The sequence below is a fragment of the Natrix helvetica genome (assembly GCF_964273705.1).
Source record: "Natrix helvetica genome assembly, chromosome: 3".
NCBI classification, from domain to species: domain Eukaryota; kingdom Metazoa; phylum Chordata; class Lepidosauria; order Squamata; family Natricidae; genus Natrix; species Natrix helvetica.
In genome coordinates this window covers 177,351,053-177,421,458 of record NC_138549.1, presented here as the reverse complement: position 1 = coordinate 177,421,458, position 70,406 = coordinate 177,351,053, and the positions used below count along the sequence as shown (strand labels likewise).

Genomic DNA, 70,406 nt, shown 5'->3' with positions numbered 1-70,406 from the left:
TTTCCTTCTACTGATTAATTGTTCTCATTAACAGGAAATTCCTCCTTAGTTGCAAGTTGCTTCTCTCCTTTTTCCACCTGTTGCTTCTCTTCCTGCCCTCAGGTGCCTTGGAGAATAGCTTGGCCCCTTTCTCCTCTCTGTGGCAGCCCCTCAAATACTGGAAGACGGCTCTCCTGCCTCCCCTGGTCCTTCTCTTCCCTAGACCAGCCAGGCCCAGTTCCTGCAACCGTTCTTCATAATGTTTGAGCCTCCAGTCCCCTCTGCTGCTCTTCTCTGCACCCTTTCCAGAGCCTCAACCTCTTTTTTCTATCATGGGGACCACAACTGGATGCAATAGTCCAACTGTGGCCTTACTAAGGCTTTATAAAGCGGCACCAATATTTCACATGACCTTGATTCTTCCCTCTGTTAATCTTCCAGGCAGATCTGCAATCTTCTCACTCGCCCCCATCCCCTCCCACAAAAAGGAAGAGCTTTCTATCCCCAATCCAGAGCTTCCCAGTTGTGGTGGGTTTAACACCCAACATCTTTAGCCAACGCTACCAGGATGAAGAGCAGGGGTGTCCAAGCTTGGCTGATTGAAGACTTGTGGCTTTCAACTCCCAGAATTCCTTAGGCAGCCGTGCCTGTTTATTTTTCCTCCCACCCCAGATTGCAGCAGAAGGGATTACAAGAGAGTAAGCAAGCCACAATGGGGCCATACACGGGAAAGAGCGCCAGGGAATTCTGGGAGTTGAAGTCCACACATCTGTAAGTGGGCAAAGTCGGACACCCATGATGAAGAGAAGGCCAGCCAGGAAAGACCAAATTAGACAAATTCACAACCTACTGGGTTATTCCTGGATTTAGTTGTTTATCCAATTTATGTGGCGGCCCATTTCTGCAAGAGTTTCTGGGCAGTGAACAGAGTTAAAACAGAATGAAATCTATTATTACACAAGCTGCAAAAGTTAAAATCCGCAGCAACCAAGCAACATCAACCCAAACCATTAGCGTAACCAAGAAGCAGGTCCCTGCACAGCCTTGGTTAGCCACGATTAGCTATGATCCGTGCCCTCAATTAGCTATGATCTGCAAAAGCGCAATCACGAAATTAAGGGGCTGTGAAACCCAAAACTGTGTGCAGGAGTCAAATTGCGGCTTTATTTTCAAGACCATCACAATAAGAACAAAACAGCTCTCCAGGCTTCCGGCTGCAAGGGAAGGCTCACACACACACACACACACACACACACACACACCTGGTTCTTGGCAGGTGGCAACTAGGGAGGGTACCCAGAAGCCTTACAGGCCCCACCAACAGCGTTTGCTGACTGGGCATCTTTCTTGGCCTCCTTCAGGTGAGGATCCTGGGTCCTCTCGGAGAGGCTGGCTGCTTTCCCCTGTCTAGTGATGGAAGAACTGGGGTGGCTTCTGAGGAGGGTTAATTTCTCCCCCCCCCCCCCCCCCGTAGATGAAGGACTGGTTGCCAGTTGTGGGTCAGACAATCGTTCCCCTTCAAGACAATATTTGTAGCTTAGGGTTGACCTGATGATGTTCCCTAGTTGGGTCATGAAAGGTCAACAACCAGGCTCAGAGAGCACAAAGGACCTCACAGTTCTCCTCCTCCATCTCCACCACCAGCTCCTCTGACTCCTCCATCTCCACCTCCTCCTCCCTTCTAGCACTGATGATGTTTTCTAGTTGGTTCATGAAACACCTGCAAGACAACAACCAAGGTCAGAGCACCAAGGACCCCACAATCACTGTATTCCTGCTTCTGTTGCTCCTCCTGCTCCCCCTCCCCTTCTTTCCCCTGCTTCCTTCCTCCTCCTCCTCCTCCTCCTCCTCCTCCTCCTCCTCCTCCTCCTCCTCCTCCTCCTCCTCCTCCTCCTCCTCCTCCTCCTCCTCCTCCTCCTCCTCTCTGCAAACCCTCCTTCTTTGTAGCACTGATGATGTTACCTAGTTGAGTTATAAAACATCTTCCAAGCTCAGAGGGCACCCAGGACCTCCTCCTCCTCCTCCCCCCCCTCTCTGCAAACCCTCCTAGGACAGATGAAGTTCCCTAGTCAAGTCATGTTAAGTTCTACAAGAAACCAGCCAAGCTCCGAGAGCGGCAAGGCCCCCAGAGTCCTCATTCTTCTCCTGATGGGCGTCCCTTCCCTTTGATCTCCTGCCTTCTCCACTTGCCATTCCTTTGCGCTCCAGCTGGCCCTGGATAAAAGGAGCACCAGTCAATCTGGGCTTTTAATTTAATCCCTGGTCTTTCTGGGGAATTGCCAGTTGGCCCGGAGCCCTTGGAAGAGCGAAGGGGAGGCCGAGGCGCCTGTCTCCTCTCAGGGCCGAGCTGCTCGTTGCCGGATTTGGCGGAAGGCGGGTGTGCAAAGCGAGGCACGATCCTTCACGCTGGGTGATGGGGAAGGAAGGCAGGGTCCCCCGCTGGGAGATTTATTTCGCGGATAGGGCAGAGCTCCGCAAACGCCTCCCAGGCGGCTCAGGGGGCACTTTGGCAACGGAACGAAAAGCAGAGTCTGGTTTAAGAAGCAGCCGCATCCAGGGAGTATTTGCTTCGCAGCCCCTCAGTTCAGTTGCAAGGATGTCTCCAAATCTCTTCTGCAGACCCTGGGACGGATCCAGAGATTTCCCATTTTTCTTCTTCTTTTTTCATTCTCCGTCTGTTCAAATTCCAGGGAGCCTCTAGAAATAGCAAACCACCAAATGAACTGGTTTATCTGGCTAGAGGAAAGATGCAAAGAATATGAAAGCATCAAAGGGAAAAAAGATTAAGAAATTAGAAAACAATCATAAAACCACAAAATTAATAAGAGGGAAGGAAATGCAAGATAGATTGTATATAAAATGGTATAGAATAATAGTTATAAGAGGAATATATGTACATAGAATGATATAAGATGTATAGAGATAAGTACATTGAAAGAGTAATACGTATAGAAGAAATATAAGTATAAATTACCATATTAGTAGATGAAAAATGGAGAGAGAGAGGGGGGGGGAGGGAGGGAGGGAGAGAGAGAGAGATAAAGGTATGCATGTACAGATAAAAAGAGTATAATGGAGGCTTACTGAAGTGGAAATGTTGCAAAGATGATATTTGTGTTTAAAAATGGAAATAAACCTGTTTAATAAAAACTTTTTAAAAAAAGAAATAGCAAACCACCAATCCCACTCCCCCCCCCTTTTCTTTCCTTCCCTTATCCCTTCCCTATTTTCCCTACTGTTTACTTTTGTATTTTCTTTGTATGCTACACTACAAACTAATAAAAACTGTTTAATTTTTAAAAATAGAAATAGCAGACCACAGTGAAGTCTGATCGGTTTCAGAGGGAGAGGCCGGTGGGGGGGACGACAGAGAGGCGTTGCGACAGGCGCCCTTTAAAAGTTGACTTTCACAAAAACAGAACTCTGATGATTCCTTGACCCCGTGGGATGAGTGGTGCAGGCGGCATGCTCCATCAGCCCTGGCTGGTTGGGAAGAAGGCTGATGAGCGAGACGTGGAGCATGGAAGGAGCGGAAGCTGGGAGAGGATCTGGCAGGTCGGAAATCTGGGCGGCTGCAGATTTTACAGCGACAGGACAGGCGGTGCCAGCATCAGACGGGCATCTGCAGGGCATGCCAGGAAAGTCAAGATAGCAGCCAAAGCTTTGCCATTTTGACCACTCCCTCTCTCTTTCTCTCTCGCTCTCTCACACACATACACTCTTTCTCTCTGTTTTCTCTCTCCCTTTCTCTCTTTCTTTCTCTCTCTCTTACTCTTTTTTCTTTCTCTCTTTCAGTCTTCCTCTCTCACACACACCCTTTCTCTTTATCTTTCTCTCTCTTTCTCTCTCACTTTCTCTTTCTGTCTCTTTCTATCCATTTCCTTTCCACTCTTTCAGTTTTTCTCTTTAACTCTTTCTTTCTTTCTCTGTCTCTCTCTTCTCCCCTTCTCTCTCACTTTATCTCTTTATCTCTTTTTTTCTCTCTCTCTCTCGCTATCCATCTCCTTTTCCTTCTTTCTCTTTCTCTTGGTTTCTCCCTTTATTTTTTTTACTCTTTCTCTATTTCTCTCTCTTTCTTTCTCTCTCACTCTCGGTCTCTCCCCTTCTCTCTCTTTCTCTTTCATTTTCTTTCTCTCCGTCTCTTTCTTCTGCGAAATGGCTGAGATAACAACCAGAACAGCACATCACAGAACAGAATAACAGCGTTGGAAGGGACCTTGAAGATCTTCTATCCAACCCTCTGCTCAAGCAGGAGACCCTGTAGCATTTCCAGAGAAGTGACTGTCCAATCTCTTCTTGAAAACCTCCAGTGTGGGAGCAACCACAACTCCTGAAGGAAGCCATTGCTCTCCTTGATTGTCCTCATTGACAGGAAACTCCTCCATATCTCCAGTCTGGATCTCTTTCATAATTTTCCAATGATTCTTTCTTGTCTGACCCTCTGGTGGTCGGGAAAATAGGTTGAGACATCCCTCCCCCTTCTTAGTGCCCTCAAATATTGGAAGGTTGGTATCCAGAGACTGAGCTCATTTGGTAATCGGATTACCAATCCTGAAGCCGGCCAGCTCACCTGTAGAGTGACCCCCTTATTTTTAAGTGGCGGCGCCCAAGGGAAGGGCCTTCTCTGTGGAGGGCCCGAGCCTCTGGAATGACCTTCCCCCTGACATTAGAACGACCACGGACCTCCGCTCCTTCCGCCAGAAACTCAAAACCCACTTGTTTCATCTAGCCAGCCTGGCCTAATTCCAGCTTTCCCACCTCAGTTTGTATTTTTAAATTTTGTGATTTGGTTTTAAGGTTAAGTTTTAATTTTATAAATTTGTACAGGGGTGTATTTAATTCGATTTTAGTTATATGTATTTTGACTGTATGACTTTAATTTGTACCTGTACACCGACCTGAGTCCCTTTGGGGAGAGGGGGCGGTCTAGAAGTCCAATAAATAAATAAATAAATAAATAAATAAATAAATAAATAAGTGCCACCCACCCACCCACCCACCCACAGCAGATTCTTCCCTCCCTCCCAGTATCAGCCCCTACCTGAATCCCCCCCAAGCCCCCCCCCCCCCGCTTGCTTGTGCTTCTGTGCCATGTGAACCCACTGGAGTCTGATCTTGATCTGCATCTCGGCTAAAGGACCCACCTGCCAGCAAAGCCTCCTTCGCCTGACAGCAGGAAAAAGGCGGCAGCAATTAGCTGCAGCTATTTCATTTTAGTCAAGTGTCCCATTATAATTTGCATTTCACCTTTTAATTGCGGTTGCCAGAGGACACAGGCGCCCGCTGCCTCCGCGTGTAAAATATGCCCAGCTTATAAAACGTAGGCAAACGTCTTGGAGAGGGACGGACGGAGGAGGAATGCTTTGATTGATGGACGGAGGAGCTGGACTGGCTTCTGCCTCCAGGCCTCTTCTCCATCTGGGGTTGGGTGAGCCCCCCCCTCCTGGGCTGGGGAAGGGTCTGTCTCAAGGGGAGGGGAGAGAAACATTAGCCAGGGCTGCATGAGGGATGGGGTCTTTGATGCCAAGTGGTTGCTGGGTGGCGAGCTCAGCTCAGACCAAGGCTGCCCTTCGAGGAATGAATGAATTATGTTTTATTTGGTTGCTCAGCTGATGCAATGACGCCGGATGGCTGAGAATATATGAAAAATAGTAAACTGCCTAGTCAAGACAGAGGAATCCCATAGCTGGATGGTGGGGAACGGAAAGATTTATACCCCTTGGAGACAAAGCTGGCCATTTGCATCCTTTGAGAGAGCCCTTGAGGCCACTTGGAGGTTTCTCTGTGTTCTCAGGGTCACCTGAGTGGGGCAAATGGGTATGAAGTCTCATTGGAATTGCTGAAAAACGAGAACTGTGTTGGATGAGAAGCGGAACGTCTCCAAAGAAAACCCCAAAAGTCCTGTTGCTTCTTGAAAAAGCACCTTTGGGAAAACCATGACCTGGATGATGGAGAATCTCCATAAACCTCCAGTGATGAAGCATCCAGAACCTCTGGAAGCAAGTGGTTCCACTGGTTAATTGTTCGCACTGTTAGGAAGTTTCTTCTCAGTTCCAGGTTGCTTCTCTCCTTGATTAGTTTCCACCCATGGCTTCTTGTCCTGCCCTCAGGTGCCTTGGAGAATAGCTTGACTCCCTCTTCTTTGTGGCAACCCCTGAGATATTGGAACACTGCTATCGTGTCTCCCCTAGTCCTTCTTTCTATTAAACTAGACCCGTGATGGCGAACCTATGGCACGCGTGCCACAAGTGGCACGCGGAGCCATTTGTTAGGGCATGCGAGGCGCTGCCCTGTCAGCTGGCCAGCGCGCATGCACACGCTGGCCAGCTGAGGTCACCTTTTTAAAGCTATTTTTCGCCTTCCCCAGGCTCCAGAGGCTTTATAGGAGCCTGGGGAGGGCGAAAAGAGGCTTCCTCCCCCCCGGGAGGCTTCAGGGAACGTCCCTGAAGCCTTCGGAACGCTTAAAACCACCCTCCGAGCAAACCGGAAGTGACTTCTGGGTTGCTCGGAGGGTCGTTTTAAGCGTTCCAAAGGTTTCAGGGACCGTCCGAGGCTTCCCTGATGCCTTCGGAGCGCTTAAAACGACCCTCCGAGCAACCCAGAAGTCACTTCCGGTTTGCTCGGAGGGTGGTTTTAAATGTTCCGAAGGCTTCAGGGACTGTCCGAGGGCCTCCGGGGGGTCAGGGCAGGCTCTTTTTGCCCTCCCCAGGCTCCTATAAAGCCCCTGGAGCCTGGGGAGGGCAAAAAAAACATGTAAAAATGGGGGGGGGGTCGCGCGTTGCATTATGGGTGTGGCACGCCGGCACTCGACCCCCCTGCGCTCCCCCCATTTGTGGCACGCGAGCCAAAAAAGGTTCGCCATCACTGAACTAGACGTACCCAGTTCCTGCAACCGTTCTTCATATGTTTTAGCCTCCAGCCCCCTTGAGATCCCATTGCTTCTCCTTAGCACATGGAGCATTTGCCATAGGCTCATTTTTCTAGGGACAAAGCTTTGATCTAACCATTGGGGATGCCCTCTTGATTTCTTTAACCATGCGCTGCCGGCACTCCTAACCAAGGAAGTGAAAATCCCTGAGATCTCATGTCAGGGTGCCAACTGACATGCCCATAGCAAACAGAACTCCGAGGCAGGTAGATTCCTCAAAGGACCGTTTTATTTGGAGATACCTTATTGGCAGAGGCTGGTGAAACCCGACTCTAAAGGTTCCCACGGTTTCCCACTAATTAAAAGTAAACGTTTTTCCTCCGTTCCCAAACAATCAGCCCCACGGTCCAATCAAGGGGCTGTCTGGTTGCTTGGGAACTTCACTCCTTTTGTATTCACTCTTTTTGTATTTGTCTGTGATTTATGACAACAGTTGGGTCCAGAATTTCCATGGCTAAGCAAGGTGATTGTTGAGTGAGACATACCCATGTTATGACCTTTTTGGCCACAGTTGTTAAACGAACCACTGCCATTAAGTGAATTATGTGGTTTTTACATGAATCCGGCTTCCTCCACAGACTTGTCGGAAGCCGCTGGGAAGGTCGCCACTGGGGATCACGTGTCTTCAGGATGCTGCGGCTGTCGTAGATGGAAGCCAATGGCCAAACATTGGAATTTTGATGGCGTGGGAATGCTGTGACAATTGTGTGAAGACCAGTTGTAAATCGCTTTTTCCACTGCTGTTATAACTTAAAACAGTCACTAAACGAATGGTTGTAAGTTAAGGACGACCTGTATTTTTCCCCACGACAACAATCTTGTGAGGTGGTTTGGATTCTATGCCTCTGTTTATACAACCAAGGTTTTGCATTGGCTTTTCTGGCTGACGCTGCACACGGCTGTGTACTTTTACGGGATCGTCCACTTGGACTCCAAGGTTCCTTTCACAGTTGCTGCTTTTGATCCAGGTCTTTCCTCATCTGTCCTTTGGTTTTTCCTTCCTAGGTGTAAAAACCTGGTTTGCCTTCACATTAAATTTCATGTTGCCAGATGGGGCCCCTTCTTCAAGTCTGTGAGATTCTTCTTGGCGCTTGTGCCAGGAGATAGAATAGAATAACAGAGTTGGAAGGGACCTTGGAGGTCTTCTAGTCCAACCCCCTGCCTAGGCAGGAAACCCTATACCGTTTCAGACAAATGGCTATCCAACATCTTCTTAAAGACTTTCAGTGTTGGGGCATTCACAACTTCTGGAGGCAACTTCTGTTCCACTGATTCATTGTTCTCACTGTCAGGAAATTCCTCCTCATTTCTAAGTTGCTTCTCTCCTTGATTAGTTTCCATCCGTTGTTTCTTGTCCTGCCCTCAGGTGCCTTGGAGAATAGTTTGACTGCCTCTTCTTTGGGGCAACCCCTGAGATATTGGAAGACTGCTATCATGTCTCCCCTGGTCCTTCTTTCTCTTAAGCTAAACATACCCAGTTCCTGCAACCGTTCTTCATATGTTTTAGTCTCCAGTCCCCTAATCATCTTTGTTGCTCTTCTCTGCACTCTTTCTAGAGTCTCCACATCTTTTCTACATCGTGGTGACCAAAACTGGATGCCGTATTCCAAGTGTGGCCATCCCAAGGCTCTGTAAAGCGGTATTAACACTTCAGGTGTTAATGCCCCTTCCCTTCCATGTTAAAAGATATTTTTTTTAACCGACAGGTTTATCTGGAGACCCTGATGGGGCTTCGGTGTCCACCACTCTGCCTCTTGCCCTGAACTGGCTGGGGTTAAGAGCCGATGGGTGTAAATGCCTCTGCCAGGGATCTGTGCCACACGGGAGTCCTTCCCCTCCTCCTGGCAGTGATGGATGAGTGAAGGGAACCATGAAGGGGCTCCACACACAGCTTCCCCCCCCTTCATTGGAAGGATTTCCAATGCCAGCTTTAATTTATTTTTAAATGAAATTTGCTATTGATTCTGGATTAAAAGAGCGGATCTCAGAGCAGTTACGACTGACAGCGATGCTACGGAAGCCAGGCGGAGGGGGAAAAAACCACTTAGGAGCGAAGAGGCCCATCTGCAGCCTTTGGCCACAAGGACCCCCCCCCTCTGCTGCTCTTTCTCCACCGCCTTTCTTGCCACAGTTGTTAAGTGGATCACTCCAGTTGTGGAGTTATTAATAGGGTCGGTAAGTGAATCTGGCTCCCCAAGGACTTCGCTTGTCTGAAGGTCACAAAAGGGGATCGTGTGACCCCGGTACATGGCAACCATCATAAATATGAATCAATTGATAAGCATCTGGATTTTGATCATGTGATCTCAGGGAGGCTGCAAGTAAAGGGTGAAAACTGGACATGTCACTTTTCTCAGGGCTGTTGAAACTTTGAACTGTCACTAAACGAATGGTCGTAAGTCTAGGATTACCTGGACTTTCCCATTCTCCACCTAAGATCGCCAGAGTCCTACCATGCTCTGCACGGGTGGATGGTCCTGTGGGACATGGCCAGCGGGGCTTCCGAGTGACCGGTGGTCTTGGGAGAGTGGGGGTCCTTGTGGCCAAAGGCTGCAGATGGGCCTCTTCACTCCTAAGTGGTGAAGGACAGAAAGTGACCAGAGCTCAGAGTCCTTGGCTTGGCATCTTCCTTGCTGACCAACCACAGCTGACCAGAGTTTTTCTCCAGCCTGGATGGGCTTCAGGACTGAACCCTGACATTTTGGGGTGCAGAGACAGCTAATTGGCAGCACACCCACCATTGGGTCTCCCCCTCTCCAGGTGGAGCTCCACATCAAGCTATCTGGGCTACTATCCAGTTACTACTACCAACTCTACATTCGTAGCCCAATTTATGCCAGGCCAAAATTCTGCCTGAGCCAGATGGATGACCTCTCTCCACCCTCTCCACCAGGTTTTCTCCAGGGGGGGGGGGCAGTGCAGGGTCACAGGATCTTGCACCAACCCTGGCAGGGTGAGAGGGAGATCAGCCACCTGGCTTGGGCAGAATTTTGGCCTGGCATAAATTGGGCTACCAATATCAGCTGCTGGAGAGAAACGTGGAAGCACCTTTTGCCAGTAGCAACTCTCTTAGCTACAGGGAAGATTCCCCTCCACCCGTGGCCCATTCCCACGCCACGTGGACGCTCCTCTCCTACCAAGCTCCCTCCGGACGATCTTGGCTTAGACCTTCAGGGGCTTCAGGAGAAGTCAAACCGGGCGCGGGGGGGGGGGGACTGGGGTGCTCGGCTCGGCCTGTCCCGCGGTTCTAAGAGAGCTGCTGAGTTCAGTCACGCGTCGGGTAGCCGCCGTGGGAAGGCAGCCGGCCCGATACGGGCGGACGGGCGTTCGGAGCAAGCGAGCGAGCGAGAGAGCGAGTGGGCTTCGGTCGCTGTCCGCGGTGGAGGTGCTGAACTGGCCAGTCCGTTCCGGGTGGCAAGGGCGACCGCGGAAGCGCTTCGCTTAACGGCTGCCCGGGCGCAGTCGGGGGTGGCGCGCAACTCAGCCAGGCTCGTGGCCGGGCGCGCGCCCAGCAAAGGACCCCAGACTCAAAGCGGCGCCCGCGGGCGCCAGCAAAACAGCGGCCAGGGAAGCTGGGCTCTTGCCTCCCCCGCTCGACGCCCACCCCGCGGGAGGGACTGAGTCGGTCTCTACGCGGAGAAAAAGGAGGGCAGCCCTCCCTCCCCTTGCTGGAAAGGGGAGAGCCATTCAGCCACCTCTATCCGCAGGGTAGGAAACTCGCGCCCTCCTTTAAAAAGGGAGGAGGGGGAGGCGCTGCCCGCCTGCCGGCCTGCTCGATCCAAGGCTTTCCCCCCTCCGCCCATGGAAGGCAGGCAGCCCCCTCCCCAGCTCCCCCCTCCCTAGCCCTCGCCCGCCCGCCGGGGCTCTGAAAAGGTCCCTTCGGAGAAACTTTAGCGATCAATCAAGCTCTGCTCCGAATCCCTCCGCCGGCGCGCAAGAGAGCGGGGGCGCGCGCGCGTGGGAGAGGGAGAGAGCGAGAGAGTGACAGCCGCGGCACGACGGCGCCCTCCGCCGTAGGGAAGAGTCCCGCAGTCTCGGGCTGGCGAGCGAAGGCGCAGGCGGCGGCGGCAGCGGCGGCGGCGGCGGAGCGGGCTGGGGACGCGGGCGGCAGCTGCTCGGCTCGGCGCCCCCCCGGATGTGAGAGGCAGCCAGGCAGGGGAGCAGGATGGGGGGCGCCTTCGGCCTGACCCTGGCGCTCTGCCACTCGCTGGGGCTCTACCTGCAGCTCGGCGCCGCTTCGCGACCCCCGCAGTGGGAGAACCAGATTTCGGGCAACGGTGAGTCGGGAGCGGGGGGGGGGGGCTGTGAAAGAAAGGGGTGGGTCTCCAGTCTCCCCCCAGGGTCGTTCGGCCGGCCGGCTGCCACGCGGGGCCCGGCTCCCCATTCCCAGGGGTACCCCCCGTGCATGGGCTCCTTGCCAGGGGCCCTCCCAGCCCTGGGGGTGGTTGGGCGACCGTGATCGGCGTGGCCCGGGTGGGCTGAGCTGTCGGCGGCTCCCCGCGGGCGGGCGGGAGCGCCCGGGTGCCGCCGGAGACGGCTTGGCCTGGCGCGCGCCCGGTGCCTCGTCGAGGGGTCGCGCCCCGTCGGCTAAGGCAGGCCGCCCGTCCGCTCAGTTGGCCGGCATCTCGGGTCCCGGCTGCGGCCGAGAAGGAGGCTCCGTCGTGCTGCCCGGGAGGGAGCGGGACATGTTACCGGGAGGGAGGCGGGGGAGAGAGAAGCGTCCCCCCCCTCAATCGCTTTGTCTTCGGGAGCGGCTGGGGGCTTCTAGGGTCACTTGCAAGGCGCCCCCCCCCCCAAGGCGGAGTTTGCGGGGTGTGGGGAGGACACACCAGGAACTAGGCAGGTGCTGATGGGTGGCGGCAAGCGACCCTCGCCCCTCTGCACTGCCTCGGGGGATCAGCAGCCCAGGCTCCGCTTTCTGCCTGGGGGGGGGGGGGCTGGGTGTCCCCGCCCGATTTTTCGGCAGTCCTCTCCAACTCCTTCCCTCCCTCCCTCCCTCCCCTCTCCGGGCTTCTGAACAGCTCTTCCCTTCTTTGTGTGAGAATATTAAAGGGGGGGTCTTTCCCATTTCCCCGGCCTCGCAGGCAAGGCAAGCTCCTTAAATGCCCCGTTTCAGGACCGGGAGCCCTTTTGCCCACCGCCGATCTTCTTTAGAGCAGGTGGCCTGGATAGGAAGGGCGGCTCCAGAGGTCGGGGGTGGTGGGCTTTGCCCACAAAGAGCTCTTGGCGAGGGTCGGTGGGGAGCGCCGCTCTTCAGATGTGCTTCCAGGAAACGGGGTGGGACTTTTCTTCTGTGTGAGAGAATGGGGGGGGTCATTTGTGCCTGGCGTTTCTTCGGACATGTCTCTGGGACAGAGCGGCGGGAAGGGGAAACGGACGAGAAGGGGACGAGGCTGGGCTGAAACGGGGGAGCAGAAGCGACGGGCCGCGTGCTGGGGCGCCCCCTCTTCCTCCCCATCCCTTGGGGCTTCCTCCGGTCTTCGCCCCCTTGCACGAGAGCCTCCTGACAGGGAAGGAAGCCGGATTAGCAACCGGTGGGTCGCTTAGCCCCCCCTCCGCCCCCCGAGGCTCCAGAAGCTTCCGAGGCCGGGAGAGCCAAGGGGCAGAGCGCCCAACCTCCGCCTGTGTACACTCGCTTTTCTCTCCGGCGGGGAAGACGCTCGCATCCGTCTCTTCTCCTGCAGGCCGCGAAAGCCTCCTGGATGCGCCAACTTTTCGAGGGATCCTCCGGGACCCTCGCAGCCTTCCCGGCCTCGGAGGCCGACCTGGAGACCCCTTTCTCGGGGGCTGTTTGGAGAGGAGGGGGAGTTGGGCTCGGACAGGGGGCACCGAGGAGCGCCGAGACGTTGCGCTGCCTTCCTCTCCCGGCGCTCCTGCAGCCTCTAGCTCAATCGCAGTTGCCCCCTGGATTCACGAGGCCACGCAGGGTGTGGAGCGCCCGGGCTGCTTATCCGGAGCTTTTGGCGTGTTTGTTTATTTGCTTGCGCGCTTGCTTTATCTACTTGCCTCCTGGTATCCGGAAGCAAGGGAAAGGCCGATGTGATGGAAGTGGCCCCGGGGGGGAGGGGCGTTTAGATGACTGGGGCTTGGTGGTCCTTTTGTTCTTTGCTGGTCCGTGGAGGGAGGAGGGTGCAAGGACGGAGAATCTTGGAGGTGGGATGGAACCTGGCTGTGGTTCTAAGTGATGGCTGCCTTTGGCCTGTCATCTATCATCTTAACCCTAATTCTCGCCCTGATGATGTCACCTCGTTTGATAAGGAGATGTCTTTAAGAAAACTGCCAAACTCTGAAAGCACCAAAGAGCCCACAGTCCTCCTCCTCTTCCTCTTCCTCTTCCTCTTCCTCTTCCTCTTCCTCTTCCTCTTCCTCCTCCTCCTCCTCCTCCTCCTCCTCCTCCTCCAAGGACCCCCCAGTTCAACCCTGAGCTACAGATATTCATCCCTTCTCCTCCTGCTGCTTTCCTTCCTGCTCCTCCTTCTCCTCCTCCTCTCTACAACCCCCCACCCCACCCTTCTAGCACTGATGATGTTCCCTAGTTGGCTCATGAAACATCTGCAAGAAAGCCACCCAGCTCAGAGAGAACCAAAGATCCCAACCCTGAGCTACAGATTTCCTCTTCTGTCCGTGTCAACAATCTTGGCTGGTCGTGAGTGAAGGTCTCTGCCAGAGGCTGAAGCAACCTGACTTTTTCTGACCCTGCATCAGCTTGGGAGAGAAGAGCCCCAGATATTCGGGGGGGGGGACATTATATACTGGGTGGATTCACTGGGCAGTTCTGTTCACACAGGACGTTGTTCCCAAGCAAATGAACCCTGTTCTGACAGGAGGAGTCAGTCGACTGTCTCGTAGCCTGCGGAAAGGAGGGAGGCAGGTTGGACTATCGACATTAGCAGACGAAATCGCTTGTGTGAACTCAATTTCGTGGCCCCGCAGGGTCAGGAACAACGCAGCAGGGCAAGGAATCCCTGCTCGGACTGTCAGGGCCTGAGTTCAAGACATGCCAAGGAGAAAGTGCCAAGGGTGGGCAGGGAAGAGGCGAGGGGGCTGAGGGAAGTGGGAAAAGAGCCTAAAAAGGAACAGATCCAGCTCAGGAGCCAAGCTGCCTTCCAAAATAGGAAGGATGCATCCCGTTCCCAAATCTGGAAAGGTTGACCAAGAAACACTTCAGGGGTGTCAGTGAACAAATTATGTCCACCCCCCCTCTTTTTAACAGTTTATTGATATATTTTCAATTAACATACATAAGTGATTTGTGAACAGCTATTGTCTGGGTCAATTTGCTTACATAATAGTCTATAATATGATAATATATTAAACATAAGGCATACATGATAGTATTTTTCCAATTTCCGATTTCTCCATTCCGTCCACTCCTAAATGTCTTTCTGAAGGGGGGGGGATATGTCAGGGACATTTGTCTCTGCAGGGGCTTCTTGTTTCCGGAGTCCCCTCTGCTGCAGGCTGGTTCTTTGGTGGGCCCTGGGAAGGGGGGGCCAGGGAAGGGCCAGGAGTGGGGAGGGGCCCATGATGGTTAACTTTCGTGGGTGTGAAATACGTTGTGATTTGCAAAGCTGCTTGTTTCCGGCCAAAGGAATTCCGCAACGGTGACCCTGGATGGGGGGCTTATTGGTAAGGAGGGTCATTTTGGAGTGGAAGGAAAGCTGGTTTGAAGTGACGGGCATCCCGGGACAAACCTGGATAGAGAACGAGGTGCTGGGCTGAGCTGAGAGGCCATATTTCTCCTCACTGACACTTAAAAAGGCAGAAAGTAGCACAAGGTGACCTCCAGCCCTCCCCTGGTGTGTACACATACACACACACACACACACACCACCTCCTATGGCAAGGATAGGGAACCTAAGGCTCACAGCGCCCTCTCAGTTGCCCCGGCTCAGCTCTGCCGTGCATGCGCACATGCCTCTCCAACCATCCAGCTGGGCTCCAGGGCTCTGCTGTGCATGCGTGGGGGGTGGAGCATATGCACATGTGAGGCGTGTGCATGCAGGGTGCACACATGTATGGAGCAGGACACGTCCTCGGCCCTGTATACATTGCATTTGGGGGCCTTGCGTGCACTTTGGGCACTCAGTCCACCTCTGTCCTATGGGGTGACGTATTGGAATCAAGGCAACTCAGTGATGGGTGGTTTGCAACGAGGAGCAGAACGGGGGGGGGGGGCTGCATTTCTCCGTCTCCCTACTAGGAGAGCCCCTCCCTTGGCCCCTACTCTGGAGTAGAACTAGAATGAACAGAACAACTTTCAATGTCAGGCTTTGGAGGCCCAAGTGCTCAGACACCCATCCAGACCCACCCCTTGGACGGAGCCCCCCCATTGCCAAGCAGTGATTCCAAGCTCTCTCCCTTCGGCTCTCCCTTGAGGTGGGCAGGCTGGAGCCCCCCACCAGGGCAAAGGGAGTGGAGGAAGGGGGTGCTGTGACCTGTGGAGGGGTGGGGGGCAGCGCCTGCTCTCTCTTCTTTCCCCAGGGAGAGGCCCTCCCCCACACTGGGGAGGATCCCGTAGTTTTGCCAGCCTCCAAAGACGCTGCAGGGTGTGTTCTGAAGAAAGGAGCAACACCAGCCTTTAGACTTATATGCCGCTTTTCACAGGGCTTCCCAGCCCTCTCGGAGCACTTTACGGAGTCAGCCTCTGGCCCCCGACGAGACGGGTGATCCATGATGCATTTCAAGCAGCTTCGCAAAGGGAACGCTGAAGGATATCTATTTCATCTCTATTTATGTCTTCTACATTGTTGGATCAGCATTGGGGTTCTGCTGCGGGGGCCAGTTGGAGGACAGGCAGACACACCTTCTGCAACACCCTGCTGGCCGAAAAGGGCTGGGGGGGGGCATGCATGCCTCCCCCGTGCCCCGTTTTCAGCCTGGATGGCCTCCTGCAGCACTTTGCCAGCCAAAACAGGGCACGCGGCCTCCCCTGCGCCCCATTTTGGCTGTCAGAGGCCCTGTGGGCTGGTCCTTCCAGGCTGGCCCCACAGACCAGATTTAAGCCCCCCACAGGCCGGATCCAGGGTCTTAATTTGACACCCCTGATTTATATGTATCTATTTATTTATAGATTTACATGGCCGTCCACTCACTTTCAGTAACTGTAGGCAGGTTTCAAACAGAAAATCTATCTATCTATCTATCTATCTATCTATCTATCTATCTATCTATCTATCTATCTATCTATCTATCTACCTACCTACCTACCTACCTATCTATCTATCTAATCACTATGTTATTCATAGGTGGGGGAGGAGGAGGAGGAGGGAAGAAAGAGGAGAAGGGGAGGGGAGGAAGAGGAGGAGAAGGAGGAGGAGAGGAGGAGGAAGAAGAGGAGATGGAGATGAAGAAGGAAAAAGAAAAGGAGGAGAGAGAAGAAGAAGAAGAAGGAGATGGAGGAGAAGGAAAAGGAGGAGAGGAGAAGGGGGGAGGAAGAGGAGGAGGAAAAGGAGGAGAGGGGGAGGAAGAAGAGGAGAAGGTGGAGGGGAGAAAGAGGAGATGGAGAAGGAGAAGGGAAAGGAAAAGGAGGAGAGGAGGAGAAGGGATGGGAGGAAGAGGAGGAGGGAAGAAGAGGAGAAGGAGGAGGGGAGGAAGAGGAGATGGAGAAGGAAAAAGAAAAGGAGGAGAGAGAAGAAGGAGATGGAGGAGAAGAAAAGGAGGAGAGGAGAAGGACGAGAAGGGGAGGAAGAGGAGAAGGAGGAGGGGAGGAAGAGGAGATGGAGATGGAGAAGGAAAAGGAGAAGGAAAAGGAGGAGAGGAGGCAAAGCAGAAATAGAGACTCTAGATGGCTTAAAAACAAATCCCTCTCTCTCTCTATTGCTGCATAGGGGGGTCTACCTACCGTCTCTGTCTCCGTAGCCCGTCTCTACCCTGCATATACCATCCCTATGCCTGGATCCTGGGTTTCTCATCCATCCAGAAGGAGGAAAGGGGCAACCCCTGAAATGAAACCCTGGGATGGAAGTTCAGGGATTTCGCCTCTTCTCTGCCCCAGAAAAACCTTCCGGCCTTCTTGGTGTTTTCATTCTACAGAAAGCAGATGAGCAGGGAAATTTCCAAGCAAAAGAAAAGCCAAATCTTAATGGGGTTTAAGTAGGAAAAAATATTCTCTTTTCTCCCACTCTGAGATCTCTTCCATTTAGGATGTCAATCACCCAGTCAATAAATCAGCTGCTCTCTCCCCTCCCCCCCCCCGAAAAACCCTGCGCACTTGACTTCAAAAGAGCCGGCCGGCTGAGCGGTTATGTAAAACAGCCCTTCGCCCTTCATTAAATGCCGCAAAGAATATCCGAGGTTGCATCTTCAGACTGTTCAGCAGGATCTTGGGGGGCAAAGGTGGCGAGGGAAGCCAGAGACCCCTCCCCTCTTTTTTGGAGGTCCTGTAGGCCTCCAGATTGCTGGACTTGGGTGCGAATCACGCCTCAACCAACTGCCCAATTTCCAGCAGGTGGGTTTTACTGTGTGAAATACCACTTCTCCTCCTTCTCCTTCTCCTGTCTCCATCTTCCTTTCTTGTCGTCCTCCTCCTCCTCCTCCTCCTCCTCCTCCTCCTCCTCCTCCTCCTCCTCCTCCTCCTCCTGTCTCCATCTTCCTTCCTTCTCCTCCTTTTCCTCCTTCTCCTATCTCCATCTTCCTTCCTTCTCCTTCTACATAACTTCTCTCCTCCTTTTCCTCTCCTCCTCTTCTTCCTCCTCTTCCTCCCCCTCCCCCTCTTTCCCCTTCCACTTCTCATCCACTTTTACCCCCAAGTGAAGATCTTCAACCATCCTTTCTCACACTGCAGGCTTCTTGTAAAGGCCAGCCTGGCCCCGACCTCCCTGGTTGCTCCTCAGGGAGAGTCTTCCTGTCCAAGGAGGCTCTGATTAGATAATTTGGACGAAGGCCTCCCAAAGAAGGGACCTGGTTGATCAGCCGCTTCCCGTGGAGTCTCTGGGCAAGGAAGGCCTCTCTAGCAGACAAAGCTCCCCCAGCAATCTCGGTTGGATTTTTCCTGGATGCTGCTCCTGTTAATCCTACATTTAGTCCCAGAAAGAAACGAAGTATGTCAAGTCTAGGGAAGAGAAGGACCAGGGATGGCATGGTAGTGAGGCAGCAGGTAAATAACCCCCTCATTTGAAGGGAATAGGAGCCCCCAGACTCCTTGATAAAATGCCTTGGTAAAAGCATTAATTAAGTCCGCATATTAAAAGGACTTTTGTAGCTGGCATAGAAAATATTACACATCTTAGTGACACATAGCTTACGAAACGCTTTATGGAAGGGCACAGAAAAACAGATGTTGTAAGATAAGAAATGAGGAAGTGGCATTTAGCATTTTAATCAACTTTATGTAGAGATTGCTTAGGCTAACAAATCATTTCTCTTTTTTTGTACAATGTTAGCATTTTCTACTTCTCTTTCTTTGTAATCAACAAATTCACTTCTGTTTCTGTAAAATGTCAAAGAGAATATTTGTAACATTTTACTGTAAAAGTTGTAATAATGACAAGTCCAAAATGTACCTCCCTTTGACCCTCCTTTTTCCTTGGATGAACACGCCCGTGTAACCCCCAAAATTCCGAAGGGGTATTAAAGCTCTGTCCTGGCCTACTCAGGACAGTTCAGACTTTGCTGTGTTAAACGCTCTGAACTCTGATGCATCATTAAAAACCTGTTTCTCTTTTACCTTGTGGTCTCAAGTCCTATTTTTGGCTGACTGAGGTTTCCTACCACAGTCTGCCGCAACAGTAGCATCTTCTAGTATTTGAGGGGCTGCCACAAAGAAGAGAGCCTATTCTCCAAAGCCCCTGAAGGCAGGACAAGAAGCAGCAGGTGGAAACTAATCCAGGAGAGAAGCAACCTTGAACAAAGGAGAAACTCCCTTACAATTACAACAACTAACCAGTGGAACTGCTTGCCTCCAGAAGCTGTGGGTGCTCCAACACGGGAAGTTTTTAAGAAGAGACTGGACAGCCATTTGTCTGAAATGGTTTAGGGTTTCCTGTCTGAGCAGGGGGTGGACTAGAAGACCTCCAAGGTCCCTTCCAACTCAGTTGTTCCATTCTATTCAATTTGTTAGCACCTAATTGGACACTTCTTGGCATGGGTGGGGGTGGGCAGGGGAGAAGGGGACATGGAAAAGTTAACCATATACTTTGGGTGGGAAAACCTCAGATCCAGCTTCACCTCTTCTGCAACTACTTGGCTTTAGGACAGTCTCCCTTTGGCTAACCATGATGGACCTCAACGCCTCTCTTCTCTAACTGACCAAGCAGGGACGGCTGTCACGGGATGAAGAAAATGGAGCCAATTCCTTTAACAGCTTAACATCTGTATTGGCAAGGGGATGGAGTGGAGTTCCAGAGCAGTTTTCGTCATTCCAACCCATCGCTTGTTGTGTGGACCTAAAGGGCCACAGTCATAATAATGTCCTCCATTCAGTTGTGTCCAACTCTTGGTGCTTCTCTGGGCCAGGTGGTCTGGGCATGGGTAGTCTAGTGAAGAGAAGGACCAGCAGTCTTTGAGGGGCTGCCCCAGAGAGGAGGGGGCCAAGCTGTTTTCCAAAGCACTTTGGAAGGCCAGAGAAGGAATAACGGATGGAAACTGACCAAGGAGAGATTCAACCTGGAAATAAGGAGGAATTTTCTGAGGGTGAGAACCATCAACCGACGGAACAGAAGTTGCCTTCGGAAGTTGTGGGAGCTTCATCCATGGAGGCTTTCAAGAAGAGACTGGAACAGACTGCCATCTGTTAAAAATGGTGTAGGGTCTCCTGCTTGGGCAGGGAGGTTGGAATAGATGACCTATAAGGTCCCTTCCAATTCTGATCATCTGTATCTGGAGGTCTCCCCACATCCTCCAATCTTGGACAATTTCTTTGAGTCCTTCTCTGCTCTGGCCAGTCTCAGCTGTGATGGTGTCCAGCCTCCGTGTTCCTTGGTGGCCTGGCTTCCTTTGGCCACAAACTCTTCCCGACATAAATGCTTCGCCCAGTGAATTTCCCTGCACGATGCAACCAAAGTAAGTGAGACGGAGCTCCGTGGTTTTGCCTTCCAGGGGCAGGATCGGTGTTATGCACTGCAGAGCTTGGTGTGTTTTTCCAAACGGTGCATCCAATGAAGTCCTGCATCCCACCTCAACAGCCCCCCCCCCCAAAAAAAACCCTGGTTGGATGTATTTCCTCCAGCAGTCCACTTTGTGCTACAACCGCAAGGCCTCTGTGTGAGTGTGTGTGCATGCGTTGTATTTTGTGTGTGTGTGTGGAGATGCTTCTCCATCTCAAGAGCTGCTACGGTTTCCGCAGCATCTCAGCTTTTGTGCGCACAGGAGGCCTGGAGTACGTGTGTCTGCGTGTTGCAAGAGGAGACCTGGAGACTTTGGGGAGGGGGATTCCCCCCTTCCTCTCCATATTCCTGCTTTCGCCAGGAACAGCTTGTCTTCCTCTTCCAGAGCAGCGAGTAATTATGGCTTTCCTCGGTGGAGAATCTATTCTTAGCCTTTCAAAGGAGCATCGGAGCTGCCAACTTCTCGCCTTCTCAAAGACGCCTCTGCTTTCTTCCCACAGCCAGGGAGGGAGGCGGGTTCAAATGATGCAACTTTGCCCAGAAAAGGAGCCCCTTTTACAAAACGGCCTATTACACACACACACACACACACACACACACACACACACAAACGCCCTCCCCTCTTTTTATGTGCCAGCACAGGAGGCTGTGTGTTCAGTTGTGGTGATGGGGGGGGGGAATAACAGAGTTGGAAGGGATCTGGGAGGCTGCACCCCCTTATTGGATCACGGAGTTTGCTGTATTTTTAAGCAGACCAACGTATTGCTATTTTTAAGAGACTCCAGCATTTTAGATGCATAAATCCAGGTGGGATTGGGATAGTTCATGTTGGGGACTTCTAAAGCGGAGGCCATCTCTCTCTCTCTCTCTCCCTCCCTCCTTCCCTCCCTCTCTTTCTGTCCCCTCTCTCTTTCTCTCTTCTCTTTTCTCTGCCTCTTTCTCTCTCTTTTCCTGCCTCTTTCTCTCCTTATTTTTCTGCCCCCTCTTTTTCTCTCTCTCCCTCCCTCTCTTTCTTTGCTCCCTCCCTCTCTCTTTCTCTTTCTTTCTCTTTTCTCTGCCTTTCTCTTTCTTTCTGCTTCTTTCTCTCTTTATTTTTCTGCCCACTCTTTCTCTCCCTCTCTCTCTTTCTTTCTCTTTCTCTGCTCCCTCTCTCTTTCTCTCTTTCTCTTTTCTCTGCCTCTCTCTCTCTTTCTTTCTCTGCCCCCTCTTTCTCTCTCTCTCTTCTCTGCGCGTGCATGATATTATTTATTTATTTATCATGTGATGAAAACAGGACAAAGTGAAGTAAGCATTTGCACACACACTTCACATTAGCTCATGCAAAACAGGGGATTCAGCAGAGGCCTCCTAACTGGGTGTCCTGCTCAGCTCTCCGGGCCTGGAGGGAGAATCTTGCACAATGGGCTTGGTAGTTTTCATATTGGCACCCCAATCGCAACAAGGGGGAGGTTTCCACCCCCACCGATTACAGGGCAGAGGCCCTCCTAATCCTCCAGGATCCGCCTAATTCTGTGCAGTTTGGGCCAGACGGAGCGAGGCAGGTCAGAGCCAGGTGGGTTGGCAGAGGGAGGGATCCCTGATGGTCAGGCCACAGGGAGGGGCCTTGGACCCTTCCTCTCTCCAGGCATTCTGGGGGTTAAATGGGGGGGGGGTGTTGAGGGAACGGCTGTTTTCCATGCTGGCTTAGGAGCCTTCAGCCTTGTGATGGGCTGGACATTGTCCTGGTGAAGAGGGGGGGGGGTCTCGTAGTTCAGCATCCTGGACCACAGCTGGCATAGCTGTCTTCTAATGGGGGGGCAATGTGGGCGTTGCTAAGTATGGGTAACCAGGGCACAGGGGTGGGGTACAATAGGCCAGAGATTATACACAATGATTAGATAGACAGACAGACAGACAGACACACACACACACAGAGAGATGGTAAGTAGGTAGGTAGATAGACAGATTGACAGACTGACAAATAGGTAGGTAGGTAGGTAGGTAGGTAGGTAGGTAGGTAGATAGATAGATAGATAGATAGATAGATAGATAGATAGATAGATGATAGATAGATAGATAGATAGATAGATAGATAGATAGATGATAGATAGATAGATAGATAGATGATAGATAGATAGATAGATAGACAGACAGACAGACAGACAGACAATTGACAGACTGACAAATACATATTGACGGACTGACAACAGACAGAAAGACAGATAGACATATTGACAGACTGACAAACAGATAGATCGATAGATAGACAGACAGACAGACAGATTAAGAGACAAACAGACAGACAGATAGACAGACAGACAATTGACAGACAGACTGACTGACAGACATATTGACAGACTGACAAACAGATAGATAGATAGATAGATAGATAGATAGATAGATAGATAGATGATAGATAGATAGATAGATAGATAGATAGATAGACAGACAAACAGACAGATAATGTCGATAGACAGGTAATGATGAGAGGGAGAGAGGGAGAGGGGGGGATGGATGAGAGATTTATGGCCCCCTCCCCTACAGCAGGGCAGACTAAAGCCAGCCCCTTCTCGGTGGGCTCTAGAGAGTCAGGGAGGTCTGGCTTGGGGTGTGGGTGTGGGGGGGGCACTAGAGGAGGAGGAGGGGGATCTGAATCACTTGTGGAGTTTCCTGGCCTTCCGTCGGGTCGCTGCGTCCTCTGCTTTCCCCTCCATTCCTGCCCTGAGATTTTGTAGCTGCTCAGAACTGACAGAGCCGAGTGGCATAAAAACCCTGCAATACTTGGATGCGTCTCTCAGGTTGAGTCCTGGCAACGGTTTTCCTGGGGCTGAGAGAGAATGAAGACCCGAGAGCCCCGGCTGGCTTGGTGACTAAGACGGGGCTAACTCCCACCGTTGACTCTGGGTCGCCCGCCGGGTGCCGTCTGCAGGCCCCCCAACGGCCCCCCGGTCGCCTCTCCTTCTGCAATGACTTTGGAGGGCAGCTGAAGTGAGACTGATGGGTGACGGATTGAGAGTCTGCATGGAGACTCAGTGGAAGGGCTCTTCCCTCCAGAGGATGAGGGGGCTCCAGGAGATGCATTTAGACAGGATGGTATGTAGGGCTTGCTGCCTTAGGTAAGGGGTTGGACTAGAAGATCTCCAAGGTCCCCTCCAGCCCTTCTCTTCTCTCCATTCCATTCTATTTTATCTTTTCTTTTCTATTTTCTATTTATTTTCTATGTTCCATGTTCCATTCCATTCCATTCTATTCTCAATTCTATGCTATTCTATATTCTGTTAAATTCTGTTCTATACTATTCTATTCTATCTTCTATTCTATCTTCCATCTTTTATATGACCCTCTCCTACCCTCTCCTCAGTTCCCTCTTTCCCTTTTCCAGATGTTAATTCACATTCTTCTCTCTGCCCACCCACAACCTCTCCTACTGCTGCTGTTTTCACTCTGGGTTTTTGCAAACTTTGGGGTGGGGGCTCTGCTGATCTGGGATCCTGGATGAGGTCAGGGCAGCCCAGAGCCCACCACCGTCTGGCCCAGGGTGAGAGTTCCTGGAGGAGCCTCCTTGTCCTTCCAACTGCCCTGTGTCCTGGGGCTGAGCCAGGACCGGCCATGGTCCAGCTGTTACACCCGGGTCCCCCTCCCACGAGGGCATCCATGCATTGTTCAGGCTAATCCACTGGGCCCCGGAATGCCAGCTCGGTTGCCTTGGCAATAGGGATATTTTCCCCATTTTTTCCTTGAGTGGGTTTTAGGCTTCGGAAGGAAGGTGTGAACGGTTGCCGGGAGGCTCCCGGCGTTTGCTGCAAAGATGGGGATGTTTTTGCAAGCTCCCAATTTTGGGTCAGGTCTAATCTCTTCATTTGGCAGCTTGTCAAGGAAATTTAAGTCGGAAATGCAGATACAGAGGCGAAATGTTGGAATGGATCAATGAGCAAAGTGGTGCAGGCAGAAGGAAGGCGAAGAGACTTGTGGTGCAAGAGAAATCGGACTGTAAATGTTCTGGGGAGGTGGGGAGGGCCATGTCAATCAGGGCAGGAGAATGGCCACAAGCAGACAATCGAAGCAGCTGCAAAGGGCTCGGGGCTTGTGTCAGAATAGAGCTGGAAGGGACCTCGGAGGTCTTCTAGTCCAGCCCCCTGCTCAAGCAGGAGACTCTATACCTTCTCAGGCAAATGGGTGTCTTCTTAAAAACCACCAGTGATGGAGCACCCACAAATTCTTGTGGCAAGCAGTCCCACTGGTTAATTATTCTAACTCTCAAGAAATTTCTTCTTAATTCTAGGTTGAATCTCTCCTTGATTAGTTTCCACCCGTCACTTCTTGCCCTGCGTTCCGGTGCTTTGGAGGATAACTTGACCCCCCCCCCTCTGTGGCAGCCCCTCAAACAGTGGAAGACTGCTTTTCTGTCTCCGCTGGTCTTTCTCAGCCATGCCCAGTTCCTGCAACCGTTGTTCGTATGCTTTAGCCTCTAATCATCTTTCTTGCTCTTCGTACTCTTTCTGGAGTCTAGAATTCACCTTGAATCCTGCCTACTGTTTCTAGCATCCTGCAGTGCCAGTCCGGGGGGGGGAGGGGAGTGTCATGCGAGGCAGCAGGTCATTTAAGTCCCTGCCGAAGACGAACTGATGGGCAGCCAAATCGATCAAACAAACAAATACTGTAATTTTGAATGAGGTTGTAAATGCACAAGGAGCCACCAGGGGGCGCCCACCCATTTCCAAGGCAATTGGTCACCATGGAGCCCCCATTTCCAATGGCTAAGCGAGACATTTGTTAAGTGAATTTTGTCCCGTTTTACAACCTCTCTTGCACAGTTGTTAAGTGAATCACTGCAGACAGTAAAATGGTTGCTAAGTGAATCCGGCTTCCCCATTGTCAGAAGTTCTCAAAAGGAGATCATATCATCCCAGGACTCTGCAACCGTCATAAATATGAGTCAGTTGCCTGGATTTTGATCAGGTGACTCCAGGCATGGTCGTAAGTGTGAAAAATGGTCACAAGTCACTTTTTTCAGTGCTGTTGTAACTTTGAACAGTCACTAAATGAACAGTTGTAAGTCAAGAACTCAACTCCCATCATCCACAGTCAGAGGTTGGGGGAGGGGGGGGAGGAGAAGAAGCAATGGATGGAAACTAATCAAGGAGAGAAGCAACCTGGAATTGAGAAGAAACTTCCTAACAGTGAGAACCATTAACCAGTGGAACTGCTTGCCACCAGAAGTTGTGGGTGCTTCATCACTGGAGGTTTTCAAGAAGAGGCTGGGCAGCCATGTGTCTGGAATGGTACTATAGGGTCTCCTGCCTTGAGTAGGAGGTTGGACTAGAAGACCTCCAAGGTCCCTTCCAGCTCTGTTATCCTTTTCTTATGTTATTCAGTTCTGGTGGATGATTAGTCGCTGAACTGAACTTTTCCTGGCTTTGCACACGAATTGACAGTGCAAATTGGGGAGAAGATGGCAGCAAGGAGGTCAGGAGCCACTCCCACCCACCCACCCACCCACCCACCCACCAGGCTTGGCATTCAGCACATTCGCCGTGGCTGCCAAGGCTGCTCCCTTCGTTGAAAAGGGCACCTGCAGAATTGCAGGAAGCTGTTTCCGAAAGACAGAACAAGGATGGCCAGATGGGGGCTGAGGAGAGCTGTAGTCCTGCTTGCTGCTGGTGGGGGGAGGGTAGGCCAGGCAGCCAGTAGAAAAACAATCCTCTTCTAGCACTGATGATGTTCCCTAGCTGGGTCATGAAACACCTGCAAGGAAACACCCAAGCTCAGAGAGCACCAAGGACCCCCCAGTTCTCCTTCTCCTGTTTCTTCTCCTTCTTGCTCTGCAAACCCCCCTCCCTTCTAGCCCTGATAACGTTACTTAGTTGGGTAATGACATGTTTGTAAGGAAACAAGGCTCAGAGAGCACCAAGGACCCCACAGTCTTCATCCTCCTTCTCCTCTCCACAAACCCAACTCCCTTCTAACACTGATGATGTTCCCTTGTTGGGTCATGAAACATCTACAAGGAAACAAACAAACTCCAGGAGAACCAAGGACCCCACAGTCCTCCTCCTCCTCCTCCTCCTCCTCCTCCTCCTCCTCCTCCTCCTCCTCCTCCTCCTCCTCCTCCTCCTCCTCCTCCTCCTCCTCCAATCTGTGCCCTGAGGGTCTCCTAAATAGTGCAAATGGGTGTGGAACCTTCCTGCAACTGCTGAAAGGAATCCGCTGTAAAGAGGAGACAGGTGGCGTCAACTCCAAGTGGCCTCCGTGACCCTCAGAGAGAGTGCGAATGACCAGATGACTGCAAGGAATATAAATCCTTCCATCCACCACCGTTCAGTCAGAACCAAAGAAGCTTCTTGGATGAGAAGCGAAACATCTTCAAGGGAAAACAGAAAGCCCAGTTGCCTTTGGGAAAAACACCGTTGGGATGACTCCGGGGCTGTTGCGATGGTCACAAGGGTGAGATCTGGTCATAGGTTTTTCAAGGCCAGTATAACTTCAAATGTCATTAAAAACCCACCCTCCATTTTCACGGCTTCTTTTCGAAGGACACAACAATTTTCCGTGATGCAACCCATTTTGGGAACTCCCAACTTTGAAGGAGCAGCTTCTATGGCTGTGAGATGCTTCCATAACGTTGTTTCCAATCCTCTTTTGTCCCCGGGGCTCAGTGGGCAGGAGGCAGCCATGGTAGCAGCAGGAAATGGCTCTCAGGCCTGGAGCCCTCTTTTCTTTGGGGTCTTTGGCCTGCTACCCTTTCTATTCTTCTACCATGCCTTTTCTATTGTGGGGAAATAGGAGGAGGGATTGTACGGAGGTAGATGACATGCAGCCATAACAAGATTCTTTCTAGAAAGCCAAGGTCATCCTTTGTCTCTGCACTTCTGCACCTGACCGGAACTGGATGGATGAAAGCTGCCAGCGTGGCAGTGGGAGATTGGACCCTGTGATGGACTGGTGGGTGTGGGGGGGGAAAGATCTTGGACTTTCAACTGGGGAGGGGGGAACCAGGAAGCTTTCAGATTTGGGTTTTCCCAGATGTGCCAACATGGCTCTCTTCATAAATGAGAACTTTGAGCAATACTTTTGCCTCGGACTCTGATTTAATTTTGGATGCTATTTGGAAACCTGACAATGGCTTTACCATAGCTGGCATTTCCCGGGTGCAGATGGGGAAGCTGTGCAGCCACCAGCCCTGCAGAGAAAGGGATCTTGGCGCACGTCCCCCGCTCGCGTCTCAATCCCGGTTTGGGGCAGAGTTTCACCCAAGGGCCAGGCAAGCACAATCGGTGGGGATGCCATTGAACTGCAAAACGACACATCACGCGTGCTCCAGATGGGAGGCTAATTTTAGAAATGTTCCACTGAAGGCAGGCGGTGCAGCACCGGGCGGCCGCAGCTCCATTGCAGAAGGTGGGTTTTCATGCGGGAGGACTCGGGCTCAGTGGTGGGCATCCCTCCTGCTGCTTGGTGGGACAAAATAGCTGAGATGATGACCAGTACAGAACAGAACAGAACAGAATAGAAAATTAGGTATTTTACCTTCGATCATTACTTCATTCATGACTTCTAGTAATGGAACGGCCAAGGATTTTTCTAATGTTCTATAGAATTCCACAGGAAGGCCATCCGGTCCCGGGGCCTTCCCATTATTTTGTCTTTTAAGGGCCTCAGTTAATTCCATCATTGTTATTTTATCTTCAAATATAGTTCTAGTATCATTTGGTATTTGGGGGAGTTTGGCGTTTTGTAAATATTGTTTCACTTCTTTCTCTTCTATGTTCTCTTGTTCATACAGCTTGGCATAGTAATCTTGAATAATTTTCCTTTTTTCCATATTTCCATGATGCAATTGTCCTTGTTCATCTCTTAGTTGTAGTATTTTCTTGGTCTCTCTTTCTTTTCTCAGTTTATAAGCCAGCCATCTGCCTGGTTTATTTGCATTTTCAAAATAGTTCTGTTTGGCGCCTCTGATTTTTTGGGCCAGGTCCTCCTTTTCCAATAGGTCAAGTTTGTGTTTTATTGTGTCCATCTTTATTTTAATCTCTTTCTTTTGTGGAGATTTCTGTAGTTCTTTTTCCAATGTGCTGTAATCTTTTTCTAGATCCTTAGACACTTGTCTTTTCTTTAAGTTTCTCTTTCTTATATAGTCTATTATCAAACCTCTAGAAAAGGCCTTCATTGTATCCCAAAGATTCTGTAAAGACGTATCTTCTTTTTTGTTTTCTTTAAAGAAGAAAGTCAATTCTTTTTCCATTTTCTTTACAAATTCTTTCTCTTTCAATATCCTGTTATCTAGTGTCCATCTCGATCTTCTTCTTTGTTGTCTCCAACCTATTGCCATTGGATTGTGGTCTGCCCAGATGTTTGGTTCAATCTCCACATCTAGTGCGCTGCTGGATATGCCCGTTGAAGCCCAAATCATATCAATTCTAGAGAACGATGAGTTGGAGGCATATATTACATATATTACATTAATACCCAAAGAGGAGGCAGACTATACGCAAATTAAGAACTATAGACCTATCTCCTTGTTGAACTCAGACTATAAACTATTTGCCTCAATACTGGCAGAGAGACTGAAAAAATACCTAAATGGGTTTATCCACCCGGACCAAAATGGTTTTTTACCAAAGAGGCAAATTAGAGATAACATAAGGACAATTTTAAATACCTTAGAATATTATCAGGTCCACTCTGAGAAGCAAATGGCTTTGATTTTCTTGGATGCGCAGAAAGCCTTTGATAACGTGAATTGGACATTTATGACTCAACAAATGGAACAAATGAATTTTGGTAAGAATTTTATTCAAGCCATACAAACGATATATCACAAGCAAACAGCCAAGATAATGATAAATGGAGAGCTGACGGATCCAATTGAAATTAAAAGAGGTACGAGACAAGGCTGCCCACTGTCACCACTGCTTTTTGTTTTAACATTAGAAGTACTAAATAGAAAGATTAGAGAAGAGGAAGAAATAAAGGGAATGACCATTAAAAAGGAAGAATACAAGTTGCAAGCATTTGCTGACGACTTAGTCTTCATTCTTGAGGAGCCATTTCAATCTGCACCTAAACTGATAGGAGAAATCGAGGCATATGGAAAAGTTGCAGGTTTAAAAATAAACAAAGACAAAACAAAGATTTTAACAAAAAATATACCCCGAAAACAAAAAGAAGAATTGGCGGAAAACTTGGAAATGCAAATCACAAATAAAGTTAAATATTTGGGGATTCACCTAACAGCCAAGTGCAGCACTCTCAAAGAAGATAATTATCTTAAATTGAAGCAACAAATTGTAACAGACTTGGCGAAATGGAAGAATCTTCAATTATCAATGATTGGTAGAATCGCAACAATTAAAATGAATATCTTACCTAGACTGTTATACCTGTTTCAGACTATTCCAATTAAGTTGGGGAAAGGATATTTTGAAGAATTAAATAAAATAGTGTTGAAATTTATATGGCAAGGGAAAAAAGCAAGAATAAAATGTAAATTGTTACAAGATTCCAAATCAAGGGGAGGGTGGGGTTTACCTGATTGGGAGTTATACTATCAGGCAGCTAGTCTGATGTGGATCAAGGAATGGATAATGCTAAGAAATGATAGGCTTTTGAATCTAGAAGGTCATGACTTGCTGTTGGGATGGCATGCATACTTATGGTATAAAGGAACTAAAAAACATGGTTACTTTAGAGACCATTCTATAAGAGAGGCTCTGTTATTAAACTGGCAGAAGGTTAAGAGGTTGCACTACTTGAAAATTCCAGTCTGGATATCAACTATTGAAGCCTTTTCATATCCAATAATATTTAAAAGGGAAGAAGCAGTTAGATATGCTGAATTATTGAATGCAGAGGGTGAACTTAAATCTATACAAGAATTGAAACAAGAAGGTATTGAACTCAATTGGTACTCATATGTGCAAATACATTCTAGATACAATGAAGATCGAAAAAATGAGGGTTTTTATGATAAACTGACTGAATTAGATAAAATTTTAACAGGTAACGATGAAAAATTAATTAAAAAATTTTATGATTATTTATTAGAGGTGAAATTATATGAAGAACAAGTGAAAGGAACTATGTTAGCCTGGGGAAAAAACTTTGGACATGGGATTGATTTAGAAAAATGGCAAAAATTGTGGACTCAAAATTATAAAATGACAATGTCAACTGCATATAAAGAAAATTTGTATAAGATGTTTTATAGGTGGCATTTATCCCCATCGAGAATAGCAAGAATGTCGAAGAATAAGTCTGAAAAATGCTGGAAATGTCAACATACACCGGGCACATATTACCACATGTGGTGGACTTGTCCTGAAGCTAAGAGATACTGGACTAAAATACACATGTGGTTGGAGAAAATGATACATAAACATATAGACCTGAAACCAGAACTTTTCTTATTGGGAATAATACCAGAAACATACAATAAAGACTTGAAATATTTGATCATAAATGTGTTAACAGCTGCTAGAATTGTATTTGCTAAATACTGGAAAAATGAGAAAGTACCAACAGAGGAGGAAATTGTTCGGAAGATAATGAACTGTGCAGAAATGAGTAAACTTACATTTGAAATTAGAGAATTAGAGGATGAGCAATTTTATAAAGTATGGGACTTGTTTTATCAATGGTTGGATAAAAAAACTTGGAAGTGAATCTTTTCTTTTTCTTTACCCTATCTTATATGTAATAATAATAGAAAGTTATACTTAATGTTTTGAAAAAATCTCTCTCTTTTTTCTTTCTTTTTTTTTTCTCTTTCTATACATATTAAGCCTTTATTATGAAATAGACCATTTACTTATACGAGATAAGAATAATAATGTATTTAATGTATAAGAGTGAGATGATTTAAATTGTTAGGTATGATTATGGCTGGTGACTATTTTATAATATAAAATGGAATAATGATGATGTAATGAACAATGGATGTGAATATAGATTAAAATATTTAATGACTACATGGATTGACAAATAATAATGGGAAATTAAATTTGGAGTTGAGGATGATTGGAAACTTTAAGATTAATGGAAAATAGAAATGTCTTATATGAAGTAATGAGTTTCTTTTTTTCTTTGACTTAATCTCCACTTTTATTTTTGAGAGAATGGTGATACAATTTTATAAAGACCTATTGTTACCTAGTACATAATTGTAGAGATAAAGAAATAAGGGTTGTCATAAAAGAAAGAATACTATGGTAACTTGAACATGCAATGCTCAATGAAATATTTAACTATATTTAATGGATAATTAGTGAACGCATCCTTAATTGTAAAAACCATCGCACAAAAACTTGTAACCAAACGACATGCTTGATGAAAATGTGTTTTTTTTTTTACTTCCCTGCTCTTGTACCTTATGTGTTGTCTTGTCTTTTTAAAGAAAAATAAATAAACATTTATTAAAAAAAAGAACAGAATAGAAAATATGAGATGGAATGGAATGGAATAGAATAAGAATTTAGAATAGAATAGAATAGAATAGAAATGTAGAAAATGAATAGAACAGAACAGAATAGGAAGGGTCCTTGGGGGTCTTCTCATCCAACCCCCTACTCAAACAGTAGACCGTGTATCATTTTAGACAAATGGTTCTCCGGTCTCTTCTTAAAAGCCTCCAGTGATGAAGCACCCACAACTTCTGGAGGCAAGCAGTTCCACTGGTAGATTGTCCTCACTGTCGGGAAGTTTCTCCTTAGTTCCAGGTTGCTTCTCTCCTTCATTAGTTTCCATCCGTTGCTTCTTGTCCTGCCTTCTGGCGCTTTGGAGAACAGGTGGACCCCCTCTTCTTTGGGGCAGCCCCTGAGATATTAGGCCAAGGGACAGGGTCAGTGAGAGAAGGATACCTCTGAATGTCCTCCATCCCTCTGGTCTGTGACAAGGGAGGGTCTCCATCCTTGGGGAGAAGGGCTTCTTCATGTGACTCTTGGGCCAGAGAGGAGTGGGAGGCCTTCAGCCCCTTGGGGCTCCCCATCATTCGCAGCGCTGGCAGACGCCAGCTTAGTCCTTCCTCCGAAAAGGCTGGCTTGAATTTCTCCAGGTAGCAACAGAGGAAACATCTCCTGATCGTCTTCCTCTACAATCTCACTCCCATCTCTTCATCTTGCCGTTCACCGTTCCCCCGAGGGGATAGCTAGAGTTTTGTTGGAGAAGATGGAACTAAAATAGAAGCTGCGTAGCTCAGCCTTTTCCTGCTTACCTCTGAATATTTTGCTGCCTTCGCTTGAACAGCTGGTGCTTTCCTTCTGAACACCTGTGGGGCATCCTTCTTGTCAGAGGCCCCCAACCTTCTTGTAGTTCATGGCCCCCTTGGTCAATCTCAGCTGACCTCTCTCGTCTAGTTCTGGGCTGCTGTTGCTCTACCTTCCTCCTGTCAACCAGCTCTTCTTCTCCTTGGTGGCCTTCTGGGTCCAAGGTCTTCACGAAGCCTTGGCCGTGTCTCGGTGGTGGGATTCAGCCGGTTCGCACCACTTCAAGAGAACCGGTTGAGGGAAGAAATCATGAGGGCAGAGAAGCGGTTGTTAAATTACTTGAATCCCACCACTGGTGTATCTCCATTTGCTTCTTCTGAGGTCCCCAAGCTTCCTTCTACTTTCGAATTGCCTTTGGACTCTCAAGACCTCCCTTTTCTAACAGAACACAACAACAGAGTTAGAAGGGTCTTCTAGCCCAACCCCCTGCCCAAGGCAAGAAACCCCAGACCACTTCGGACAAGTGGCTGTCTGGTCTCTTCTTAAAAACCTCCAGGGTTGGAGCCTTCAGAACTTCTGGAGGCAAGCAGTTCCATTGTCAAGAAATGTCTTCTTAGTTGTCAGTTGCTTCTCTCCTTGGTTAGTTTCCATCCGTTGCTTCTTGTCCTGCCCTCAGGTGCTTGGAGAATAGGTTGCCCCCCCCCTCTTCTTTGGGGCAGCCCCCGAGATATTGCAAGATTGCCACTTTGTCTCCCCAAGGAGTCCTTCTCTTGGTTAAACTAGACAGACCCAATTCCTGCAACTCTTCTTCATATGTTTTAGCCTCCAGTCCCCTGAGGCATCTTCAGAATTTAGAATAGAATAGAATCTGGAAGGGACTTTGGAGGTCTTCTAGTCTAACCTCCCTGCTCAAGCAGGAGAACCGATATCATTTCTGACAGGTGGCAGTCCAGTCTCTTCTTAAAAACCTCCAGTGATGAAGCACCCACAACTTCTGAAGGCAACTCCTCTTCCCCTGGTTAATTATAATTTTTTGTTGTTACTGTGTTTTCTAATGGTTTGTGGTGGAATCTCCTGCTACAATTGGAGGGGGGGGGGAGTGAAGAGGCAGGCATGCTTAGAGTTTGTGGCCTCCTTCTGGTTCCTTGCACTGGACCTCAACGGGATTCAAATCCATGCCAAAAACCTGCTTATGTCCTCAGACCTCCTGGGGCTCCTATTGGGAAGAGGAGGCGAGGGGGGGAGGGGGGGCGGAGTTTAGCCAAACGTAGCTGCAGGGGCAGGGCCAGGACCCGCTAACCCAGGGCTGGGGAGGGCTGGGCTGGGGGGAGAAATCGGATGCCCAGCTGGGGGGCCTGGGGGATGCATTTCCAGGGAGTGGGGAATCAGGGAGGGGATCTGAAGGGCCATGGATGGAAATGGCCTTGGCCGCTTGGCAGGTGGGCTACAGCTTCTCAGAAGCTGGGAGTCCAAAGACAGGAGCCCCCCACCCACCCCCTCAATGCGCCCGGGAGGTAGAGGGGGAGACGCAATTGGAGGCTAAACAAGTCAGCTGCCTCTCTCCCATCTCCTCTTGCACAGACTTTTGGGTCTCTCTCTCTCCCTTTCTCTTTCTCTCTCTTTTTCTCTTTCAGTCTCTCTCTCTCTCTCTCTCTCTCCCTTTCTTTCTTTCTCTCTCTCTCTCTCTCTCTTCTCTTTATATCTCTCACTCTCTTTCTCTCTCCTTTCTCTCTATGTCTTTCTCTCTCTCTCTTCCCTGTCTTTCTCCTCTTTCTCTGCCTCCTCTCACTTTCTCTCTCTCTCTCTCTCTCTCTCTCTCTCTCTCTCTGTCTGTCTTTCTCTCCCTTTCTGTTCTTTCTGTCTCTTCTTCTTCTCCTTCTTTTCTCTCTCTCTCTCTCTCTCTCTGTCTTTCTCTCCCTTTCTGTTCTTTCTGTCTCTTCTTCTTCTCCTTCTTTCTCTCTCTCTCTCTCTCTCTCTCTCTCTCTCTCTCTCTCTCTCTCTCTCTCTCTCTCTCTCTCCTTTTCCCTCTTTCTCTCTGGCTTTCTGGCCCAGAGCTTCCCTTGACCGAGCTGCCCTGAATCAGCAGCTCCTTTGCAGAGCCTCAGCTGCCCAGCAGGCGTTTTCTGTGCTCTTGGCCTCCTTTCATTCCTTCGTTTTTTGTTTCCAGGAAGGTTTTGTTTCTCTCCTGCTTTTCTCTGCGTGTGACAGAGGGAGGGGGGGGGTTCAAAGCAGGACCCCTACCCAGATTAACAACCCTGTGGGCGGGCAGAGGGAGGTCTGGGGTGGGAAGGCTGGGGAGGCTGGTGCCCTTTAATAACAGCTTTTTAGGGTCCTCTGGAAGCTTTGGGCCAGTGGTTCTAGTCCTCATTATTCCACCAAATTAGAATAACTGATATAGGCAAGTGGGAACGAAGGAAGGGAGGGAGGGAGAGAGGGAGGGAGGGAGAGAGGGAGGGAGGAAGGAAACAGATGAACAGAAGAAAGGAAGGAAGGAGGGAGGAAGGAAAGGAAGGAAACAGATGGGCAGAAGGCAGGAAGGAGGGAGGGAAGGAAAGAGGGAGGGAGAAGGGAAGGAGGGAGGGTAGGAAGGAAATGGACAGAAGTCAGGAAGGATGGAGGGAACAAGGGAAGGAAGGAAGGAGGGAAACAAATGGACATAAGGCAGGAAGGAAGGAGGGAAGGAAGGAAGGAGGGAAGGATGGAAACAGATAGATATAAGGAAGGAAGGAAGGAAGGAAGGAAGGAAGGAAGGAAGGAAGGAAGGAGGGAAACAGATGGACAGAAGGCAGGCAGGCAGGCAGGATCCTCCTTCCCCTGCAAGGCTGCTTCATGGAAACTGGGAAACCATTTAAATTCCCCTTCTTGTGGGGAGGGGGGTTGTTGCCTAAAGACCCACGAATGCCCAAAAGCTGGGGGAGGGGGAGGGAGGAGATGGGACGCCTGGAGCATTTCCACCCCTCAGGCTGCCAGACTGCAAAGGAAGACCACCCCCCACCCCCCTCCATGGCAGATGAGGGGAGCTGCTGCTGAAAGGAGGCATTTCGGGGTTTGGTGGTGGTGGTGCTTCAAATCTTCCCTTCTCCTCCTCCTGGGCTGCCCCAGCCCCTCCGCTGCTCTTGGCAATCCTCCTCCTCCTCCTCCTCCTCCTCCTCCTCCTCCTCCTCCTCCTCCTCCTCCTCCTCCTCCTCCTCCTCCTCCTTCTCAAGAGCCCCCCTTCTGGCTGGCCAGATGAGGCCTAACCCCAATATTTCACCAAAATGACTCTCCAAAACGTCTTTCACTCCTTCTTCTCCTTCTGCTTCTCCTCCACCTCCTGTCTCCATCTTCCTTCCTCCTCCTCCTCCTCCTCCTCCTCCTCCTCCTCCTCCTCCTCATTCTGCTTCTCATCCTTCTCCTCCCATCCTAGCTTATCCTCCATTCCATTCCTGTTCCGTTCCATTCCATTATTCCACTCCATTCTGCACAGCTTCCCCTTTGCCAGATGTTCACAGATCTCCTTCAGCACCTCCAGAGGTTGAAGCCGCTCCATCCCTGGAGGTGTTTAAGAAGAGCCTGGGCAGCCACTTGTCTGGGGTGGTCCAGGGTCTCCTGCTTGAGCAAGAGGCTGGACTAGAAGACCTCCATGGTCCTCCCCAGCCTGCAGACCCAGAGCAGCCGGACTGGGGGGGGGGAGAGCCAAGCTGCGGAGGGCAGCTCCCCCTATGCAGAGGCAGCCCTGCCGGTTCCTTCGCTCCTTGCCAGCAATCCGTTCCCCCCAAGCCCCGGCCGGGTCCTGCATCGCCAGGGCTGCCTAAGTGACTGAATGATCTACACAGCTTTTGCAAATATTGAATAAAGGTTAAGCGGTGAATTAATATTTAAAGAGGCTGCAGCTTGGCTTTTTTTCTCTGGGAAATGCAACATTTTTCAGGCAGAGGCCAGAGCTGAGCAGAAGGAAGGGATGCAGAGGAGAAACGGGGGAGGGGGGGGGCTCAAAGCTTTCGGGGGAGGTTGGAGGTTTCTGGCATAACAGAGTAGCTGGCGGGCAGCCCCTCCTGCAAAGGGAAAAACCCATCTTGGGAGTTACATTTGCTGCTTTACGTGTTCCCAGCCCTGGTCTGCCTGCCTGCCTGCCTGCCTAGGCCTTCTGAAGGGTCCCCCTGGAAGGTCAACCGTAGGCCTCTCTGAAAGAGGGGAGGAGGGGGCTGCATTTCTCCCTGATGGGGATCACAAAGAGGGAGAGAAAGAGAAAAAGGGGAGCCCAGAGGCTGCATCTGTCTCTGTGGGGTCCTTGGTGCTCTCTGAGCTGGGTGCTTTTCTTGCAGACGTTTCATGGCCCAACTAGGGAACATCATCAGGGTTAGATGGGAGGGGAGTTTGAAGACAGGAGGAGGAAGAGGAGGGGGGGAGGATCGTGGAGTCCTTGGTGCTCTCTGACCTTGACTGTTTTTTTGTAGACATTTCATGGCCCAACTAGGGAACATCATCAATGATAGAAGAGAGGGGAGTTGCAAAGTGGGGGGGGAGGAGGACTGTGGGGTCCTCGGTGTTCCCTGGGAGGGAGGTTAAGGCAGGTGGTGTTTTGGGAGGCCAGTATACAGATTGTGCATCCTGGGGGGGGGGGGAGGATCTTAGGAGCAAACCATGCACAGAGTTCCCTAACTACTTCATTTTGTTCTGCTTATAATACAGGAATCTCCCCTTTCTGGCCACTGATTCTTGGAACAATCAGATAATATTCGAAGAAACGGTAGAGGTGGGAGGTCAGTCCTCAGGCTACCTTATCCCAGTGTCTGGGGGGCTGTGAGGGGCAACAGGCAACCACAGGCTCCTCTCTGACCTCTGCCGCTCAATTTGAGGGTCTTCCTGGACCAGCTGCTCCTGTGCCAGTAGCCTGGTACCGAGGGTGCCAGGGGGTCTTCAGGCGGGATAATTTTGTGTGCCAATTTCCTGGGGCAAAACAACGAAGGACAGACACGCTGCCATTCTTCAGCCCAGCCCTTTGCGTTGAACGAGGACGAAAACGTAGCTGGATTTGCCTGGATTTCTACCCAGGCAATTTCATTCTGTTTTCACTCCGGACTCTTCACGGCCCGAAGCTTCTCCATTGGCAGAAAGGCAGGAGGGTTGAACGAATAATAGCCATGCAGGGACAGTAATAACAGATGATGGGGAAGAAGATAAATGCTCGGGAAGTTAAAATATATCTTTCACACGGGGGCAGGAAAATCCAAAGGACCAGGTTTTTTAAAAGAAGGGTTTGAGCTTCATTAAAAGGCTGGTGAGGGAGGACGAAAAGTGGCCTCTTTCTGCCCTTCGAATTCTGCCCATTTCGTGCTGTTTCAGAAACGTATTTCTGTTGGTTTGTTGACCGAGATAAACATACTGTTCTCGTATGCAGAGTGTGCAGAGTGGGATACACACACACACACACACACAAAACAGAGAGTCGGTGCTTGCGTTACTCCAAAATGAGGCGGGGGGAGGGTCTTTGGAGGCCTGCAAGAAAGATGGCATTTGAACAGGTTTAACACGGATGAGTGCAGCCCCCTCCCCCTACAATTCCTACCTGGAATTTTAAAGAGGGATTTTAACCTTTTCCTGTGGAGGGGAACAATCAATTCAATGCCAACCTCTCTTCCAAATCAGCCAATTTGTAACCTTCCAAACCGGAACGACTCTATTGAAGGAGGAAAAAGAGAAAAGGCAACCGAGAGAGTAGAGTGGTAAGGCCACACCTGGAATCCTGCTTGCCGTTTTGGTCACCACAATGTAGAAAAGATGTGGAGACTCTGGAAGAAGTCCAGAGAAGAGCAACCAGGATGATTAGGGGTCTGGAGAATAAAACATACAAAGAACGGTGCAGGAACTGGGCCTGGCTAGTTTAATGAAAAGAAGGACCTGGGGAGACATGAGAGCAGTCTTCCAATATTTGAGGGGCTGCCACAGAAAGGAGATAGTCAAGCTATTCTCCAAAGAACCTAAAGGCAGGACAAGAACAGATGGAAACTTATCAAGAAGAGGAGAACCAGCGTGGAAATAAGGAAAAGTTCCTGACATGGAGAACAATTAATCAGTGGAACAGAAGTTGCCTTCAGAAGTTCTGAATGCTCCAACACTGGAAGCTTTAAGAAGAGATTGGACAATCAGTTGATTAAAGGGTCTCCTGCCTGAGCAGAGGGTTGGACTAGAAGACCTCCAAGGTCCCTTCTAACTCTGTTATTCTTTTACCTGTTCTTTCAAGTGGCCCTCAGCTGTTTCCCTTCTCTCCATGGATGGTGATGGGTTGTCTCTTGACTCCTGCTGGCCTAATCAAGGAGAGAAGCAACTTAGAACCGAGGAGAAACTTCCTGACAGTTAGAACAATGAATCAGTGGAACAGAAGTTGCCTCCGGAAGTTGTGAATGCCCCAACACTGGAAGTCTTTAAGAAGATGTTGGATAGCCATCTGTCTGAAACGGTATAGGGTTTCCTACCTAGGCAGGGGGGTTGGACTAGAAGACCTCCAAGATCCCTTCCAACTCTGCTATTGTATTGTATTGTATTGGATGCATCAGTAGAGTTCTCATCATCCTTTGTTTCCTGATCTGGCTGACATTCGTATTGTTGATACCACCTGAGTAGAGTTTCTATAAGGTCCTCTCTAGGTGACCATCTATTGTGACCTGGCTGAAGCAAAGACAATCTGGAAGTTTCAACAGATCTGACAGTCATCACATTTGATGACATCATGGGATGACAGCATCCACACCACCTCAGCCAAGGGAGACTATGGCCTTGGTGGCCGGGCACTTCGGGAGAGGCAGGACAGCAGATTGGGGAAGTCCAGGCTATTTAGGGAGCTGTCTCTTTTCTTGACTCTGAGGGAGCAAAAATTGGAAGGAGATGGGCGCCACATTCTCTGGAGTGGAAGAGTTGGGTGAACATTAATCAAAGGCATTTTGGGACTTACTGAAGTCATTTGCAGAATAACAATATGGTTTATTTCGTCTTTGCATCAAAACTACTGATTTTTAAAAATCATTGATAGCTTGGGTTGATGACTGTTTTCTGTTATTACTATTTTATTGGCTAGCTTTGCTGGCTGGGGAATTCTGGGAGTTTAAACCCACCCGTCCTCAAGTGTCCCAGGTTGAGAAAATCCTTTGTAGAGCATCTGAAAATCTCTCTATTCATGAATGTTGGTTTCCACAAAGACTACGGTTGTGTTAAGCTCTTCTCTTTGTTCTTCCTTTTGTTTCAAAAAGCAAGCAAATACCAAAAAAAAATCAAAATATACTGTGTTTAAAAAGAGTCTACTTTCCAAGGTTAGTTTAAAAAATAAAATAGAAGAAACAATAGACTACAGAGGAGTTTGCATGAATTCATATATGACATTCAGTTATTTGGAAAGCTGAGTATTCTAAAACAAAATTCAATGCTGCCACATTACTTGGACTAACACACAGCGAGAGAAAAAGAAACAGAGACAGAAAGAGAGAGAGAGAGAGAAAAGGAGAGAGAGAGAGAGAGAGAGAGAGAGAGAGAGAGAAAGAGAGAAAAGAGAGAATGGGAGAAAGAGTGAGAAACAGGGAAAAAGAAAGAAAGAGAGGGCAAGAAGGACAGAAAGAGAAAGAGTGTGTGAGAGAAAGAAAGAAAAAGAAAGAGAGAGGGAGAGGGAGAGAAAGAGAGGGAGAAAGAGAGAAAGAAAGAGAAAAACAGAAAGAGAGAAAGAGGGAGGAGTGAAAAAAGAGTGAGAGAAAGAGACAGTCGGAGGAAGAGAGTGAGAAAAAGAAAGAGAGCAAAAGAGAAAGAGAGAGTGTGTGTGAGAGAAAGAGAGAGAGAGAGAGACTAATCTCTTTGCAGGATTTTTAAACCTGTTCTGTTATATTAATTTTTTCAGGCAGAGAGATGTTTAAATAGAAAAAAAAAGCTAATAATGAACATGGCATTTTATTCTTTCAGTGTTTCCTAATCACAAATCTAATCTATTTCTTGTGGAACATCGTTTTATAAGCTGTAGAAAATACGGACAATAAGCCAATTGGAGGATTCATTATGAAGGATTGTTGACTCTCTTTAGCAAACGGAATGATTAATTGGGAGGAAGGTAATGTGTATCAATTTGTTTAGAATGCCGAGAAAGCCCAAACGAGAGAGAGGGTGTGTGTGTGTGATTTATACTGGGTAATTTTAGCAGAGGGTCAGTGCCAGAAATAGCCCACTTTTATGGTCAGTTCACAAAGACCGCCTGAATCGCATTTTTAAAAAATTATGTGCCAAAAGGAACCAGTGTGATATACCATATAAATTTGAGCCCAAAATTTCTGCTGTTAAGTGAGACATTTGTTAAGTGAGTTTTGTCCCATTTTACGACCTTTCTCAGCATAGTTGTTAAGTGAATCACTGCAGTTATTTGGTTGTTAAGTGAATCTGCCTCCCACCTTTACTTTACTTGTCAGAAGGTCGCAAAAGGGGATCAATGACCCCGGGACACTGCAACCGTCATAAATATGAGTCAGTAGCCAAGGGTCTGAATTTTGATCACATAACCACGGGGATGCTGCAACCATTGTAAGTGTGAAAAACGGTCATAAGTCACTTTTCTCAGCGTCATTGTAGCTTTGAAGGATCACTTAATGAAGAGTTATAAATGTTGTCTGTTCAAATCTTCAATCATTTCCCCATTTTTTAAATATATATTTTTAAAAAGACTGAGACCTAGCGGCTTGAACTGATGAGCCCTAATCATCGTATGAGAAAAAAAATATTAAAAACGACCGAATTTATTTGAAGGCGAGCTGAATCTTTTTTTGCAAAATGCATTAAAGTGGGAACAGGATTCGATTCACGCCTCTGATTCTGTAAAAGCCTCTCCCCCCCCCCCTTTGGGTATGAAACATCATGAAGTTTAAAAAGGGGGGGAGGCTGAAGGATGGGGAAGAGGAAACAGAACAGCAGAGGCAAAAATGGCTGCTTGGAGTTTCTAAACTTTTACAGTCCGTTGGAAATATGGATCGGAGGCAGAGTCGCCAATACGTACCGTATTTTTAATGTCAGAGAAAAATGACACTGCCTGCGCCAACGGAGAATCGAGTGTTAAATTGAATTTGTACCTATTGATCAGGAATTGAATAATTCTAATTGATGGGAAACCGTTCCCCTAGCAGAAAAGAATCTGAAATGTGGCACCCTCTAAACTCCCCTTTGCTTTGGTTTAGGTTGTGTTTTTTTTTCTAATCCAAATTGGGGAGGGGGTTTCTTGATTTTGTAATTATCTATAGCCCAATAGGGAGGGGAAGGGGTTAAACATGATGGTGGCCACAGGCAGCAAATGAAACTCTAACCATTTATCCGTTGCAGCTGCCATTTTGACTTTTTTGACACACACAAACCCAATTATTCCTGCAGCTAGGAAATTCATGGCACGCAAAAGAGCAAGAAATAGACGTGGAAACTGGAGGCAGGGAAATTTGTTTTTAAAATAGAATTTTAAAAAGCCTAATCTGTTGAGGCACAGGTGTGTTCTAACTACGCCGCGAGGATGTAGAAAAAATGTTATTTTACTCCAAGGCGGCTGCAATTATGTTCGGCACCAATTTCCTATTGTTTTCACATCCCTGTCTTTTGAAGAAACAGCAAATGCTGCTAATTAATATTGTGTTGTGTTAAGTGTCGAACGGAATGTCCAGGGTAATTCCGCTTTTTCTGCATATTTGCAGAAAATCCAAGGCAGGCAAAAAAAACACCTCTAGGTGGGGATATTAGAAGCCAACGATTTAATTAGGGAGTGGGATAAAATGGGGGGAGGGGGAGAGAAATTGTGTAAAAAGGCTGCAACTTGAAAAAGAAAAGGCTGTCAGACGGATGAGAGAAAGAGGGAATGGGCTCTCCTCCACTTGCTGCCTTGGGGTGGCTGTTCTCAGCAGCGTCATAGGGTTGCAGCTGGGAGGGACCCCCAAAGATCATCCAGTTCATCCCAGAGACAATGGACATTTGGCTTCTCCCCTGCGTTCATGGGTGATACCTGCCTGCTTGCTGGGAGCATCCATCACCCTTTTGTGGGAAAAGAGATTTTGTCAGAGGGGAGAGCAGGGAGGAGGAGGAGGAGGAGGAGGAGGAGGAGGAGGAGGAGGAAGTACGGTTGGGAGTCTGTGGCAAAGAATCACAAGAATGAATTGGTTTTGGTGCCTCTTGGGCATCTTTGCAGGAAGTAATAGTTTGGCACACACACACACAAAACACGTATGTGATATATATTTATACACACATACATGCATACATACATACATACACCGTATTTTTCGGAGTATAAGACGCACCTTTTTTCTTCAAAAGAGAGGCTGAAAATCTGGGTGCGTCTTATACACCGAATGCAGCATTTTTTTGCCTCCCGAAGCCCCGCCCCCTTCACCAAAATGGCTGTGCATAACCTTTAGGAGGCTTCCAGAGAGCTCCTGGGGGCTGGGGAGAGCAGAAATGCACAAAAAACGGGACATTTTTTGCCCCCCTCCCCAGTCCCCAGCAGCACTCTATAAGCCTCCATAAGGCTATGCATGCAATGTTTTTGACAAAAAACGGGCCCGTTTTCACGAAAAACGGGCCGTTTTTTGCTCGTTTTTGCCCCCCCCGAGCACTCTGCAAGTCCCCCCCCAAGGCTATTCATGCTTTTTTTCCCAAAAAAGGCCCATTTTTGGGAGGTTTGCAGAGTGCAAAAACCGTTTTTTCCCCTCGTTTCGGAAAGCTCTTTAGTTAGAGTGATGGATGAGAATTAGATTGATGGAGTGCTGTGCCAGCAGAAGCCAAGTCTTAGGTGCTGCAGGTTGTCAGCGATTTCCTTCTCCAGCACATGGATAAATACACCTAGAAACATCCCTCTACCCATCTACCTACTTTTTCTTAAATTTGCCTCTTCGAAACCTCGGTGCGTCTCATACTCCGAAAAATGCGGTAAGCCCTGTTTCTCAACCGTTGGCAGCTTCAAGAGGGGTGGACTTCAACACCCAGAATTCCCTGGCACTGACGCATTCCTTTTCATGCACATTCTGGGAGTTGAAGTCCATCCCTCTTCAAGCAACCAAGGTTGAGAAACACTATGCTAGAGAAATGTTTTTTTCCAGAAAGGGGGTGAGGGGGTTGGGGGCACAATGGACACAATACACACACACACACACACACACACACACCCCTCTGAATACACACTGAGCTTGTCAATCAGAAAGGTCGGCAGTTCTGCGGTTCGAATTCCTAAGACAGGTCCCCTGGGTTGGACTAGATGACCTCCAAGGTCCCTTCCAACTTTGTTATTGTTTACACCCTAACCCTGTTTTCAAACTTTCCTAGCCAGAGTTTTCCAGGAAGGGTTAAAACCCACTCCCCACACCATCTTCTGCAGGGGAGGGGTACCCCAACCCTTTAGCCTGATTTCCTATCATCTACAGGCTGTAGGCTTTTTTTCCGGAGGGGGGGGATGTATCCAGGTGTGGGGACACCAAGATGATTGAAGGCCTGGAAGCTAAAACATAGGAAAACCGGTTGCAGGATTTGGGTCTGGCCAGTCTAGAGAAAAGAAGGACTAGGGGGGACAGGATAGCAGTCGTCCAATATTTGAGGGGCTACCACAGAGAGGAGGGGGTCAAGCTATTCTCCAAAGCCCCTGAAGGCAGGGAAAGAAGCAGTGGATGGAAACTAACCAAGGAGAGAAGCAACCTGGAATGAAGGAGAACCTTCCTGACAGTTAGAACAATTAACCAGTGGAACTGCTTGCCACCAGAAAAGGTGTGGGTGTTCCATCACTGGTGAAGAAGAGATTGGACAGTGACAGCCACTTATCTGAAACCATATAGGGTCTCTCCTACTTGAGCAGGGGGTTGGACTAGAAGACCTCCAAGGTCCCTTCCAACTCTGTCATTCTCTTCTGCTCCTGCAGCCCCAGACCCTGGAAGAGGGGTGTGGGTGTCTGTTCCCCATCGGTCAGGGACTTGCGTGGATTTCCAGGTAAAAGATTTCTACACAGAGAGAGAGAGAAATTATCTTGTAAAACCAGCCTGGAGTCGAGGGGGGGGCGGCCTCATTAAGCCCCTTGCGCTGCATTTTCCACTGCGCCCTGTTAAGATGGATTAAAGGAAAGCGATAACTGTCTGAGATTTCTCCGGCTCCAGGGGACAAAGACATATTAAGGGTATTAGCTTTTCTGTCAAACTGGATGCTAATTCGCTCCTTGGACTGATCCAGGGACTCAGGGGAGGCTGCCACTCCTGGGTCCAGCCAGGGGGACCCCGGCCTCCCACCCCCAGGATGACGGATGTGGGTCACCAGGGAGACGGGATGCATGGATCAGACTGGTGGCGCTTGGCTGGGTTGTGCAAACGAAGCCCCTGGCTTTGTGGTGGCTCTTAAGCCAACCTGGAACGAAGACATAGTTTCCTGACAGTGAGAACAATTGAGCAGCCTCGTCCTCAGAGGTTGTGGGAGGCTTTGAGAAGAGATTGGACGGCCACAGTATGGAATGGCATGGGAAGCCTATGGCACGCGTGTCCAAAGTGGCACACGGAGCAGTCTCACCTGGCATGCGCAGCATCGCCGGTTCCTCTTCCGGGGTTCTGGCACACATGCGCAGGCGATGATCGGCTGGCCGTGTGTCTGCCATCCCATTGATTGATTGATTGATTGATTGATTGACAGAATAACAGAGTTGGAAGGGACCTTGGAGGTCTTCTAGTCCAACCCTCTGCTCAAGCAGGAAACCCTACACCATTTCAGACAAATGAACAGACAGAGAAATGCAGCTAGTCCTCATCTTACGACCACAATTGATTCTAGCATTTCCATTGCTGAGCGAGACGGTTGTTCATTGAATTTTGCTCCATTTTACAACCTCTCTTGCCAATGTTGTTAAGCGAGTCACAAAGTTGTTAAGTCAGCCACATGGTTGTTAAGTGGAACCAGCCACATGGTTGTTAAGTGGCTTCCCCCGTTGACTTTGCTCGTCAGAAGGTCTCCAAAGGGGGGGGTCACGTGAGCCCAGGATATCGCGACCGTCATAAATATGAGTCAGTTGCCCAGCCTCTGAATTTTGATCACCTGACTTCAATGGTCATTAAGTGTGAAAAGTGATCCTTTTCTCAGTGCTGTTGTAACTTTGAACGGTCACTAAAAGGAATCGTTGTAAGCGGAGGACGTGGTTACAATACAATAGCAGAGTTGGAAGGGACCGTGGAGGTCTTCTAGTCCAACCCCCTGCCTAGGCAGGAAACCCTATATCTTTCTAGACAAATGGTTATCCAACATCTTCTTAAAGACTTCCAGTGTTGGGGCATTCACAACTTCTGGAGGCAAATTCTGTTCCACTGATTCATTGTTCTCACTGTCAGGAAATTTCTCCTCAGTTCTAAGTTGCTTCTCTCCTTGATTAGTTTCCACCCATTGCTTCTTGTTCTGTCCTCAGGTGCCTTGGAGAATAGCTTGACTCCTCTTCTTTGTGGCAACCCCTGAGATATTGGAAGACTGCTATCATGGTTGTAAGAATTCCATTGCATAACAGGGTAGGGGGTCAGTTTGGATGACCTGAATCACAAGCATCCATTGGAGAGTGGGGGTGGGGGTGAGAAATTGGCAAAAGGGCGGAATGCTGACCACAATTACTGTATAGAATCCGTACCCTCCTCCCCTGTTTCTACGTGAGCAATTCCTAAATGCCTCCCCCTCCCGCAATTACGTGGCTGCCTTCAGACAACCCCTTTTAACCCGGGTCGTTGGTGGCATCACTTCCTGGAGCCAAGCCAACAATGACCTGCTCTGAAATCAACCAAAGGAGCCGAGTTTGCACCACTCCGGAGTCATGAGAAATGAGCATTGGCCAGATTGAGTTGGTTGTGGGAATTGAACTCCATTAACGCAGGCAGGGAAATTGGGCGGCACATTGGGTTCCCAGTTAAGCTGATTTACTGCTCACGCCCACGAACAAGGATCTAGTTGACTAACGGTCAGCAATAATTGGCGCTAAATAAAAGTCAACAAAATTCCAGAGGAATCAGAGCAAGACCGTTGGTGGGAATGGAGGGACTCCAGGCTAAAGACTTGCTTAACTCCATCCCCGGTCTCTGCCTGCCCTTCTCCTACCTTCATTGTGTGAAACCCCACTTGGCTTTGGGAGCTGGTGGTGGTGACAAAGCCATTTTTATTTCGCTTCTTCCTCCCAGTCTGTTCTTGAGCCTCTTCGGGCCAGAACTGAGGCCATTTGCCGGCCGGTGGAGCCAGGCACGCTGATGGGATTGCGGGACCAATTCCTGACAATCCCTGCCCGATGAAATGATTTCCCCAACAATGCTGGCTTGTCTGTGTTATTTAGTCAAGAGCAATTGCGGTCTTAATTGTATATTCTCCAGATAACACCTACCCTCAGCTACTGTAGTATTTATTTTAATTGGCTAATTGATTAATCATTTGAAAGAAGATGGCTAATTAGCTGAAGGGCTCGGAAATGATTGACAGCTCTGGGGTATTTCTTTTCTTTATGATTTGAGGAATGGAAAAAGGGGGAGAGGGAAGCACCCCAAAGGAAACCCTCCAGGCCTTTACTCCCAGCTTATGATTCCAGGAAGATAAGGATTGGGGGGGGGGGGGCTTGATTGGGTTGCTCTTATGTCGCACCAGGTTCTCCTGCTGTGCAAAGCCTTAGTAAGGCCACACCTGGAATCCTGCATCCAGTTTTGGTCACCACGTTACAAGAAAAGATGAGGAGACTTTGGAAAAAGTGCACAGAAGAGCAACTAAGATGTTTAAAAGCCTGGAGACTAAAACATAGGAAGAGCAGCTGCAGGATTTGGGTCCAGCCACTCTAAAGAAAAGAAGAATTAGGGGTGACATGCTAGCAATATTATTTGAGGGGCTGCCACAAAGAAAAGGGGGTCAAATTATTCTCCAAAGCACCAGAAGGCAGGACAAGAAAATAATGGGTGGAAACTAATCAAGGAGAGAAGCAACCTGGAACTGAGGAGAAACTTCCTAACAGTGAGGACAATTAACCAGTGGAACTGCTTGCCACCAGAAATCGTGGGTGCCAGTGGCGTAGCGTGGGGGGTGCAGGGGGTGCCGGCCGCACCGGGCGCAACATCGGGGGGGGGCGCCCTGACTCGGCCCGCGCCGCCCTTTGCCGGACTGTGGCCGCCTCTTTCCGCGCCCGGCTTGGCCCGCGAACTAAGCTCCCCGGCCCGCCCAGGCCCCTCCTGCGCACCGCCTACCTCCCAGCGGAGCCGCCAAGACCCGCCGCGCCGCCCCCGTGGGAGCCGAAGGAGAGCGGCGCTGCGCTCCGTCTGCCCGCGGCTGCAACGCCACCGCGTCCTCCCGCTCCGCCTGGAGCGCCCCGGGGAGCCGGCGCCTTCCCGAAGCCCCCGGTGCGCCTCCCACCCCCGCGGCACCTGCTTCCCTTCAGTCGAGCCTTTTCCCGCTGCCCTGTCAAGCTCCTCCTCGGGAGGAAGGCAGGAGGCCAGCATGGAGAGCCTCACTTGACTGATGTTGACCAAGGGGCAGCTGCAGTCGGGCCGCCCTCGGGTTAGGGGGTGCAAATTACTTGCCCCGGGTGCTGACAACCCACGCTACGCCACTGGTGGGTGCTCCATCACTGGATGTTTTCAAGAAGAGACTGGGCAGCCATTTGTCTGGAATGGTCGAGGGCAGGGATGAGGAAACTATGACAGGTGGCCCACGGAGCCCTAGCTAAGAGCACAAGAGCCATTGGCCTCTGTCGGATCCAGCGCACAGTCACATGCTGGCCAGCTGATTTTCGGCCTTCCAGGGGACAGGGGAGGCCAGTTTCACCCTCCCCAGGCTTCAGGAAAGCCCCCGGAGCCTCTGGAGGGCAGAAAACGCCCCAACAGGCCTACTGGAAGTCCAGAGGCTTCAGGGAGGCCTGTGCGCATGCACGGGGGGAGCACGGGGGGTTGTGCACGCATGCGTGGGGGGAGGGCATTGCATGATGGTTGTGGGCACGCAGGTGCTATTGCACGCGTGTGTGCCGTTTTCGCACCCGTGCAGAAAAACCTTTGCCATCACTGGTAGAGGGTCTCCTGTTTGAGCAGGGGGTTGGTCTAGGAGACCTCCCAGGTCCCTTCCAGCTCCATTCCGATTAGATGGATGGAGAGAGAGAGAGAGAGAGAGAGAGAGAGAGAGAGAGAGAGATATTTGGAGTAGCCCATCTCCAATTGCCCCCTAACGGCATCTCGGTTTCCCTTTGCAGCCTTTTTCACCGAGACCCCCCACGACATGACCGCTCGGGCTGGGGAGGACGTGGAGATGGCCTGTTCCTTCCGCGGCAGCAGCTCCCCTTCCTACTCGCTGGAGATCCAGTGGTGGTACGTGCGCACCCATAAGGACTGGACGGAGAAGGAGAACTGGGACGCCAACCAGGTACTTCTGCCCCCTCGGCTGCCTCTCTCTACATGTAGCTGGACCCTAAAAATGTGTCTCTGCTGGTTTGGTTGGGACCCCGGGGGCGGGGGGGGCAGCCCAGTGGAGGGGGCCGATCGAGGGACGACGGATCCCACCTCCCCCCACTCTGCCCCTGCCCTCCCCATCTGCCTTTAGGATTTAATGCTCTTTTTCATTATTTGTGTTTTAACTGTACGTGCAGAAAGAGATATTTTTGTGACCATAAGCCTCCCAGAGTTACCTTGGGGGCCGTGTTGCTGAAGCCGTGGCCTGGTTGCCAGAGGTGGCATGAAGAGCCCTCTCTGTGGGGGCATGCGTCCCATTGCCAGCTGCTCTTCTAGTTTCTGGCGCCCATGTGGTCATCACAGGCGCCAGAAAGTGGCCTGAAAACGGCCCAAAAATCAGCCAACAGAGAAAAGACAGGCATCTGTGGGCCGGCCAGCTGATCTTTGGGTTTCTGGTGCTCCGGCATCCGGCACTCTCTCGCGTGTTCTCCCATGGAGGTGCGTTTCCGTGTGAGCACCGGGTGTTGAAAAGGTTCCCCATCCTTCCCTCGGGGTCAGATGGGCGGCCAATAAACATGATAAAGGAAGAAGGGGTTGCGGAAGGAGACTCGAAGGGACATTCCCTAGTTTCTCAAGGTACGACCACAACTGAACCCCGCATTTATACTGCTAAGTGGGACCTTTGCTAAGTGAGTTTTGCTCCACTTTACGACCTTGCTTGCCACGGTTGTTAAGTGGATCGCTGCAGTTCTTAAATTAGAAACACGATGGCTAAGTGAATCTGCATTCCCCGCTCACTCTGCTCGTCGGAAGGTCGCAAAAGGAGATCCTGTCACCCCAGGAAGCTGAAACCGTCATAAATACGAGCCAGTTGCCATAAGCGTCCGACTTTTGATGATGTCACCAGAGGTGGGTTCCTACTGGTTCGGACCGGTTCGGTTGAAATGGTAGTAACTTAGCGGCCTGGGCCGCTGGAACCGTTCTCCTACAGCGGCCACATCTTGATTTTCAGTTCTGCGCATGAGCAGAACAATTTTCATTGCACAAATTTATTTATTTATTCATTTTTTAAATGTTTTGCGCATGCGCAGTCCAATTTACGTGCAAATGCGCACCCGTGCCATCGGTGTGCCATCATTTCTTCTTTAAAACCTCCAGTGATGAAGCACTTACAACCTCCGGAGGCAAAAGCCATTCCACCGGTTAATTGTTCTAACTGTCAGGACATTCCTCCTTAATTCCAGGTTGCTTCTCTCCTTGATAAGTTTCCACCCATTGCTTCTTGTCCTGCCCTCAAGTGCCCATCATCCCCTGCCCAGGGAAGAACCTTCTCCCACTGAGACTCTCACAAGAGGCCGATTCAGCCAGGCGAGTCCTGAGAAATAAATTTCCAGGTTTTTAGTCCGGCCTGATCATGGCTAGCTAAGCTTGTCTGGCTCCATAAAGATGAAAGATGGGTCATTTTTGTGAGTCTCTCGTCCATCGGTGGTTCTTCTTCTTCTTCTCAGAACCAAGAGAAGGTCCTCAAAGTTCATGGCCCCCCAAGGAGCTCATGCTTCTCACCCAAGTGGGTGAGGGCCAGGAGAAAGGGAACAGGGCCCCATGCTCCAGGAGCCCCTTGGCAGAACAGTAGCTCCTTGGGAAGGGTGGACTCGTGATTTTTGATCGTGCATCGAGGATTAACAGTTGTGCAAATGACAGATCTAACCACGCCCCAAAATTAGAAATAATTCCAGACGATCCCATGTTCGTGGCTTATAAAGCCCAATCATTAGATGCAGCTATGGGATTGTGGGCAAATCCAGATAGCCTACTAAAAAGCAGAGACATCACCCTGCCAACAAAAGTGTGCATAGTCAAGGTTCTGGTTTCCCCAGGTGCAATGGATGGCTGTGAAAGTTGGACCATAAGGAAGGCTGAGCACCAAAGAATGGAGGCCTTTGAAGGATGGTGCTGGAGAAGAAGACTCCTGCATTGAGTCCCTTGGACTGCAAGGCCATCCAACCGGTCAGTCCTAGAGGAGATGAACCCTGACTGCTCTTTAGAAGGCCGGATCCTAAAGAGGAAACTCAAAGACCTAAGGAGAAGGAAGGACTCCCTGGAGAAGAGCCTAATGCTGGGAACGACGGAGGGCAAAAGAAGAAGAAGGGGACGACAGAGAAGGAGGATGGCTGGATGGAGTCACCGAAGCAGTCGGCCTGAGCTTCCATGGACTCCAGAGGATGGTAGAGGACAGGAAGGCCTGGAGGAACGTTGTCCGTGAGGTTGCAATGGATCGGACATGACTTTGCAACTAACAACAACAAAGATAGGATTATGGGAAGGTTCTTCCTGATACCCCTGATCTCAGCTGACATCGACACCAAACAACGCCAGTTCAACCGGGACCGAACAAACATTATTGGTCATGCCACTACACACCACACACGTGAATTCCTCAAAGCCTGGTATTCAATGGACAGGTCAATCAATAAACATATTGATCTGCAACCAGCCTACAAGTCTATAAGCATCCAGATCAATTGAGCGACCAACCAATGAAGGCGATGACCCCCAGCCGACTCTCATGACCCTCCATCCAGAGGGGCCTCACCACCAGACGACCCCCCACCTGGCATGACCTCTGGGGCACGTGACCAACTGACCACACCAGAGCAGAAGAGAACTGAAACAAGTCCCTTCAACTGATGATGGTAGCTAGTCTGGTGATGAAACGTTCAGAAACTGAACAGCCAGCTGGGAGAACAAACACCGGCAATAAAGTTCTCCCTCTCCATCCTTCACTTTCTTGTGTGATGGAGGGAGAGGAAGAAGGAACGATGGGAATGGCCAGAGCAGCCTGGCATCGCCAGTCTTGGCGAAGAGAGAAGCAGGCGCTGTCCTTAATGGTTTTATTCATTACATTTGATTGCCATCCATCTCACTGTGGGGAGACTCTGGGCTGATTGCACCATTAAAAGCAGTTGAGCCTGTGGTCCCCAACTGTTCTGGCTTTGTCACAAGAGGCTGTCACAGAGAGGAGGGGTCAAGCTATTCTCCAAAGCACCAGAAGGCAAGACAAGGAGCAACGGATGGAAACTAATCAGGGAGAGAGGCATCCTGGAACTAAGGGGAGATTCCCTGATAGTCAGAATAAGTGGAATGACCTGCCACCAGAAGATATGGGAGCTCCATCCCTGGAGGCTTTCAAGAAGGGGCTGGACTGCCCTCTGTCAGGAATGGTGTAGGGCCTCCTGCTTGGGTGGGGGGGGGGTTGGACTAGATGACCTACAAGGTCCCTTCCGTTATTCTGTTATTCTGAAATGGTATAGGATTTCTTGAGCATTTCTTGGGCTAGACTAGAGAACCTCCAAGGTCCCTTCCGAACCTATTATTCTGCCTCAGGGGTCGGCAACCTTAAGCACTCAAAGAGCCACAGAGGTCCTAACCGGAAGCCTCCCGTTCAATTCTAGAGCTGACCAGTAGCGTCTTTTCCCCTCTACCTGTCCTACCTGAAAGCCCCATCCATTGTGGAGCTGACCGGAAAGCCCGCCCCTTGCCATAGAGTCTCCTCCTGGCGCACCCTGCTTCCCCCTCCCCCCAAACCGGAAGCTCCTCTCAAAATTGTGGTGCTGACTGGCCACAGGGAGCCACAGCAGAGGGACGAAAGAGCCACGCGTGGCTATAGAGCCATGGGTTGCTGGCCCCTGGTCTACCTCACGGAGTCTGCACACGCCTTCGTATCTTGACCAGGGGGTGGGTGGGTGGATGATGTAATGGGACAAGGGCAATTGGTAGGTAGCCTGGCCCCCATGCCAGGTGGGGCTTTACAATTGAACCCAGCCCCCTGTCAGGGTCCCAAACAGCATCCAAAATTAAATCAGAGTTGGAGGCAAAACATTCCTCAAAGTTCCAATTGATGAAGAGAGCCATGTTGGCCCATCTGGGAAAACCTGAATCTGAAAGCTTCCCCATTTCCCCCACCCCCAGTTGAAAGTTCAAGATCTTCCATACACCCCCAAGTCCATCCCATGGTCCAATCTTCCCCTGCCATGCTGGCAGCTTCCACCCATCCAGTTCCGGTCAGGTGCAGAGAGAAAGGATGACCTTGGCTTTCTAGAAAGGAATGTTGTTATGGCTACATATCATCTAACTCCATACAATCCCCCCTCCCATTTTCCCACCATAAAAAAAGCATGGTAGAAGAATAGAAAGTGTGTCAGGCCAAAGACCCCAAAGAAAAGAGGGCTGCAGGCCTGATACTCCCAGTGCAGCCCTTTGCTCCCCATCCAGAGAAATTAAGCTGGGCCAAGTCAAGATTCCGCACTCCCTCAGCCACAGCTCTCCCCCTCGCCCCCTCTCCTTCCTGCAGGGTGTTAAAAAGACCCTGTTGGGTGTTGGATCGGAAGACCCCCAACGTCCCTTCCAACTCAGCTCTTCTGCTCTTCCTCCCTGCTGGGCAGGCCGTCCTTAGAACCAGTTGAGTCCTGGAAACATTGCAAAAACGACTGGGAGGCCTGGGCTTCACCCCACCCGCCTACCCCCCTCCCTCTGCTCCCAGACCCACTCAGCTTGCAGGGCTGGGCGACCCTCTCTCCCCCTCCTCTTTAAAGGCCAAGAGGTTTGATGGGCTTTCTCCAAGCTGAACTAACGGCTTCTCCCTTCTCTCTCTTCTCTTCCCCCCTTCCCACAGCTAAAAGCATCTCCGCAGGAAGAAATCGGGAAGGACGCCACGAAAATAAGCGTGAGTTTGTTTGTCCCCCCCATAATGACTTTTTTGGGAAGGCTTTAAATCAAGACGCCGCAGCGGCTGCCCTCCCTCTCGGGCACCGTCGGGCGCCGGGCTGAGGCCAAAGGGGTTTTTCTTGGGGTGGGGTGGGGGAGAACGGGGGAGGGGGCGGAGAACGGGAAAGGAAAGGGGGGGGGTCTGGAGCTTATGCGCCACAAATTCTCAGCCACTTCCAACGGGGGTTGGGCAGGACTAGAGAAAAAGCTGTTTGCGCTTTTCAAGCGCGGCCCCTCCCCAACGTCCTTCCTGCAAGCGCCCTCCCCCTCTGCCACCCCTCCCACCTTTTCTCCCTGGAGGGGGGCACAGGGGGAGTTTCTGCCCCTGCTCGCCCTCCCTCTGGAATCGCCCATCCACCCCTTGCGCCCCCAGGAGGGATCCCTCTCCGGGACCTTCCCCCCCTCCCCTCCGGCTGGGCGTCTGCTCGCCTCACCCTTGGCATTCTCCGGCAGGGGAGTGGGCGCCCTCGGCTCCTCTCTGGATTGAGGAATCGCTCTTTGGAGCTCAAATTTCGTTGTATTTTAGTACAATGACAATAAAGATTATACAAATGATGGGCGCCGGCCGTTAATTCAGCTCATTGATTCTGACGGGGGAAGATTTACAGACTCCCGGGACTGCCAAGCGATCCTTCTCGCGCAGCGTCTCGGGGAGGGGAGAGTGGGGGGGGGGGGTCCTCGAGGGCCTGGACCACCACCACCCGCCCTATTCAGCGCCCGGACCGCTTGGCGCTGCCTTGACAGATGGCCTTGAGGCTGCCGGGTGATTAAACGGGTGAAACGAGACGCGTTTCTCAGCCTCTCTGGATGCTTAGCCCCCCTGAATAGGATTCGCAGCCCCACCCGGCAGAATCCGCCGAATGGGTGGGGTCTCCAGCGCCCCCTCCCCTCGGCGGGACTGCGGGGGTCCCAGGCCAAACCGTAGATCAGATCGCGAGCGGCTGTAAAGCCGAGGGAATCTACCGGTCCACGGACGGATTTCTTTCCCATCAACGAGGCTGCGCTCTCGGGATGTGGATCTTGGTAACGTTTCTAACCCAGGTGAAATGTCAGGGAGCGGCCCTGGGTGCTCGCTCAGCTGGGTGGGCTTCCTGCAGCCTCTTCATCACCCAAACTACGGTAGATAACATCCCCAGTGCCAGAAGGGAGGGAGGTTTGCGGGGGGGGGGAGAGGAGGGGGGGAAGGACTCTGGGGTCGTTCGGGCTTTTGGAGCTGGGTGGTTTTCTTGGAGGCGTTTCATGACCCAACTAGGGAACATCCTCAGTGCTGAAAGGGAGGGGAGTTTGCGGGGAAGAGGAGGGGGAGGGGGGAGGGGAGGGGAGGACAACGACGACTGTGGGGTCCTTGGTGCTCTCTGAGCCTGATGGATTTCTTACAGACGTTTCATGACCCAACTAGGAAACATCCTCAGTGCTAGAAAAGAGAAGGGTTAAGCCTCCCTTGGGACCCCTCTGGAGCCCCCAAGATTGCTCTGGACCCAAATAGTGGGTCGTACCCTCGGGAGTGGGGGATAGGCAGGAAGACCCTGGGGCACCTTTAAGCACAGTAAAGAAAAATATTTGTAGCTCAAGGTTGAACGTGGGGTCTCTGCTGCTCTCTGAGCATAGTCTTTTTCTTGCAGACATTTCATGACCCAACTAGGGAACATCATCAGTGCCAGAAGGGAGTGTGGGGTTTGCAGGAAGAGGAGGAAGACTGAGGGGTCCTTGGTGCTCTCTGAGCTTGGCTGTTTTCCTGCAGACCTTTCATCATGACCCTAATTAACCAGATGTGGGCAGAGGTTCTCAGTCCTCCAGAGGTCAAGATTGTCCCAAGGGTCCTTTTATAAAAGCAACTGGACTTTTTTCTTGTCTTTTCCTTAAAGACGTTTCACTTCTCATCCAAGGAGCTTCTTCAAGTCCGGCTCCCTTCCAACTCTCTTATTCTGTCTTCAAATGGTTCTCAGAGAGCTAAAACAGCCACCTTCACTCCGCTAAGGACCAGTGGTGGCTGCAAGGAGTACCAATCCTTCCACCCTCCACCATTTAGTCAGAAGGAAGAAGCTTCTTGGAGGAGGAGTGAAACGCCTTCCAGGAGAAAAACGAAATCCAGCTGCCTTTTGGGGGGAAAAGCACCTTTGGTATTAACCCAATTAGGTAACACCCTCACGGCTGCTCGCCCTTTCTGGTTGCCCCCTCCCCAACTTAAGTGCTGGCTCCGGAAAGCGTGGGGGGGGGACTTTCTCCAGCAGATTGGGGGCGGGCGGGCGGGGGCGGTGACGTGCTCTCCAGGGGCCCCCTCACTCCAGACTCCTGCTGGAAGTCTCGGGGGCTTCTGTAAAGGCTGAATATCCCTTTCCCCCTCAAGGGATCTTGTGGGGGGGGGCAGATTTAAGCGGGTGGGGTGGGAAAGAGCTATCCGAGCCTGCAGGACTTCGGCTTCCCACGGCTCCCCGGTCTCTCGGAACTGCCGGCCCAGCGGAGTCTAATTTCTGAGGTTTATTCCACGCGGAGCGACTTCAAGCCCCAGCCGGCGCCCTTCCGCCTTCAGCTTCTCTCTCTTTTTCTCCCCCGCGCGGGGAAGCCTCTGAAGTGCCTCTTTCAAGCCACGGAAGCGGCTGAGTGCAGCCCTTCCTGACTCCAAAGACCACGCGGGATCCGCGTCTCCCGTGGCTCAGATGAAACGGGGCTTAAAGGAGGTTTGTTCAGCTCCCGCGCGATCAGAGGCACTGCGGGCTCCCAGTGGGGCGTGGGTTTTTCCAACACGCACATACACACACACACACACACAGTGTCGTTAGAGGTTTTTTTCCCCTATTTGTCCAATTCATTGTGTCTTCCTCCTTTCAATTCAGAGATTTATTCCATTTATTCAGCGTATGGCATATCGTACGCGGTCTTGGAATATATATTAACATTTCTACACACCGTTCACTACGTACCTGTGCAAAACAGGCAACCAACAAGCCAGCAAGGGAACGGAAAGATCAAAACACCCACCCACACTGGCAACCGGCACCCGGATGAGCAGAAATGTCACTCCAAGATTAAGATCAGAGCCAGCCTCAAGTAGCAAACCAGACCCAAATCAAGGCACCGCAAACAAGGGAACAGTAAGCAGCCCAGCCAAAGACCCCCAAGACCACCCCCACCAACAGTGACAGGGCAAGCCACCAAACATACAACTGACAGCAAACTGCACTCCTTAGTAGCACTGATGATGTTACCTAGTTGGGTCATTAAAGGTCTCCAAAAAAACCATCAAGCTCAGAGAGCACCAAGGACCCCATAGCCATCTTCCTCCTCCCCATCCTCCTCCTCCTCTTGCTCTTGCTCTTCCTCCTGCTCCTCTTCCTCCTCTTCTCTCCCCTCCTCCTCGCAAACCGCTTTGGCTTCTAGAACTAATGGTGTTCCCTAGTTGGGTCTTGAAACATTTGCAAGAAAACCACCCAGCTCAGGGAGCACCAGGGGCCTCTTCTGAAGTGGTTCCAATTGGCCCCTTTCTCCTGGCAGACCCTCTGTCCTTAACCCCGAGCAGATGCTGCCTTTGGGCTCTTTGCTGGGGAATGGGACCGCTCCCCATGGCCACCTCCTCGAGGGACAATTTAACAATTCCATTTAATGATTTAAAACCACTAAAAAAATTTATTTTAATTTTTGCCTTTCACATTTCGTTCTGTCCCTTCTTTTCTACCCCTTCTTTCATTATTCCTTTCCGCCGTTTCCTTGATATTAGGGTAACTCTTGCCCCGTGGTGAGTGGGCCGTGGCGAATTGTGGCAGATCCCCTTTAGTTCGGGGAGGGGGGCCAACCTCTCTTTTCTTCAGCTCAGACAATGCCTGGCTCCTGTCAGTGGCTGCTTTCTGCTTCCTGCTGGCTGCAGCCTCTTTCACCACAGCAGGACCAGGGATGAAATTCCATTTTTTAAAGCTACCGGTTCTGTGGGCGTGGCTTGGTGGGCGTGGCAGGGGGAAGGATACTGCAAAATCCCCATTCCTTCCCCACTCAGAGGACAGCCAGAGGTGATATTTGCTGGTTCTCCGAACTACTCAAAATTTCCGCTACCGGTTCTCCAGGACGGGTCAGAGAACCTGCTGGATTTCACCGCTGAGAAGGACTGATGCAACCACATGATTGGGCGTTTCACCTTTCCTGGAGAGCCAGATTCAGGGCCCAGCTGTATCCACAGCTGTCGCGGCTGTTGGCAGAGCAAGGGCAGCGCCAGAAATAAATCCCGTGTGCCAAGGTCTCCTGTTCTGCTTTGTCCTCCCTTTGCTCGGATGGATGGGGCTGTGTGTGGCAGGAATGCCACGCAACACCCGCCCCCCCCTGGACACAGCATTGTTGGGGTGGGAGCCCTCCCACCGGGTCCTGCCCAGATTTGGCCGCCTGCTTAGAACCCCATTTGTCGAAGCAAGCATGATTAATTCGCGATGCAAATTGTGCCATTTGCATAATGCATGCTCTGAGATTTTGTTGCCCCTCAGGAATTCAGGAGGCTGGGCCTTAGTTCTTACCAAATGAAGAACTGAAGTCCCGCTCGGAGGACAATTTGCCTGGTTTATTTGGAGTTTATTTATCTGTTTGTTTGTTAGTTTGTATCCTGCCTTTATTATTTTTACAAATAACTCAAGGTGGAAAATGTATCCAAAAGACGTTTTTCGTCCTGTTTTCCCCACAACAACAATCATGTGAGGTTGGTTGGGGTGAGAGAGAGAGAAAGAGAGATTGGCCCAAAGTCATGCCTAAAGCGGGACTAGAATTCACCGTCTCCTGGTGATTGGTCCAAAGTCACCCAACCAGCTTTCATGCCTAAGGCAGGACTAGAACTCACTGTCTCCTGTTGATTGGCCCAAAATCACCCAGCCAGATTTGAACTTTTAAGGCAGGATTTGAACTCATAGCCTCTTACTTTCTAGCCTGGTGCCTAAATCACCAGGCCAAACTGGCTCTAGATATATTGGAATAGCGTTTCTCATCTTGTATTTCCCTAGAAAAGACAACTATTGTGTGGCATGGAATATTCTAGGCCAGTCTTCCCCAACCTGTTCTTCCAAAATCCCCTGGAATTCCCTGCCAACCCAGTCCTTGGCCCCACAGGGAACTTCAATTGGGAGGGAAAGCCTTAGCAGAATAATAGAATACAGACTTGGAAGGGGCCTTGGAGGTCTTCTAGTCCAACCCCCTTCTCAAGCAGGAGATCCTATAACATTTCACGTGAAATTCAGCCTCCTTAGTCTCTAAAGCATTGCCTAAGTGTCACGTTGGCTCTCCCTGTTAGGCAAGCCAGCCTCAGAACTCAGGGCAGCGTTTCTCCACCTTGGCAACCTGAAGCAAGGTGGACTTCAGCTCCCACAATTCCCCAGCCAAGATGCCAAAGTCTCGGAGAAGGGAAGGGAGCCATCAATCAAGGCAGGAGGACCATTGCTGAGTCCAGGAAAAAGAAGGGTGGAAGTAAAATTAGACCCCAGCAACAACATTCACAGAGAACAGCAAAATCTGGAGGTTCTCAGTTGCTCTGCGCCCAGCATCTGACCAACTTTGGTTCATTCCAAAGTAGAGTTCTTGCTTAAAGCAATGTTTCTCATCCTTGGCCATTTAAAGGTGGGTGGACTTCAATTCCCAGAATTCCCCAGCCAGTTTGGGCCGGCTTCTCCTCCTCCAGCTTGACCAGCTGGGGGAACTCTGGGAGCTGAAGTCCACCCACCCTTAAGTGTCCAAGGATGAGAACCTGCTATAACTTTGCTTCATTCCAAACCAGAGTTTGCTTCAGCTCTTGGTTAAAGCAGAATTTGTCCTCCATGGCCCTCCCAGAAGTTGAGTGGACTTCAACTCCCAGAATGCCATACCCACCCGGTGTGGCTGGCTGGGGAATTCTGGGAGTTGAAGTCCACCCATCATCAAATGGCCAAGGCTGAGAAACCTGACCTGAAGCAACAAAAACCCCAGAATCTTCAGCCACCTTAAAAGGGGAAAGAAATGATGCTGGCTGCTGTTTTCACACTTCAAGGTGGCACCATCCAAAACACGTCCTTGGAGGCAGGGAAGGGTGACCACCTTTGGGGACAGAAGCTTGGGCTCCTTGGGGGCCATGAACTTTGAGGACCTTCTCCTGGTTCTGAGAAGAAGAAGAAGAAGAGGAAGAGGAAGAAGAAGAAGAAGAAGAAGAAGAAGAAGAAGAAGAAGAAGAAGAAGAAGAAGAAGAAGAAGAAGAAGAAGAAGAAGAAGAAAAACAGATGGACGAGAGACTCACAAAAATGACCCATCTTTCATCTTTATGGAGCCAGACAAGCTTAGCTAGCCACGATCAGGCCGGACCAAAAACCTGGAAATTTATTTCTCAGGACTGGCTGAATCGGCCTCTTGTGAGAGTCTCAGGGGGAGAAGGTTCTTCCCTGGGCAGGGGATGATGGGCACCTGATTAGGCACTGCGGGAGAGAGCGGTGTCAATGGGGTGCAGAGACGGTTGACCTTGGTCAGACCTAAATAAGTCCATTCAGCATGTGCAGAAGATGGTGAGAAGCAAAACTCCCTCCTTGTCCCGAGATGTCTCTTCCAGCACGATTCCCCCCCCAAATACCGAAGCCCCCTCCCTCCCCGTTTCTACGGCAGCCGATAGCAAGCAAACGATAAAGAGGCTGAGACACGGCCACTTGAAGATGGGTGGACTTCAACTCCCAGAATTCCCAGCCAGCCACGCCTGTTTTTTCTCTCCAACCCCCTAGAGGGGAGAGATTGCAGAGAAAGGGATTGCAAGAGAGTAAGTAGGCCACAAGGGGGATACACATCAAAAGGTACGCATTAGTGCCGGGGAATTCTGGGGGTTGAAGTCCATCCATCTTCAAATAGCCAAGGTTGAGGGCCCTGTGGTAAGGTCCGAGGCTGCCTTGTCTTATAAGGAGAACTAAGGCAATATCTGTGGCTGAATCTGTGGCTATTTCGCAAGGCCCGTGGTTTGCATCCTGGTTTCCTTCTTCTCGTCCCCTTCGCAGATTTTGAGCCAGAGAAACTCACAGGAAGGGAGTCAGCTAATTAGTTAAGGAAATACACGTTGCACCTGCCTTCTCAAGGCTCCCTCCGTGCTATACTAACTACTCCGACAAGGAGGGGCCCTGAAAGCTTTTGCAATTATTTTCCAGCTCATTTCAGCAGCGGATTTTCTGCCCAGGATAAATATAGAAGAATATTTTAAGAGCGCTTTGTTTCTGACATGTTATTTTAATACCAGCTAATCAGGCCCAGATTACATAGAATTACATAGAATAACAGAGATGGAAGGGACCTTGGAGGTCTTCTAGTCCAACCCCCTGCCTAGGCAGGAAACCCTATACCGTTCCAGACAAATAGCTCTCCAACATCTTCTTAAAGACTTCCAGTGTTGGGGCATTCACAACTTCTGGAGGCAACTTCTGTTCCACTGATTCATTGTTCTAACTGTCAGGAAGTTTCTCCTCAGTTCTAAGTTGCTTCTCTCCTTGATTAGTTTCCACCCATTGCTTCTTGTTCTACCCTCAGGTGCCTTGGAGAATAGCTTGACTCCCTCTTCTTTGTGGCAACTCCTGAGATATTGGAACACTGCTATCATGTCTCCCCTAGTCCTTCTTTCTCTTAAGCTAAACATACCCAGTTCCTGCAACCGTTCTTCATATGTTTTAGTCTCCAGTCCCCTAATCATCTTTGTTGCTCTTCTCTGCACTCTTTCTAGAGTCTCCCCATCTTTTCTACATTAAATAAACGCCACAAGATTAATGCCAGGTGTGAAGTTGTGAGTGCTCCATCAGATTCCAACCCCCCTCCTCCAAAAAAAGATGAGGCAAACATTTGACAGTGATGGAATGAGGTCTCCTGCCTTGAGCAGGGGGTTGGACTAGATGACCTCTAAGGCCCCTTCCAACTCTGTTGTTCTGCACAGACTTAACAATCATGGTTGAGCTGTTGCTAAGCGAGGTGTTTGTTAAAGGAGTTTTGCTCCATTTTGGCACCTTTCTTGCCACAGTTGTTAAATGAATCACTGCAGCGAATTAAGTTAGTCACATGGTTGTTAAGTGAATCTGGCTTCCCCCATGGATTTTGCTCCTCAGAATATCACAAAATGGGATCATGTGACACACACACACACACACAGGGACATTGTGACCGTCATAAATATGAATCATATTGCCAAGCATCCAAATTTTGATCCCCTGACCCTGGGAGTGTTGCAATGCGACGGTCGTAAGGGTGGAAAAACAGTCCTAAATCACTTTTTTCAGTGCCGTTGTGACTTGGAACGGTCACTAAACAAACGATTGTAGGTCAAGGACTACCTGTATTCTGCGAGGATGGAAGCAAACCCACTTGGGGGGGGGCTTTTGAAGCCCCCGTTTTCTGCTTCTGAAGCCAGAGCCAGTTTCCAGGAGAGGGAGAGAGGAGGAGCATTGCATCTCCAGATTGGGGGAGGGACCCCTGTGGGGTGAGCGGTGGGCATCCACCTGCAGCCTCAGCCGTTTCTCCCCTCCGAGGGGTTCATGCGCTGACGATTCAGAAATGGGGCTGCTGCCCCCAGGAGAGGGCCCCTCCAGGGTCGCCTTTGGGGAGAGGAGCCCATAAATCCTGGCCAAGGGCGAAATGAAGCTTTGTGCCAACTTCCTTGGAAAGGACTCCGGGGTCCCGTAAAGAAGATTCCTGAGCCTTCCGTGACTGAAATGGAGCTCTGGAGGGACCAGGCAGTAAAAAGAACCAGAGAGAAGATTTGCGGCCAAAGGCCAGCTGGGAACTGACCAGTCCAGCTTCCCAGGTGCTCCTATGGCCGAAAGGACTCCGTCCGAGGAGTCCAGCTGCTCTTGGGGCAAATGGCAGTTTGGGGAACAGGGAGGGGGCGGCATAGAATATGGAACGATGGGGTTGGAAGGGACCTTGGAGGTCTTCTAGTCCAACCCATTCCTGTGGCAGGAGATCCTATACCGTTCTAGACTTCCTTTGGGCTTCATGGGATGGATAGACAATTGCACACGATCATAGAAGAGTAACACAATAACAAAACAGAATAATAGAGTTGGAAGGCAACCCCAGAGGTCTTCTAGTCCAGCCTCTTGCTCAAGCAGAAACCATATACCATTTCAGACAAGTGATGTCCAGTCTCTTCTTGAAACCCTCCCGTGATGGAGCACCCACAACTTCTGGAGGCAACTTCTGTTCCAACGGTGAATTGTCCTCTCTGTTGGGAAGTTTCTCCTTAGTTCCAGGTTGCTTCTCTCCTTGATTAGTTTCCATCTGTTGCTCCTGCCTTCTCATGCTTTGGAGAATAGTTGACCCCTCTTCCTTGTGGCAGCCCCTTAAATATTGGGAGAATGCTCTCATGTCACCCCTGGTCCTTCTTTTCAGTAACACACTCAAGTCCTGCAACCTTTCTTCATATGTTTTAGCCTCCAGTCTGGAAATTTTGAGAGTGGGGAGGGAATGGGATTTTGCAGTATCCTTCCCCTGCCAGGCACAGAAAACCGGTAGTAAATTTTTTTGAATCCCAACACTGCTCCAGTCCTCTCATCCTCCTGGTTGCTCCTCTCTGCACTCTTTCTAAAGTCTCCACATCTTTTTTATAGTGTGGTGACCAAAACTGGATGCAGGATTCCAAGTGTGGCCTTACTAAGGCTTTATAGAGTGGTATTAGTACCCCACCTGATCTTGATTGTATCCCTCTGTTCATGCAACTGAGGATTGTGTTGGCCTTTTTGGCTCCTGGCGCACACAACTGGCTCGTATTTAACAGTGGGAGTTTGCTAGAATCTTATTAAAAAGCACGGAGGAATAAAATGGGTTAGGGGCGTTCCTCAGCTTATGACCAAACCTGGGACAAGAATTGACATCATAAGACACTACAGTTGTAACTCGAGTGAGGCCCAGTTTTATGACCGTGTCTTATGACAAGGGACAGGGAGACTTCTGCTGTCCATTGTGGCCCTAAAGAATCGCACCCCATGTTATGACCATTATTTCATGATGGTTATTAAGCGAATGCCTGTGGTCGCTGAGCTGAGTCTCAGCATCTTTTTTGTATTGTGGTGACCAGAACTGGATGCCAGATTCCAACGGTCGCGGTTCCAAATAGCATCCAAAATTAAATCAGAGTCCGAGGCAAAGGATTCCTCAAAGTTCCAATTTATTAAGGGAGCCATGTTGGCACATCTGGGGAAACCTGAATCTGAAAGCTTCCCCGTTTCCCCCACCCCCAGTTGAAAGCTCAAGATCTTGCCCCCACCCCCACAAGTCCATCCCAGGGGTCCAATCTTCCCCTGCCATGCGGGCAGCTTCCACCCATCCAGTTCCGGTCAGGTGCAGAGACAAAGGATGACCTTGGCTTTCTAGAAAGAATGTTGTTATGGCTGCATGTCATCTACCTCCGTACAATCCCCCCTCCCATTTCCCCACCATAGAAAATGCATAGCAAAATAATAGAAAGTGTGGCAGGCCAAAGTTGCAAAAGAAAAGAGGGCTTTCGGGCCGGACATTAACAAGGCCTTATAAAGTGGTATTAACCCTTCACGTGATCTTGGTCTCTCCTTCTGTAAATGCAGCCTAGAATTGCATTGGCTTTTTTGGCAGTTGCAGCACACGGCAGGCTCACACTTAACTGATCGTCCATTAGGTAGGACGCCAAGATCCTTCTCTAAGTTGCTACTGTTGAGCCAGGTACCTATACCTGTGCATTTGATTTTTCCTACCTAAGTGTGACACCTTACTAGGTAAGGACTTCAGCTCCCAGAATTCCCAAGCCAGCCACAATTGCCCCCCAGCTTGAGGAAGTCCAAGACTTCAACAGAGCTACTGGTATTGGAAAACAAATTGGGGGTTGGGGGTTGGGAACAGAGCCCTGAAGGGTGGCTTGGCCATTCCCAAAGGCTTCCCAGAAATTCTGCCTCTTTTCTGAGCCTCCTCCTCCGTTTGGCCTTCCTCTTCCTCCCTGGTCCTTTGTAGGAAGGGGCTTTTGCCTGTGACCTTGGCCCACTCTTTAAACGAGGGAACATCTCAGCCTACAGAAAGGCGGTGGGGACCCTTCCCACCCGCTGTGATTATGGGCAAGAGAGGCTGTGGCTTCGGGGTGGGTAATAAACCTGATTTATGGAACCTGGCCCCAGAACAGCATCTGCAGCTAGTGAGCAAGTCTTAAATTTCATTAGGTGATAAATTCCAACAGCAAAACCATTTGCTAGGAAAGCTAATTAGCTCATGTGAGCCACAGATATGGACTCCAGTGCCCTGCCTGAGGGAGGCTCCCCCCTCCAGGCCTCCTTGATGGATAGGAACTGGGGGGAGGGGAGTGGGCCAAGGGGAGGGGGAAAAGGCTGGTTGGGGTGGGGGGTGCAGACAGAGGGCTGTCTCTGGCCTTTTCTCCAGTTCAGTGAGTTTTGTTCTCCATCCCTGGAGGTTTTTAAGGAGACTGGATAGCCACTTGTCTCAAACCGTATAGGGTCTCCTGCTGGAGCAGGGGGTTGGACTAGAGGACCTCCAAGGTCCCTTCCAACGCTGTTATGCTGTGATTCTGAGTAAGGCGAAATTTCCCAACAGGGAGGCTTCCAGAAGTTGTGGGTGCTCCAACACTGGAGGCTTTCAAAAGAGAATGGACAAACATTTGTCTAAAAATGGTATATAGAGGCTCCTCCTGCCTGTGCAGCGGGTTGGACTAGAAGACCTCCAAGGTCCCTTCTAACTCTGTTGTTCTATGTGGGGCCCTTGGAGCTCTCTGAGCTTGCTTTTTTTTTCTCTTGCAGACCTTTCATTACCCTAACTAGGTAGCACTGATGATGTTCCCTAGCTGGGTCATGAAACGTCTGCAAGGAAACACCCAAGCTCAGAGAGCACCAGGGACCCCCCAGTTCTCCTCCTCCTGTTTCTTCTCCTTCTTGCTCTGCAAACCCCCCTCCCTTCTAGCCCTGATAACGTTACTTAGTTGGGTAATGACATGTTTGTAAGGAAACAAGGCTCAGAGAGCACCAAAGACCCCTCATTTCAACCCTGAGCTACAAATATTCTCCTTTATTGCTGTGTCCAATGTTCCAGAAGTTGTGGGTGCTTCAACAGTGGGATTTTTAAAGGGTGACTGGACAGCCCCTTGTCCACAATGGTATCAGGCCTCCTGTTGGAGCAGGGGTTGGACTAGAAGGCCTCCAAGGCCCCTTTGTTATTCTGTGGTTGAGAATAGCTTGCCTCCGGAACTTGTTGGCGCTCTGACACTGGAGGTTTGACGAAGAGGCTAGGCAGCCACTTGTCCCGAGTGGTATAAGTTGGGGGTTGGACTAGAAGACCTCTAAGGCTCTTTCCAACCCTGTTATTCTATGTTCTATGTGCTAAGGTGACCGTCGTTGGTCTAACGTGTGGGATACATTGCACAGAAAAGCCAACTTTCTGACATAATGGTGGCTGGTCTGGTAGCTCATGGCAGCCAGGGGTGTCCTTAGGCTGCACACAAACAATCCATACGGCACTACCTTGATTTTTTTGAGGTGTGTGTGTGTGTGTGCCTTGCAAACACCCCTAATTTGGCAGCTTAAAGAGATAAACATCATCTCCCCCCACTGTTTCTATGCCAGGAAGCTGCAGACCAAATGTGGACATCTGTGCCTTTTCCTCTGCTCTGACCCCCCCTGCCCCCCCTCCCCAAATGTTCCTGGATCGTGCAGAGCTGGTGAGGTTTGCAAGGTTGTCGTTTTGCACAATGAGGCCAGTTCTGTGCATGTTGGCAGGTATTTTGGGCGTGAAGGTAGCTTGCAAAAAGTTGGCTTTTCCAGCAAGCCGGCCTGGCCTGTTAATTTTATCTCATTTTTAAAATGTTGTTGTCCTATTAATTGGGTTTGTTTTTTGGATATGTATCTAATTTCTTTTTAACTTTCGTGATATGTGTTGTTTTTTTTAATGTTGTACGCCGCCCTGAGTCCTTTGGGAGAAGGGCGGCATATAAATCCAATAAAACAAACAAACAAAAACGAAAACAAACAAGCCAGCCAGCCTGGGGGGACCAGGAGAGACGCCGGTTTGGCTGATTGGACAATATTTTTTTTAATGATGTCTACATTCGCCCCCCCCCCCGCCCCCCCTGTATGAATGCTTAAAGGAGGCTTAAAATCAGCCCTGCTCATTCCCCAGTCAATCCTCCCCCACCCCACTGCGTGTGCCAGGCTTCCTTCTGAGGTGTGTGTGTGTTGTGTGTGTGTTTGTTTGTGTAGGGCCCTCACGCCTGAGTCACGGGGATCCATAAATATCACTTTGCAAAAGAGAGAAAAAGAAGGTGACACAATTCTGGGGAAAGTCACACGTGAGTCATGGAATTTCCTTCCTTCGGATTCTCTTCAAAGCCAAATGCCCAAAACACGGAATTTTCCCTCCCCCCCCCACTTTTTTTCCTTTTTGCTTGGCCCCAGGGTAGCTGTGTCTTCACTCCTCCTATTCTGCCCTAGTACAACAACATCCCTGTGAGGTGGGCCGGGCTGGGAGAGAGGGACTGGCCCAAAGTCACCCAGCGGTTTTCTAGGGCTAAGGCAGAACTGGAACTCACCAGCCCCTGGTGGCTGGCCCAAAGTGGTGCTGAGGGCGGAACTGGAATTCACCGCCACCTGGTTTCTAGCCCGGCATCTTAACCGCTGGATCAAACAGGCTCTTCTTAGGATCATAGGATAGGGATGGCAGCTACAAAAGCAGAATATGCATACCGATACGGGAAGCCGTAAAATTATATTATATTGTCATGCTCTTTATGTTTTAATCTGTTCGTACTTGTTTCTGTATTTTTTCTTGTTTTTTTCCTTTTTTCCCTTTTTTCCTTGTAGTTTTTTTAAACTTGAAAATGTTCAATAAAAAACTATTTTAAAAAAAGAATAGGGATGGAAGGGGCCTTGGAGGTCATCTATCCCAGCCTGTCAAGGGAGGCCCTTTCTCTCTCTCTCACAGAGAGAGAGAGGGGGGGGGAGGAGGGAGGGAGGGATTTTCTGTTTTCCTTTCTTTGCCGGTAGGTGAGCAGCTTCATCCCCCAACTTCCTGCCTAAGCTCTGGTTCTGGGCACCCAAGTGGTCACCCAAATGGGCCTTGTTGTTGTGGTTGTTATGGTTGTTCTTCTTCATTTCTATTTCTTTGCTGCCCGTCTCCCTGCCAGGCAGCACCCGAGCACAGCAAACCCCAGGGAGGGATGGGGGGGGGACCTCTGCCTTAGGATCATAGCAGGCGGTGGAGGGGATCTGGGAGGTCATCTATCCCAACCCCCGTCCCTAGCGCCCACCCTCGACCCTTCTGCTCTGCTCTCTGTGCCCGCAGGTGGTGAAGGTGGCGGGCAGCAACATCTCGCACAAGCTGCGCCTCTCGCGGGTCAAGCCGGCAGACGAAGGGACCTACGAGTGCCGCGTGATCGACTTCAGCGACCGGCAGGCGCGGCACCACAAGGCCAAGGCGTACCTGCGGGTGGAAGCCGAGGACAGCGCCCCCCCGGCCGCCGGCCGCCCCCCGCAAGACACGCAGCTCCTGCTCCTGGCCGCCGGGCAGACCCCCGAGCGCGGCAGGCCGGCCGCCCCCCGCCCGCCCCACCCGCCCCGCCTGGCCAAGGAGCTGAAGAAGCGCTCGCTGGACGAAGCCCCCGCCTGCGCCCGCTAGAGACCCCCGCCCACCCCCGGAGCCCGGACCGGACCGCCTGAGCCGCGCCCCGCAGGGAGAGGGTCTCCATCCCCGCCGCCCCCTGCCCTGGACCGCGACCCGCTCGTCCGCAGCGGCAACCACGAACTGGCTGCGGAGGATCGCTCGCAACTGAACTGGCGCAACGGCTCTCCTATAAATAAGCCCCTGGCCCACATCCCCGAGCTCGGGGGGACGCGGGTTGGGGGGCGCCCCGCCGGAGCCAAACAGGAAACCAAGAGACTTCGGGCGGGGTGGTGGGTGGGCAAAAATGAGGGGAGGGGGAGGTCTGAGGGCTGGGAAGGCGCCCCCAGCCCTCCCCCCGCCCCGGGCCCTCTTCTGCGGGGACGGGGGGCTTCATCCCGGCTGCATTCACACAACACGCTCGTTGGTTTTCGGCTTCCTTAGAATTTCCGTCGCTCCGTGTCTTGTGCGCGCCTGCTGCCCCGGGGAGAGTCCGGAGTATTTCTCTGGCCCCACTGCGGGGAGGGTTGGAAGCATGTTGTGTGAGCTCAGCCCTAGAGCCTCGGCGTTTCCGCATTGCTTGTGCTTTTTTCTTTTCTTCTTAAAAAAGGAATATTTATGCTTCTTCCCATCTTATGAGGATTATGATTAATATACCTGTGCCGTGTTTCTATTCCAAAAGAGAAAGAGAGAGAATTACACCTGGGAAGCTCCCGGTTCCCTGGAGGAGGGATGTTTCAGACAAGGGAGGGAGGGGGGGACGAAAATATGGGCGGGGGCGAGGGGGGTGTTTTCTCTTTCTGGGGTGGGGGGTTCATGTTTTCAGGACTGCTTTGTATTCCAAGGGTTTATTTTATTGGTTTTTACAAAAAAAGACCCAAACTACCGGGAGACACCGTTTCAGAAGCTCAGATTTGGGGTTCACCTCTATTTGGGGGTTTCAGAAGCTCAGATTTGAGGTTTGCTTCTATTTGGGGGTGGGGGTCCCCAGCATGGCTGCAAAGAGCAAAGCCTTGGGGGGGAAACCTCCCTCCTTTTAGAAGGTGCGATCTGGGGACCCTCTGCCCTTCTTGCACATATTTCTTGGGGGTGAGAAAGACCATTGAGGGGTTCAGTGGATTCCCTCCCTTCTTTAAGGAAGTCTTAAGGAAGCTTGGGGTACTTTTGCCTGGCTTTATGAGGGGGGGGGATCTCTTTCTGGCAACTGGGGAGGGGCAGCAGAGAAGGCAAGGTTTACTGACAACCAGGAAGGGCTGACCCCCCAACAGACAATCATGGTTAGTTTGATTCTATCAGCCCCCCTCTTCTTCCTCCCTGCTGCACCTGTGTACATATTTCTATTGGGGGGGGGGAGTATGTCTATATCAGGGTGGACTTCAACTCCCAGAATTCTGGGAGTTGAAGTCCACCTGTCTTAAAGATACTAAGATTGGGGAACTGTGATTTAATGGTGGTTGTTTCCTGAAGCAAATACACTTGGATTCAACCTTTTATAAGGCAGGCAGACAACACCCCCCCCCCCCCCCGCAGGCCAGGAGAACATCCACCCGAGGGACCACCCCAAAATGCTGCACTGGCTGTTAAGCATGGAAGCTGGTGGGGCGGGGGGAGGGAAGGGGGCAGCTGGCAGGCTACAAAGCACCCTGGCACTGTGTGAAGTAGTTTGTGACTAGCTGAAATGAATAAAAGAGATCTTTAAAGTGGAGATCGCTTTGTGGTCTCCTTTTCTCCTGAAACCTCCCAAGCCCTTGGCGCTGCCCCTTCGGGAGCCCTGCAAAATCAACGTCAAGAGGCAGGGTGGCGAATGGGCACCTGGAAGCACTCTGGACATGTTCCAGGGACCATTGTTCCTTTGGGGGGGGGGTTCATGTGATTACCCTTTGTCGCTTTCTCAGCTGACAAGCCAAGGCTATGCAGGAACTCAGATTTCCCGAACAACCAGGGCAAAAAAAGAGCTCATCAAATATGGCCCGGCTCTCTGAATATCTGCCTTGCTTAGCAACGGAAAAATCTGGTCTCAAGTGTGTAAGGCGAAGACTCAACATGTAACAGCCTTGGGTAGCAGCAGCCAAAAAAGCCAACACAATCCTAAATTGCATTAACAGAGGGATACAGTCAAGATCAAGGGAGGTACTAATACCACCCTACAAAGCCTTAGTAAGGCCACACCTAGAGTAGTGGATCCAGTTTCGGTCACCACAGTATGAAAAAGATGTTGAAACACTAGAAAAAGTGCAGAGAAGAGCAACCAGGATGATGAGGGGACTGGAGGCTAAAACATACGAAGAACGGTTGCAGGAACTGGGCATGGCTGGTCTAGGGAAGAGAAGGACATGGGGAGACAGGAGAGCATCTTCCAATATTTGAGGGGCTGCCACAGAGAGGAAAGGGTCAAGCTATTTTCCAAAGCCCCTGAAGGCCAGACAAGGAATAATCAATGGAAACTGACCAAGGAGAGATTCAACCTGGAAACAAGGAGAAATCTCCTGACAGTGAGAACCATCAACTGATGGAAGAGAAGTTGTGGGAGCTTCATCCCTGGAGG

At 50.2% G+C, this 70,406-nt stretch overlaps 1 protein-coding gene across 1 annotated transcript; it reads left to right on the top strand.

Moving 5' to 3' along the window:
- Positions 1-10,902: 10,902 nt before the first annotated feature.
- VSTM2L (V-set and transmembrane domain containing 2 like) lies at positions 10,903-68,603 on the top strand. Its single transcript, XM_081948131.1, has 4 exons — positions 10,903-11,184; positions 48,328-48,497; positions 53,196-53,246; positions 67,547-68,603. Exons 1-4 carry the CDS (start codon positions 11,073-11,075, stop codon positions 67,877-67,879), a joined length of 666 nt encoding a protein of 221 aa, XP_081804257.1. The 5' UTR covers positions 10,903-11,072; the 3' UTR covers positions 67,880-68,603.
- The last annotated feature ends 1,803 nt before the right edge of the window (positions 68,604-70,406 follow it).

Coding starts and splice junctions, on each gene's coding strand:
- VSTM2L (XM_081948131.1), top strand. CDS start 11,073: ATGGGGGGCGCCTTCGGCCTGACCCTGGCGCTCTGCCACTCGCTGGGG. Junction 11,185..48,327: donor GAACCAGATTTCGGGCAACG/GTGAGTCGGGAG, acceptor TTCCCTTTGCAG/CCTTTTTCACCGAGACCCCC. Junction 48,498..53,195: donor AGAACTGGGACGCCAACCAG/GTACTTCTGCCC, acceptor CCCTTCCCACAG/CTAAAAGCATCTCCGCAGGA.